The following is a 71,833-nucleotide window of genomic DNA, read 5'->3' as shown; positions in this document are numbered from 1 at the left end:
TTACGAAATTTCGTTATTGGCGGGCTCGTTAATAACGAATCGATTCGTTAAGATGGCGCTGTAGCGCTGTAGCGCATGCGCGCAGGCATTAACGAAATTTCGTTAATCGCGAGTTCGTTAATAACGAATCGATTCGTTAATGGAAAACATTACCTTACAACACATTTTACAGCTTCATCATACATTTAGATGGAACTCATTTTGTTTTTTTTCATATACATTAGAAAATGAAAAGATATTGCACGAGCAGAATAGAAGGGAGTCAATTTTTTTTTTGCATTTATGATTTTTTTCCTCCCTTATCTTCACCCCTTCCCCCATATTTAGAACGGTTGGAAATTAAAAGAAATGTAATAATTAAAAAAACATATTAATAAAGTAATGTAACATAATCTGTATCATATATATATAATAAAGAAGAGTGTTTGTTTGTATGGGAAGGACAGAGGTGCGGAGGGCGGAAGGGGTATGTGCCAGCGTTCTGATTGGCTGCCGCTGTGGTGCTATTTGCATATGGTCTCTGATTGGGCAGCTTCAATAGGAGCCCCTGGTGGAGAAGAGGGCTCATGGCAGAAACGGGGCATGACAGAAGGAAATTTGCATATGGTCTCTGATTGGCCAGCCTCAAATCCAACATTCCGAGATGAGAAAGAGAGGAAAGGAAAGGCCGGAGGCTGGGTCAGAACACTACCAATACAGGCCAAAATAGGCACACAGAGCCCCCATCACGCACTCGACATCCTACTGCAGTTTGGAGGACTATGAACCATGGATGATGGGACTTGCAGTACCACCACTCACATTCTGAGACCGCTGTTAACCTTATCCAATGACTGATCAGGACCACACTTCGCACAGAGACTTCTCATGACCCACTTTACGTCCTGGTGTGGTTTGCCCAGGGATAGACCGTGGATTATGGGACTTGCAGTACCATTGCTCAATTCTTGAGACCACTGCAACCCTCATCCAATTACCGATAAAGATCAAACTTGGCACACTGAGTCTCCATGACCCACTCTACATCCTGGTGCGGCTTGGAGGAGGATGCACCATGGACGATGGGACTTGCAATACCTGCACTCCTTTCCTAAAACCATTATAACTTCCAACAATGATGGATCAGGACCACAATTTACACAGAGAACCCGCATAACCCACTCTACATCCTGGTGCGGTTTGGAATAATTTGACAATGGATGATGGGACTTGCAGTCACTTCACTCACTTCCTGAGACCACTGAGACCCTTGCCAAAGACTGATTAGGAGCCCCTGGTGGAGAAGAGGGTTCATGGCAGAAACGGGGCATGACAGAAGGAAATTTGCATATGGTCTCTGATTGGCCAGCCTCAAATCCAACATTCCGAGATGAGAAAGAGAGGAAAGGAAAGGCCGGAGGCTGGGTCAGAACACTACCAATACAGGCCAAAATAGGCACACAGAGCCCCCATCACCCACTCTACATCCTCCTGCAGTTTGAATGATGGGACTTGCAGTACCGCCACTCACATTCTGAGACCACTGTTAACCTTATCCAATGACTGATCAGGACCAAACTTCGCACAGAGACCTCTCACGACCCACTTTACGTCCTGGTGTGGTTTGGCTGGGGATGGACCATGGATTATGGGACTTGCAGTACCATTGCTCATTCTTCAGACCACTGCAACCCTCATCCAATTACCAAAAAATACCAAACTTGGCACACTGAGTCTCCATGACGCACTCTACATCCAGGTGCAGTTTGAAGGAGGATGCACCATGGACGATGGGACTTGCAATACCTGGACTCCCTTCCTAAGACCATTACAACTGCCAACAATGATGGATCAGGACCACAATTTACACAGAGAGCCTGCATAACTCACTCTACATCCTGGTGCGGTTTGGAAGAATTTGACAATGGATGATGGGACTTGCAGTCACTTCACTCACTTCCTGAGACCACTGAGACCCTCGCCAATGACTCATCAAGACTAAACTTGGCACATGGAGCTTCAATGACCCACTCTACACCCTGGAGCAGTTTGGAGGACGACAGACCATGGATGATGGGACTTCAAGTACCTCCACTACCCAAGACTGCTGCAAAACTCATCTAATGACCAATCAAGACCAAAGTTGGCACACAGAGCCCCCATGACCCACTCTACATCCTGCTGCAGTTTTGGAGAAGGGTGGACCATGGATGATGGAATTTCCAGTACCTTCACTCGCATTCTGAGACCTCTGCAAACCTCATCCAATGACGGATCAAGACCAAACTTGGCACATAGACCTCTCATGACCCACGTTACGTCCTGGTGTTGTTTGGAAAACTTTGGAGATGGATGATGGGACTTGCAGTACCTTTGCTCACTTCCTGAGACCACTGAGACCCTCGCCAATGACTAATCAAGACTAAACTTGCCACATGGAGCTCCAATGACCCACTCTACATCCTGGTGCAGTTTGGAGGACAGACCATGGATGATGGGTCTTCAAGTACCTCCACTCCCTTCTGAAGATTGCTGCAACCCTCTTCTAATGACCAATCAAGACCAAACTTGCCACATAGAGCCCCCATGATCCACTCTACATTCTGCTGCTGTTTGAAAGACAATGGACTTTGGATGATGGGACTTGCAGTACCTTCACTCACTTACTGACACCACTGCCACACTCATCTAATGACTGATAAAGACCAAACTTGGCACACAGAGCCCCCATGACCCACTCTATATCCTGCTGCTGTTTGTAGGAGGATGGGCCATGGATGATGGCACTTCAAGTACCTTCACTCACTTCCTGAAAACAATGCAGCCGTTATCCAATGACCAATAAAGACCAAACTTGGCATACAGAACCGCCATTACCCACTTTCTCTAATAACCCGGGCAGCGCCGGGTCCCCAAGCTAGTCATAAATAAAAAGAAGAGCTTCCTTGAAAATGTCTGGGATTAAGTACTGGCCTACTCTCAGCAGCCAGGAAGACAGTTACCACCCTCCCAAAATTCCAGCATTATATGAGGGATGCGAGCAACGTCTCTGAACCCTGGTGTATGAAGGGGAGTTGGGGGGTTGGGAAGCCATGCAAAGTCAAATTTCAACTTCTCTCGGCGCTCCCCCCATGCTCTTAAACGAGTGTCCCTGTGGTACAAAGTGTTTCCTTTTTAGTGTGTTCAAAGCAGGCCGGTCCCATCAATCAGGAACAAGTGCACGATTACAGGAGTGCCATTGATCGCCAGGGTTGATTCGGATGATCTGGCTGGCTATGCGGGTGTTTCAATGTATTCGCCGGGAACGAAGCGTTTCATCACACTGGTTTGAACTACAGAAATGATCTGGCTGGCTATGCGGGTGTCCCCTTCCTCCCTCACCGCTCCATGTGCTTCCCTCCCGAAGCTGTTGTGATGAGTTGGGGCTTCGTGTAGGCTCATGGGCTGCACCGGTTGGAAGTTACTACACAAATGAACAAATAACACGCATGCAAAGGCTGAGAGTTACAGTGAAACTGATAATGGCTCATTACAATAATCAAGGCTGCATGACAGGGAGTTGGGGGGGGCACAGGAGTGCGAAAGGCTGAGAGGGAAGGATGGGAGAGGAATCTTGGGATGTAAAGTACACAAGGGCGTTACAGTGAAACTGATAATGGCTCATTAAAATATTCAGTGCTGGAGCCGGGCAGCTATGTCTTCTGTATTCACTGCTCAGGAACACCGGGCAAACGGCCGCTTTGGTTACTCTAGATAACCTGGGTCCGATCGCATCAGGGCAATGTGCCAAAGGCTGCATGACGGGGAGTTGGGGGGGAAGGCACAGGACTGCTAAGAGGAAGGGCACAGAAACTTGCCATAAAGTCGCAATTAAAATCATCAATAAAACGAAGTGCTTCTATGAAAATGTGGAGGACCAAAGCATTTACTTTGAAAAAATTAGTGCCGTCAAAGCTGGCCGCTTGCATCAATCAATCAAGAACGAAAGTCGGAGGTTTGAAGATAGAAAATCTTTAGAGTAATTCCAAGACTGGTAATCATCAATCACAAACCAGAAATATACAGTATTTTGGTGACCATGCTGAAGCTGTTGTGATGAGTTGGGGGGGGGGGGGAGGAAGGGCACAGGAGTGCCAAAGGCTGCATGACTGGGAGTTGGGGGGGGGGGGAAGCGTACACACAGGAGTGCCTCTTTTCCGGGCACCCCAGAGACGATGCCCAACAGGCTGAAAGTACACTTCAGGTGTACCCATTCTCCTGTTTGGACTGTCGGAGTGCCAAAGGCTGAGAGGGAAGGATGGGAGAGGAATCTTGGGATGTAAAGTACACAAGGGCGTTACAGTGAAACTGATAATGGCTCATTAAAATATTCAGTGCTGGAGCCGGGCAGCTATGTCTTCTGTATTCACTGCTCAGGAACACCGGGCAAACGGCCGCTTTGGTTACTCTAGATAACCTGGGTCCGATCGCATCAGGGCAATGTTCCCGCGTTCAGCAGGCAGTGACAATGTAAGACACCACAACGCAGAAACCAAAGTAGTATGCATCAGGGGACCCTCCCAAAATGTAATTCCATCCTTGTATGAGGGATGCGAGCAACGTCTCTGAACCCTGGTGTATGAAGGGGAGTTGTGGGGGAGGGTTTCCATTCAGAAATGGGAAATTAACCAAATGCTCACCCTCTAGAGCTAATCCATGCCGACGAGCGCAGTCCTCCATGATGAAGAAGTCCTAACGAAGGTGGTTTTCCCATGGTGAAACAAAAACAATTTCACCGAGTTATTTGCCTCTATTTAAAAATGGAAAATTTTCCAAATGCTCACCCTCTAGAGCTAATCCATGCCGACGAGCCCAGACCTCCGGGATGCGTGTATGAAAGGGAGTTTGGGGGGGGGGGGGGTGGTATGTATTTCACAGAGTTGATTTGAATCTGTTATGGTTCCTTTGGTCGCTCCCCCTGTTCCTTAGATATAAATGTGGTAATTCTAGAGTTTAATTTGCAGACGAACAGATACCGGAGGAAAGGAGTATGGGGAAAGGGTGTATGACAGGGAGTTAAGGGAGGTAAAGAGGAGGGGAAAGTGTGTATGAAAGAGAGTTAAGGGAGGCAAAGACGAACTTTGGTCTCACAGCCATTCAAAGTCAAATTTTCATTTGAGTCCCGCGGTTCCGAAGCATTTACTTTGAAAAAACTACTGTGCTCAAAGCACGTTGTGTTGTGGGGGGGGGGGGGAGCGTACACTAGAGTACAGGACTGGCAATAAAAACAATTAATGAAAAGAAGTGCTTCTACGAAAATGGGGACTGGCAGTGAATGAAGTAATGGGAGCATTTCTCTTAGGTGAAACAAAAGCTATTTTAAACTTGACGAAAAACTGTATGAAAAACTTGACGAAAAGTTGAGATTAAAATCATGATCACCCTCTAGAGCTAATACATGCAGACGAGCGCAGACCTCAGGGATGCGTGGATGAAAGGGAGTTGGGGGGGGGGAAGCCATCTAGGTGGCCTTTTGGGTCTCCTCCAAATGTAGGAATTTGGTGATTCAGGATTCTATGATTCAGTAGAGACAGGCTAGCCATCTGACAGGAAGGGTTGGAGATGCATATGAAGAGGCATCACCCAATGATCAAGGTGAGAGTAAGAGAAACTGGCAGCACCTGCATCCGCAGGAAGAATACTCCCTTCCATATGGTTGAGCGGGAAGGCTTCCGCCGCTTGATGGCGCTCGGTGGCAGAGGACTACGTCCAAGGTAAAGAAGGAGTGTACCGAGGTCTCCAGTACTAAAGTCGCCATTAAAATCAATCATTAATCATTAATCATTAATCAAGAGTAAAAGAAATACTTAGGTAATGATAGCTAGCTTGTAGTTTGCTTCCCCTTTGCTTTTCTGAACTTTCCAATTTTGTTGTAATCCCTATTTTTTATACCAAAATAAAGTCGCATTCGTTTTTCCAAAGGCTGCAGGGAGTTGGGGGGGGGGGGGGGCGTACACACAGGAGTGCCTCTTTTCCGGGCACCCCAGAGACGATGTCCAACAGGCTGAAAGTACACTTCAGGTGTACTCATTCTCCTGTTTGGACTGTCGGAGTGCCAAAGGCTGAGAGGGAAGGATGGGAGAGGAAGCTTGGGATGTGAAGTACACAAGGGCGTTACAGTGAAACTGATAATGGCTCATTACAATAATCAAGGCTGTGATTAAAACCATCAATAATACTAACCAAAAATTAACCAAAAAGCTCGCCCGGCCGATTTGGTTACTCAAGATAACCTGGGTCCGATTTGATTTGATTTAATTGATTTGATTTGATTGATTTGATTGATCTTGGGATCGAGCTGGCCTAAAAAAAAAAAGAGGTTAGATGGCCATCTGTCAGGGGTGGTTTGAACGCGGTTTTCCTGCTTATTGGCAGGGGTTTGTAATGGGTGGCCCATGAGGTCTCTTCCAACTGTTTGATTCTATGATCTGTTTTGTATTCAATATCAGGACAATGTTCCTGCGTTTAGCAGGCAGTGGCAATGTAAAACTAAAGCAAAGCAAAGCAAAGCAAAATTGATTTGAATTTATATATATATTGCAAAATAATTTTCCAGGCTATGCATTCATAAAGGGAAATCTGTAACTAACTCTAAGGCTGGATCTATACTGCCATATAATCCTGAATGTCGAAGCTGATGATCCCCATCATCATCTTTAAACAGGATTATAAGTGTCTACGCTGCCATATAATCCAGTTCAAAGCAGATAATTTAAAAAAAACCTTCTATAATCAGGTCCGTAAATAAAGAACAATACTCAGAAAACAGATAGTAAACAATCAGGGCCAGCTAACACCTACTAACAAAGGATTCCCCCTGGCAGGAAACAGCCAGGCTTTGAAGCTGCAAGGCTATTCAATGCTAATCAAAGTGACCAATAGCAACATTCACACTTGCCTCAAGCAAACAAGACTTCTTTCTCCCACCCTGGACATTATTCTACAGATATATAAACCCCACTTGACTAGTTTCCAACAGACCTCGCAACTTCTGAGGATGCCTGCCATAGATGTGGGCGAAATGTCAGGAGACATCGTAATGATCCCATAGGCGCGATCTCTGCCTACCCCTACGCACTTCAGGTGTACTCATTCTCCTGTTTGGACTGTCAGAGTGTCGGTGTTTGTTTTTTTAGAATTGTTTTTGTATTTTTTAAAATAAATCAATGAAATGAAAGTCGGAGGTGTTGCTGGAGTGGAACGTGGCGTCATGGGAGGTGCGTTGCAGAGGAAAGAGGAGGAGGAGGAGGTAAGCACACAGGCAGCGCAGGAGGCCATCAATAATACGCATCAGGGAACAGGGACCAAGTAGGTGAAACAGCCACACAAGAGCTTTAGAATATTTTCGAATTTTTTTGGTATTTTATTGAAGAACAAATGAAGAACAAATGAAGAACAAATACAGTAAAGGTATTTCTTAAAAATAGTAAAGAAAGGAAAATAAAGGAGGAAAGGCTGCATGACGGGGAGTTGGGGGGGGGGAGGGCACAGGAGTGCCAAAGGCTGCATGAGGGGGAGTTGTGGGGGAGATTAACCAAAAAGTAGGGAAATTAACCAAAAAGCTCACCCGGCCGATTTGGTTACTCAAGATAACCTGGGTCCGATTTGATTTGATTTAATTGATTTGATTTGATTGATTTGATTGATCTTGGGATGTGTGTGGCTGTGAAGGTGAGGCGCGTGTTGCTGGAGTGGAACGTGGCGTCACTTCAGGTGTACTCATTCTCCTGTTTGGACTGTCAGAGTGTCGGTGTTTGTTTTTTTAGAATTTTTTTTTGTATTTTTTTAAATAAACCAATGAAATGAAAGTTACAGTGTCCTAGCAAAAAGGAAGACATTTCCAAAAAGTTTGGGAGCCGGGATATTCTCCTTAAACTGCCTCTCCTCGACTGGGATAACATCGTAATGATCCCATAGGCGCGATCTCGGCCTACCCCTACGCACTTCAGGTGTACTCATTCTCCTGTTTGGACTGTCAGAGTGTCGGTGTTTGTTTTTTTAGAATTTTTTTTTGTATTTTTTTAAATAAACCAATGAAATGAAAGTTACAGTGTCCTAGCAAAAAGGAAGACATTTCCAAAAAGTTTGGGAGCCTGAAACGGCACGGCAAGAGAAGACTCACAGAAGTGCCTTGCAAGACAGCCATTCAAAGTGAAATTTCCATTTGAGTCCCGCTGACCCCTGCGATTTCCCCAAATGCGGGAAACTGGCAGGGAATGACCGGGGAGACACCGTGATCACGAAGGTGGTCCTCCGGGGTTAGGCTCATCCATTGCACTCCGTGTGTGCTGACCCCTGTGATTAAAACCATCAATAATACGCATCAGGGCACCCTCCCAAAATATAATATAAAAAAAAACTTGCCTAAAAGTCGCCATAAAAATAAGTTGCCATTGATCGCCAGGGTTGATTCGGACGATCTGGCTACTATGCGGGTGTCCCCTTCCTCCCTCACCGCTTCATGTGCTTCCCTCCCGTAGCTGTTGTGATGACTTGGTGGGGAGAGTTGGGGGGGAGCGGGGAGACAGACTCAGTCCACGCTGAAAGTTTGGGGTCTGCCCATGGGCAGGATGAGATCGGGGGAAAAGTCACCCACAGCCAAGCAGATCACCCAGTGCGTGGGAGAGATGATGGCCCGGCCGCTTTGGTTACTCAGTGAAACTGATAACGGCTCATTAAAATAATCAAGGCTGTATGACAGGGAGTTGGGGGGGGGGTTAGGGTTAGGATTAAAACCATCAATAATACGCATCACGGCACCCTACCAAAATATAATTACATCCTTCAACGACATTGTTCAGAATCTTTAATTTTAACTTCAAAAAGCTAATACATGCCGACGAGCGCAGACCTCCGTGATGAAGAAGTGCTAACGAAGGTGGTTTTCCCATGGTGAAACAAAAGCTATTTCACCCACCCTCTAGAGCTAATACATGCCGACGAGCGCAGACCTCCGTGATGAAGAAGTCCTCACGAAGGTGGTTTTCCCATGGTGAAACAAAAGCTATTTCTAGAGCTAATACATGCCGATGAGCGCAGACCTCAGGGATGCGTGTATGAAAGGGAGTTGGGGGGAGGGGAAGCCATCTAGGTGGCCTTTTGGGTCTCTTCCAAATGTAGGATTTTGTGATTCAGGATTCTATGATTCAGTAGAGACAGGCTAGCCATCTGTCAGGAAGGCTTGGATGGTGCCTTCCTGCCTAGCAAAAGGAGATTGGATTGGATGGCCTCTACAGCTAGTACATGCCGACGAGCGCAGACCTCAGGATGCGTGTATTCAGGGGAGGTGGGGGGGAGGGTTTCCATTCAAAAATGGGAAATGAACCAAAAAGTTCGGCCGGCCGCCTTGGTTACTCTAGATAACCTGGGTCCGATCGCATCAGGGAAATGTTCCTGAAAATTAAAGTCATCAATAAAAAGAAGTGCTCACGAAGGTGGTTTTCCCATGGTGAAACAAAACCTATTTCACCGAGTTGTTTGCCTCTATTTAAAAATGGAAAATTAAAATTAAATTAAATACAAATTTAAAATTAAATTAAATTAAACTAAAATTAAGCTGTCGGTCTGGCGTGAGGCGAGTTGGGGGGGGGAAGGCACAGGAGTGCCAAAGGCTGAGAGGGAGAGGAGCCGGGCAGCCATGTCTTCTGTATTTCACTGCTCAGGAACAGTCAGAGATCACTCATAAAAACATTGAAAAACACAGCAGAAGGCTGAGAGGGAAGGATGCGAGAGGAAGCTTGGGATGTAAAGTACACAAGGGCGTTACAGTGAGACTGATAGTGGCTCACTACAATAATCAAGGCTGTATGACAGGGAGTTGGGGGGGAGGGCGTTATTGGCACGGGGTCGATTCGTTAAGGATATAACGAATCTATTCGTTAGTACGGCGGACACGATCGCGCATGCGCAAAAGCGACTTCCGAAACGTCGTTATTACATACGATTCGATTCGATATTGAGATTAATAACGAATCGATTCGTGAAAGCGAATATTTTCTTTCTTTAAAAGAATGAAAGGCAGGTATTTTTAGGAAATATTCAGAAATTTAAAATTAACAAAAAACAGCCACGAGACAGGTCAAAATAGAGGACAAACGCCCTGTTGTGAAGCGTACACAGGACTACAGGAGTGCCTCTTAAAGAAATGTATAAATAAACACATAATAGCAGCATTTTTTGGTGAGTACCTTTGTTTTCCTTTTTTAAATAATTAAATCAACGAATAATAGTAGCAGCTGCTCTACTATTAAAATATAAGTACCTTCCTTTTTAATGGGTTTTTCATTTTTTTGGTGGTTTTTTGTGTTTTTTTTTTTTTGAGGTAGGTAGTTGTTTATGGGTAAGGGAGTTGGGGGAGGGGGGAAGCGTACACAGGAGTACAGGACAGCCTCTTCTCCTGGCACCCCAGAGGCGATGCCCAACAGGCTGAAAGGGGACCGGTAGGGGACGACAGGGGAAAGGGTTTATGAAAAGGAGTTTGGGGGGGGGGGGAACACGAAGCACTAAAGTGCACATCAGGGCAGGCAGTGGTAACGCAAGGCAACACGAAGCAGTAAAGCACACATCAGGGCAATCTTCCCGCGTTGAGCAGGCAGGCAGTGGTAACGGAAGGCAACACGAAGCAGTAAAGCACACATCAGGGCAATCTTCCCGCGTTGAGCAGGCAGGCAGTGGTAACGGAAGGCAACACGAAGCAGTAAAGCACACATCAGGGCAATCTTCCCGCGTTGAGCAGGCAGGCAGTGGTAACGGAAGGCAACACGAAGCAGTAAAGCACACATCAGGGCAATCTTCCCGCGTTGAGCAGGCAGGCAGTGGTAACGGAAGGCAACACGAAGCAGTAAAGCACACATCAGGGCAATCTTCCCGCGTTGAGCAGGCAGGCAGTGGTAACGGAAGGCAACACGAAGCAGTAAAGCACACATCAGGGCAATCTTCCCGCGTTGAGCAGGCAGGCAGTGGTAACGGAAGGCAACACGAAGCAGTAAAGCACACATCAGGGCAATCTTCCCGCGTTGAGCAGGCAGGCAGTGGTAACGGAAGGCAACACGAAGCAGTAAAGCACACATCAGGGCAATCTTCCCGCGTTGAGCAGGCAGGCAGTGGTAACGGAAGGCAACACGAAGCAGTAAAGTACACATCAGGGCAATCTTCCCGCGTTGAGCAGGCAGGCAGTGGTAACGGAAGGCAACACGAAGCAGTAAAGCACACATCAGGGCAATCTTCCCGCGTTGAGCAGGCAGGCAGTGGTAACGGAAGGCAACACGAAGCAGTAAAGTACACATCAGGGCAATCTTCCCGCGTTGAGCAGGCAGGCAGTGGTAACGGAAGGCAACACGAAGCAGTAAAGCACACATCAGGGCAATCTTCCCGCGTTGAGCAGGCAGGCAGTGGTAACGGAAGGCAACACGAAGCAGTAAAGCACACATCAGGGCAATCTTCCCGCGTTGAGCAGGCAGGCAGTGGTAACGGAAGGCAACACGAAGCAGTAAAGCACACATCAGGGCAATCTTCCCGCGTTGAGCAGGCAGGCAGTGGTAACGGAAGGCAACACGAAGCAGTAAAGCACACATCAGGGCAATCTTCCCGCGTTGAGCAGGCAGGCAGTGGTAACGGAAGGCAACACGAAGCAGTAAAGCACACATCAGGGCAATCTTCCCGCGTTGAGCAGGCAGGCAGTGGTAACGGAAGGCAACACGAAGCAGTAAAGTACACATCAGGGCAATCTTCCCGCGTTGAGCAGGCAGGCAGTGGTAACGGAAGGCAACACGAAGCAGTAAAGCACACATCAGGGCAATCTTCCCGCGTTGAGCAGGCAGGCAGTGGTAACGGAAGGCAACACGAAGCAGTAAAGTACACATCAGGGCAATCTTCCCGCGTTGAGCAGGCAGGCAGTGGTAACGGAAGGCAACACGAAGCAGTAAAGCACACATCAGGGCAATCTTCCCGCGTTGAGCAGGCAGGCAGTGGTAACGGAAGGCAACACGAAGCAGTAAAGCACACATCAGGGCAATCTTCCCGCGTTGAGCAGGCAGGCAGTGGTAACGGAAGGCAACACGAAGCAGTAAAGTACACATCAGGGCAATCTTCCCGCGTAGAGCAGGCACAAAGCACAAAGCAACTAAGGTGATCTACCGCACGGAGCCAGGGTTGGTGTCGAAATCTATCTCCGGGTAGCCCAAAAGTGGCAAGTTGGCCTTTAAGAACACCAGCTTTTCCACCGAAAGGGGGTTGAGTGAGGTACGTTGGAGGGTGACGACATCTCCTGCCAGGCTGAAAACCCTCTCACTCTGCACGCTAGTTGGTGGGCAGCTGAGAAACTTGCGGGCTACGGTTGAGAGGTCAGGCCATGTACTCCTTTTTGAGGACCAGTACGCCAATGGATCGGTGTCTACATCCTCCTGAGGCTCGTCAAAGTACCGATTGACAGAGAACTCTGCCGAGTCCATATTTGCTGCCCGGGCCGACGAAGATGTTCCTTGCCCTGCCATCAAAGCTATACTGTCGGGAATGAAACGCTCCGCTCTCCTCTTTTTCAGCTGCAGTGCTCTTGCTTCATCCCTGATAGGTGGCAAGGTGGGTGTGACGTTATCGGTGCTGCCATAACCGCTGGTGTTTGGGGGAGTAACGGCAGAAGGAATTTGCTCTGAGCGTTCCCCCACCCTCCGAGAGTATTCTTCTCTCACAAGCGAGATAAGTTCGGCCTTCCACTTTGGCAGTTCTTTGGAGCAGACAGTGTCCTTGATGGAAGGGTCGCAGAGTGCTGCCAAAACATGAGTCTTACTCTCTGTCAACGGTAGAAGACGTTTACGGAGGGACAAATTCAACTTTCTGACCACCTCCTGGGCCTGTGGAGTCAAGGGCCCAGCCGTACACTGCAATGTACTTTGTCCACCCAGCGACTCCAAATGGCTCTTCAAACGCGAGACGACTGGGAGCACATGGCTGAGTATTGCTTTGTCTCCTGAAAGTTTTTCGGTTGCCAGTTTGAACGGTTCTAGGATCTCAACCAGCTGAGTGATGGTCATCCACTCCTGGTTGTTGGGGACCAGCTTGTTTATCGGAGCCGCAATTGACAGCGAGACAGCATGGACTGCCCTCTGTTGCTCCACCATGCGCTCCAACATGATGTAGGTGGAGTTCCAGCGGGTGGGGACATCCTGCAGTAACCGGTGTTGTGGGAGGCGCTCCAGGATTTGCCTGTCACGCAGCAGTTTTGCAGACTTAGAGCTACGGTGGAAGAAGCCCGAGATTCTGCGGCAACGCTCAATGAGTTGAGAGACGGCGGTGGCGCTGTTCTCATCGGTCCCCTTGAACCCATCTTTTACGCAGTTATGCAGCAAGTGCGCCATGCATGTTACGTTAGTGAAGCCGGCAGTTTCGACCGCCCGGATCATGTTCCTTCCTGCGTCTGTGACCATGAATCCCGAGTTAGTACCACCAGAATGAGTATGCCGCATCCAGTCTCTCATCATCTCTCGCAAGTACTCAGAAATGGTGTCGGCCCTGTGATCCGTATCGATCACCTCAAGGGACAGGAGTGCCCAACGATGACCCGAGTCTTGGCAACCCTCCATCTCCCACCAGTGAGCGGTCAGGGACAAATAGGAATGCCCTCCTCCCGTGCTCGTCCAGATATCAGAGGTGAAATGTACATGGACGGGTTGTGACTTGCTCAAAAGGTTCCTGAGACGTTGCTTGCATCCCTCGAACAAAGCGGGAATGACTGTTTGAGAGAAAGTTATGCGACTTGGGATCTTGTACCATGGTGCCAGGAGGTGAACAAATCGGCGGAAACCTTCCCGTTCCACCATACGGAAGGGCTGGTGGTCCAGAGCCATCATCTCTCCCAGGCGACGTGTTATTTCCTTCACTGATGGCGCCTTAACTCCAGATCTCATCCTTGTAACTTGCAGGCCCCAAGCATCAAAGGTTTTCTGCACGGGGCCTGTTGGTGTGTTCGGAGTGCTGCTGCATGTGCTGGCGACTTCAACTACGTCCAACTTCACAGTTGGGTGGTGTCTCCTCATGTGCGTACTTAGCCCTGTTGTGGCAAGATGCCTCATATCTTTTCCTCTGCTGACGTTCGCACCGCAATGCCTGCAAACGGCCAAAGTGGCCTTGTCCTTATGGACGTCGTAATGATCCCATAGGAGCGATCTCGGCCTACCCCTACCACGCACTTGAGATGTACTACTCATGCTCGTGTTTGGACTGTCGGTGTTTGTAAAAGGGCTTGTTGTTGGTTGTTTCTGTGGCTCGCCCTGCAGCACCAAGCAGTCCTCTTCATCACTAATTCCTGTGGTGGAAGCAGATTCCATATTATTGTCTCCTTCCTCCCATTCCTCAGACACGTCCGCCTCCTCGCCCTCCTCTTCATAACAACTACTAGTATGAGAGGTACTTGGAAGGACATCAGGATCTGAATGTAGAGTCTTTCGAACTGAGGAATAAGGAGGAGGTCCTCCCATCTCACTGCTGGTTGAAGCATCTGTGGGTGTTTCAATAACCATCTCGTCGGTTGAATGTTCCCTTCTTGTCAATGTGTCCATCTGCAGTCCCCTGCCTTTCTTTGGTATTCGCGATAGCACTTGGCCCTTGCGACTAGAAAAGCCAGGAAGGAAGCGTTTCATCACACAGGTTGGAAGCACACAAATGAGCGATCAAGCACTGTATTGTATGACTTTGAGTTGGCAACTAGAGACACAGACACACAGGGGAGTTTCAGTATTTTTTTGGAATTTTTTGAGTATTTTTTTTTGGAAAAATGAAATACACTAAAGGTATTTTTTAAAAATAGTCAGCAATGCAAAATGAAGCAGAAAATGGCGCTGCCGTGGGCGAGGAGCAGCCACAAACAGGGACCAACTGGAGACTCGGACACACAGGAGAGTTTCAGTATTTTTTTGGAATTTTTTGAGTATTTTTTGGAAAAATGAAATACACTAAAGGTATTTTTTAAAAATAGTCAGCAATGCAAAATGAAGCAGAAAATGGCGCTGCCGTGGGCGAGGAACAGCCACAAACAGGGACCAACTGGAGACTCGGACACACAGGAGAGTTTCAGTATTTTTTTGGAATTTTTTGAGTATTTTTTGGAAAAATGAAATACACTAAAGGTATTTTTTAAAAATAGTCAGCAATGCAAAATGAAGCAGAAAATGGCGCTGCCGTGGGCGAGGAACAGCCACAAACAGGGACCAACTGGAGACTCGGACACACAGGAGAGTTTCAGTATTTTTTTGGAATTTTTTGAGTATTTTTTGGAAAAATGAAATACACTAAAGGTATTTTTTAAAAATAGTCAGCAATGCAAAATGAAGCAGAAAATGGCGCTGCCGTGGGCGAGGAGCAGCCACAAACAGGGACCAACTGGAGACTCGGACACACAGGAGAGTTTCAGTATTTTTTTGGAATTTTTTGAGTATTTTTTGGAAAAATGAAATACACTAAAGGTATTTTTTAAAAATAGTCAGCAATGCAAAATGAAGCAGAAAATGGCGCTGCCGTGGGCGAGGAACAGCTACAAACAGGGACCAACTGGAGACTCGGACACACAGGAGAGTTTCAGTATTTTTTTGGAATTTTTTGAGTATTTTTTGGAAAAATGAAATACACTAAAGGTATTTTTTAAAAATAGTCAGCAATGCAAAATGAAGCAGAAAATGGCGCTGCCGTGGGCGAGGAGCAGCCACAAACAGGGACCAACTGGAGACTCGGACACACAGGAGAGTTTCAGTATTTTTTTGGAATTTTTTGAGTATTTTTTGGAAAAATGAAATACACTAAAGGTATTTTTTAAAAATAGTCAGCAATGCAAAATGAAGCAGAAAATGGCGCTGCCGTGGGCGAGGAACAGCCACAAACAGGGACCAACTGGAGACTCGGACACACAGGAGAGTTTCAGTATTTTTTTGGAATTTTTTGAGTATTTTTTGGTAAAAAGAAATACACTTAAGAATATACACTAAAGGTATTATTTGTAGAAATAGTCAGAAATGCAAAAAAGGAGGAAATTATCGCCCTGCTGTGGTGCACAGAGCCACAGGGTCCAACAGGAGTACTCAGCAGCCACACAAGAGCTTTGGAATATTTCTGAATTTTTATTGGTATTTTTTTGGAAAGAATAACACTTAAGGTATTTTAAAAAATAGTCAGAAATGCAAAAAAGGAGGAAATTATCGCCCTGCTGTGGTGCACAGAGCCACAGGGTCCAACAGGAGTACTCAGCAGCCACACAAGAGCTTTGGAATATTTCTGAATTTTTATTGGTATTTTTTTGGAAAGAATAACACTTAAGGTATTTGTAGAAATAGTCAGAAATGCAAAAAAGGAGGAAATTATCGCCCTGCTGTGGTGCACAGAGCCACAGGGTCCAACAGGAGTACTCAGCAGCCACACAAGAGCTTTGGAATATTTCTGAATTTTTTTTGGTATTTTTTTGGAAAGAATAACACTTAAGGTATTTTAAAAAATAGTCAGAAATGCAAAAAAGGAGGAAATTATCGCCCTGCTGTGGTGCACAGAGCCACAGGGTCCAACAGGAGTACTCAGCAGCCACACAAGAGCTTTGGAATATTTCTGAATTTTTTTTGGTATTTTTTTGGAAAGAATAACACTTAAGGTATTTTAAAAAATAGTCAGAAATGCAAAAAAGGAGGAAATTATCGCCCTGCTGTGGTGCACAGAGCCACAGGGTCCAACAGGAGTACTCAGCAGCCACACAAGAGCTTTGGAATATTTCTGAATTTTTTTTGGTATTTTTTTGGAAAGAATAACACTTAAGGTATTTTAAAAAATAGTCAGAAATGCAAAAAAGGAGGAAATTATCGCCCTGCTGTGGTGCACAGAGCCACAGGGTCCAACAGGAGTACTCAGCAGCCACACAAGAGCTTTGGAATATTTCTGAATTTTTATTGGTATTTTTTTGGAAAGAATAACACTTAAGGTATTTTAAAAAATAGTCAGAAATGCAAAAAAGGAGGAAATTATCGCCCTGCTGTGGTGCACAGAGCCACAGGGTCCAACAGGAGTACTCAGCAGCCACACAAGAGCTTTGGAATATTTCTGAATTTTTATTGGTATTTTTTTGGAAAGAATAACACTTAAGGTATTTGTAGAAATAGTCAGAAATGCAAAAAAGGAGGAAATTATCGCCCTGCTGTGGTGCACAGAGCCACAGGGTCCAACAGGAGTACTCAGCAGCCACACAAGAGCTTTGGAATATTTCTGAATTTTTTTTGGTATTTTTTTGGAAAGAATAACACTTAAGGTATTTTAAAAAATAGTCAGAAATGCAAAAAAGGAGGAAATTATCGCCCTGCTGTGGTGCACAGAGCCACAGGGTCCAACAGGAGTACTCAGCAGCCACACAAGAGCTTTGGAATATTTCTGAATTTTTATTGGTATTTTTTTGGAAAGAATAACACTTAAGGTATTTTAAAAAATAGTCAGAAATGCAAAAAAGGAGGAAATTATCGCCCTGCTGTGGTGCACAGAGCCACAGGGTCCAACAGGAGTACTCAGCAGCCACACAAGAGCTTTGGAATATTTCTGAATTTTTTTTGGTATTTTTTTGGAAAGAATAACACTTAAGGTATTTTAAAAAATAGTCAGAAATGCAAAAAAGGAGGAAATTATCGCCCTGCTGTGGTGCACAGAGCCACAGGGTCCAACAGGAGTACTCAGCAGCCACACAAGAGCTTTGGAATATTTCTGAATTTTTATTGGTATTTTTTTGGAAAGAATAACACTTAAGGTATTTTAAAAAATAGTCAGAAATGCAAAAAAGGAGGAAATTATCGCCCTGCTGTGGTGCACAGAGCCACAGGGTCCAACAGGAGTACTCAGCAGCCACACAAGAGCTTTGGAATATTTCTGAATTTTTATTGGTATTTTTTTGGAAAGAATAACACTTAAGGTATTTTAAAAAATAGTCAGAAATGCAAAAAAGGAGGAAATTATCGCCCTGCTGTGGTGCACAGAGCCACAGGGTCCAACAGGAGTACTCAGCAGCCACACAAGAGCTTTGGAATATTTCTGAATTTTTTTTGGTATTTTTTTTAAAGAATAACACTTAAGGTATTTTAAAAAATAGTCAGAAATGCAAAAAAAGGAGGAAATCGCCCTGCTGTGGACCACACAGACCACAAACAGGGACCAACAGGGACCAAAATAAAAAGAAAAACACACAAAAGGTAAAAGTAAAGGAGTTCTTAGAACCCCCAACCCCAAGCAACAAGCACCGGTCCGGCAAGCAAGCAGCACTGTGAGAGCGAGCACACCCTCCTCCCACACACCTCTCTCCTCAAACGCCTCGCCAAATGAGCTCCGCGGCCGCGCGGAGCTCCTTTTAAAGCCCTCCCTGGCCAATCAAAACCAGCCACGATGCCAGCATTGGTGGCTGGGAGCGCCGGATTGGCTCCCAGCCACCCAGGCCAGCACAGCACTGAAGCACAGAAGCAGCACACAGCAGCAGCACGCCTCCCCCATTAACGAGACGAGCTTCAGCTCGTAAAAAAATGGAGGCTTCTGCTTCGATATTTTCAAACCCTTCCGGGTTTGAAAATATTGTTTTGATATCGCGTCGGATATTAAAAAATAAACGAATAAAAAACGAATAACGAATTAACGATACAAAACAGACAGGCCTACTGTCTATATCTTTCCGAATGAAGCAGAGAGTGTTTGAGGACCAGGACATCTGTAGGGAGACCAAGGGGCTTGTTTATAAAGCTATTGTCCTCCCAACCCTGCTCTATGCCTGTGAAACATGGACTGTCTACAGACGTTACATGCAACTCCTGGAACTATTCCATCAGCGCTGCCTCCAAAAAATCCTGCAAATCTCTTGGGAAGACAGGTGGACAGGTGGACAAATGTCAGTGTGCTGGAAGAAGAAGCAAAGAAGCGATGGTCCTCCATCATTAACTCCGCTGAACTGGCCACGTTGTCCGGATGCCCAACCACTGTCTCCCAAAGCAGTTGCTCTCCTCCAAACTCAAGAACTGAAAACGTAATGTTGGTGGACAGGAAAGAGATTGAAAGATGGGCTCAAAGCCAACTGCAAACACTGTGACATAGACACTGAGAACTGGGAAGCCCTGGCCCTTGAGCGCTCCAGCTGGAGGTCAGCTGTGACCAGCAGTGCTGCAGAATTCAAAGAGGCACGAATGGAGGGTGAAAGGGAGAAACGTGCCAAGAGGAGGGCAAATCAAGTCAACCCTGACCAGGAAACTGATGTCCTCACTGCGGAAGGGAGAACATGTGGATCAAGACTAGGGCTCCACAGCCACCCGCATATCCACCACCAAGACACCACATCTGGAAGACAATCATTCTTGAGCTATGAGGGATCGCCTAAGTAAATAAGTCATCTTTTTGATGGGTTTCGAAGTGGCTTTTCAGCTGCCCTGTGCAGTCAACCCCTAAGCTGCTTTAAAGACAAATTCTAGTATTACATTATTTTAAACCAGTGTTTCTCAACCTGGGGGTCGGGACCCCTGGGGGGGGGTCGTGATGGGGTGTTGGAGGGGTCGCCAAAGACCATCAGGATACACAGTATTTTCTGCTGGTCATGGGACTTCTGTGTGGGAAGTCTGGCCCAATTCTATCACTGGTGTGGCTCAGAATGCTCTCTGATTGTAGGTGAACTATAAATCCCAGCAACTACAACTCCCAAATGTCAAGATCTATTTTCCCCAAACTCCCAACAGTGTTCACATTTGGGCATATTGATTGCTTGTGCCAAGTTTGGTCCAGATCTATCATTGTTTGAGTCCACAGTGCTTTCTGGAGATAGGTGAACTACAACTCCCAAACTCAAGGCCAATGCTCACCTAACCCTTTCATTATTTTTTGCTGGTCATGGGCGTTCTCTATGCCAAGTTTGGGTCAATTCCATCTCTGGTGGAGTTCAGAATGCTCTTTGATTGTAGATGAACCATAAATCCCAGCAACTACAACTCCCAAGATCCAGAGAATGAAAACACATCCTGCCTATCAGATATTTACATGATGATTCGTAACAGTAGCAAAATTGCAGCTATGAAATAGCAACGAAAATAATTTTAGGGTTGGGGGTCACCACAACATGAGGAATTGTATTAAGGGGTCACGGCGTTAGGAAGGTTGAGAACCACTGATTTAAACCATTCAATATAGTCATAACAACACCCATAACACAAGCATTAAAGCTCTATGCTAATGGTTCTGAAGCCAAAAGCCAAACTACTCTCCAACTATGCTTTGCCCATGAATAAAGATTATGTCTGGTAAGATCTGCTTTCTTGTGTAGCTAAGGAAGTTAATCTGGTAATCTCCTTAACGATGTCTTCTCATCTTATGTCTAACTCTCCACTCTCCTATCTATCTATTCAAATAGTAATGCTTTGCCCTGTGTCAAAAGGTCTCAGGGCGCCTAACCTATCACCATTGTTGCCGGACCATCTGCACTGTGGCGATGCTTATTCAGAGTGGGTAGTTGTAAGTTTTTCGGGCTGAATGACCATGTTCCAGAAGCATTCTCTCCTGACGTTTCGCCTGCATCTGTGGCAGGCATCCTTAGAGGTTGTGAGGTCTGTTGGAAACTAGGAAAATTGGGTCTATTTATCTGTGGAATGACCAGGGTAGGATAAGGAACTCTTGTCTGTTGGAACTAGGTGTGAATGTTTCGATTGGCCACCTTGATTAGCATTTGATGGCCTGACTGTTTTTTTTTTTTGTGTGGCTTGCTACTGCCTGGGGAATCCTTTGTTGAGAGGTGATTAGCTGTCCCTGATTGTTTCTTGTCTGGAGTTCCCCTGTGTTTGAGTCTTGTCAGTTGTAGCTCCTTCTTGCACACATTCTTGTCACTCTCTTGCCTCACAACCTTGTTAGTACCTGGGGCAATCTTTTGTTGAGAGGTGATTAGCTGTCCCTGATTGTTTCTTGTCTGGAGTTCCCCTGTGTTTGAGTCTTGTCAGTTGTAGCTCCTTCTTGCACACATTCTTGTCACTCTCTTGCCTCACAACCTTGTTAGTGCCTGGGGCAATCTTTTGTTGAGAGGTGATTAATTGTCCCTGATTGTTTCTTGTCTGGAGTTCCCCTGTGTTTGAGTCTTGTCAGTTGTAGCTCCTTCTTGCACACATTCTTGTCACTCTCTTGCCTCACAACCTTGTTAGTACCTGGGGCAATCTTTTGTTGAGAGGTGATTAATTGTCCCTGATTGTTTCTTGTCTGGAGTTCCCCTGTGTTTGAGTCTTGTCAGTTGTAGCTCCTTCTTGCACACATTCTTGTCACTCTCTTGCCTCACAACCTTGTTAGTACCTGGGGCAATCTTTTGTTGAGAGGTGATTAGCTGTCCCTGATTGTTTCTTGTCTGGAGTTCCCCTGTGTTTGAGTCTTGTCAGTTGTAGCTCCTTCTTGCACACATTCTTGTCACTCTCTTGCCTCACAACCTTGTTAGCACCTGGGGCAATCTTTTGTTGAGAGGTGATTAGCTGTCCCTGATTGTTTCTTGTCTGGAGTTCCCCTGTGTTTGAGTCTTGTCAGTTGTAGCTCCTTCTTGCACACATTCTTGTCACTCTCTTGCCTCACAACCTTGTTAGTACCTGGGGCAATCTTTTGTTGAGAGGTGATTAGCTGTCCCTGATTGTTTCTTGTCTGGAGTTCCCCTGTGTTTGAGTCTTGTCAGTTGTAGCTCCTTCTTGCACACATTCTTGTCACTCTCTTGCCTCACAACCTTGTTAGTGCCTGGGGCAATCTTTTGTTGAGAGGTGATTAGCTGTCCCTGATTGTTTCTTGTCTGGAGTTCCCCTGTGTTTGAGTCTTGTCAGTTGTAGCTCCTTCTTGCACACATTCTTGTCACTCTCTTGCCTCACAACCTTGTTAGTACCTGGGGCAGGGGCAATCTTTTGTTGAGAGGTGATTAGCTGTCCCTGATTGTTTCTTGTCTGGAGTTCCCCTGTGTTTGAGTCTTGTCAGTTGTAGCTCCTTCTTGCACACATTCTTGTCACTCTCTTGCCTCACAACCTTGTTAGTGCCTGGGGCAATCTTTTGTTGAGAGGTGATTAGCTGTCCCTGATTGTTTCTTGTCTGGAGTTCCCCTGTGTTTGAGTCTTGTCAGTTGTAGCTCCTTCTTGCACACATTCTTGTCACTCTCTTGCCTCACAACCTTGTTAGTGCCTGGGGCAATCTTTTGTTGAGAGGTGATTAGCTGTCCCTGATTGTTTCTTGTCTGGAGTTCCCCTGTGTTTGAGTCTTGTCAGTTGTAGCTCCTTCTTGCACACATTCTTGTCACTCTCTTGCCTCACAACCTTGTTAGTACCTGGGGCAATCTTTTGTTGAGAGGTGATTAGCTGTCCCTGATTGTTTCCTCTCTGTTGTTTTGCTGTTGTAATTTTAGAGTTTTTAAATACTGGGAGCCAGATTGTGTTCATTTTCATGGTTTCCTCCTTTCTGTTGAAATTGTCCACATGCTTCTTGTGGATTTCAATGGCTTCTCTGTGTAGCCTGACATGGTGGTTGTGAGAGTGGTCCAGCATTTCTGTGTTCTCAAATAATATGCTATGCCCAGGTTGGTTAATCTCCAACAGACAAGAGTTCTTTCTCCCACCCTGGACTTTCCAGATATATAAACTCAATGTATTGTTGAAGGCTTTCATGGCTGGAATCACTGGGTTGTTGTGGGTTTTTTCGGGCTATATGGCCATGGTCTAGAGGCATTCTCTCCTGACGTTTCACCTGCATCTATGGCAAGCATCCTCAGAGGTAGTGAGGTATGGCAAGCATCCTCAGAGGTATGGAAAGCATCCTCACTACCTCTGAGGATGCTTGCCATAGATGCAGGCGAAACGTCAGGAGAGAATGCCTCTAGACCATGGCCATATAGCCCGAAAAAACCTACAACAATCCTATATAAACTCAGTTTTCCTAGTTTCCAAGAGACCTCACAACCTCTGAGGATGCTTGCCATAGATACAGGAGAAACGTCAGGAGAGAATGCCTCCAGAACATGGCCATATAGCCCGAAAAAACCTACAACAATCCTATATAAACTCAGTTTTCCTAGTTTCCAAGAGACCTCACAACCTCTGAGGATGCTTGCCATAGATACAGGAGAAACGTCAGGAGAGAATGCCTCCAGAACATGGCCATATAGCCCGAAAAAACCTACAACAATCCTATATAAACTCAGTTTTCCTAGTTTCCAAGAGACCTCACAACCTCTGAGGATGCTTGCCATAGATGCAGGCGAAATGTCAGGAGAGAATGCTTCTGGAACATGGCCAGACACCCCAAAAAACCTACAACAACCCAGTGATTCCGGCCATGAAAGCCTTCGACAACACATTATACAGAATATCACACTCAGGATCACATCACTGTTGCACTTCTAGATATTATTCACTCCCCCCCCCCCCCCCCAATTCTCTCCCTAATAAGTTACGAAGCAACAAAGCCACAGGAGTCGAGAGGTGCGGTGAGAAGTTAGCATTTTACTGGAAAAGTGCAAGAGGGACTCCAGCGGTTGGAAGATGGAGGGGCGTCCAGGTGGTGGAAGCGGGGCAGGCATTTCGGGAGTCCAGGGAGGTCACTGTTGCCATTGCCATGTCCTTCTAGGGAGCCAGCCTCATTGGGATGGTAGCGTCCTTGACCTCAGCTGTTCAGCAGAATCTGGGAGGCATCTGCAGAAGAGCAAGGAAGGAGAAATTGGCAATGCAGATTATTGGGATGGAATTCTTTGCAAAACTTTTATGTAAACAGCAGTTCTCAAAGGGTGCTCCAGGGAGACCTTGGGGATCTGTGAAGCATATTGAGGGGCTCCATGGTGGCCCCTTGGGTTTCTGCTATTATTATTTTACTGACACAAAAACACAGTATGTCACAGCAAATGAGATCTCTATGCTGGATTGTGACAGCGCTTGTGGCGTCACCTATATTTTGTGTTTTATGTTTTTTATGTTTTTTATGCTTTTAACTGTATACTGTTGATTGTTATATTATGTTGTAAACCGCGTTGAGTCGCCGGCTAGGCTGAGAAACGGCGGTATATAAATATAGCAAATAAATAAATAAATAAATATATGTAGAACTGCAAGTTGCAGGATTTGAACTGTTGTGTCATGCCTGATTTTGCCTTTTTACTTTGTAAATGTATAGTTGGATTGATTGGTTATTTATAGCTGTCAATGTTGTTTGCACCAGTTGAATTGCTCCTCCTGCTCAATTGTTTGACCCCACCTCTTCCTAGAGAGCAGGGCAGTGTTTCCTTTTCCATTCCACCATCAAACTTTCTATCAGATGGACGTGAGAGAGAGACTTGGCTCTGAAGCCCTTGATTAAGTTACCTCTCAGCACCAATTCTGAGGTTCTTACCCTTGAGACTTATGCTTCATTTTCAGATCAACCTGGATGACGTTGAGAAGTCTCAAGCGCCTTCAAACCAGTTCTTTGGCACCAGAGGAAGGCTTTGTGCCATCAAAATATAGGCCATTAGAATTGGGGTTGTGATTATTCCGATATTCATAGCCATTGAGAAAGAGGGACCTGCAAAACTCTTTGGCCCCAAGACAACCAGAGACTGTAATGTATATTTTCCTTTACCCCTTTGAAACTTCCAGCTTATTGCCTTAAAGGGATAACTCTTTGTGAACAATTAAACCTATTTTGAGTTATCCACAGTGTTTTGGTCTTTGGGAGTTCCAGTTTCCTAAAGGAGGGCAAGAAGCAATCCCCTGGGGAAAGATGTCACGTCCATGCCTCTTTCACTAAGAGTTATAGCCCTCAGGCGCGATGGCACAGGATTTCGTAACACAAAATCACAAGTCGAATCCTTCCCAAGCGTCTGGGACTGTGTGATGTATTTTTGAATGATGCGCACAGATCCAAGTCAGTGGCCTTTTGCAGTTGACAGATTGTGATTTTGTTGATGTTTATTGTTTCCAAATGCCGGCTGAGATCTTTTGGCATGGCTCCTAGTGTGCCGATGACCACTGAGACCACCTGTACTGGTTTATGCCGTCAGAATCTTTGGAGTTCGATTTTGAGGTCTTGATAACGGCTGAGTTTTTCCTGTTGTTTTCCCTCAATGCGACTCTCACCCGGTATGGCGACATCTATAATTCAAACATTTTTCTTTTCTACAATCATGATTCCTGGCATATTGTGTCCCAAAACTTTGTCAGTCTGTATTTATTTATTATTTATGCATTTACCATATTTATATACTGTCTTTCTCAGCCCGAAGGTGACTTTCTGTATATATTTCAGATATCAGTATTAATGTCAAAAATACATAGTATGATTTTACATAGAATCATAGAATCAAAGAGTTGGAAGAGACCTCATGGGCCATCCAGTCCAACCCCATTCTGCCAAGAAGCAGGAATATTGCATTCAAAGTACCCCTGACAGATGGCCATCCAGCCTCTGTTTAAAAGCTTCCAAAGAAGGAGCCTCCACCACACTCCCTCCGGGGCAGAGAGTTCCACTGCTGAACGGCTCTCACAGTCAGGAAATTCTTCCTCATGTTCAGATGGAATCTCCTCTCTTGTAGTTTGAAGCCATTGTTCCGCGTCCTAGTCTCCAAGGAAGCAGAAAACAAGCTTGCTCCCTCCTCTCTGTGGCTTCCTCTCACATATTTATACATGGCTATCATATCACCTCCCAGCCTTCTCTTCTTCAGGCTAAACATGCCCTGCAGCTCTTTAAGCCGCTCCTCATAGGGCTTGTTCTCCAGACCCTTGATCATTTTAGTCGCCCTCCTCTGGACACATTCCAGCCTGTCAATATCTCTCTTCAATTGTGGTGCCCAGAATTGGACACAATATTCCAGGTGTGGTCTAACCAAAGCGGAATAGAGCATGGGGAGCATGACTTCCCTAGATCTAGACACTAGGCTCCTACTGATGCAGGCCAAAATCCCATTGGCTTTTTTAGCCGCCACATCACATTGTTGGTTCGATTTTGAGGTCTTGATAGCGGCTGAGTTTTTCCTGATGGCGACAATCAACAATCCACCTCCATTTCTAAGCCAAATAGCCAGCATTGTCTGTAGATGCCTCCAAAGTCATTTGGCCAGCATGACTGCACCGAGCGCTATTAACTTCCCACTGAAGAGGCACCTATTAATCTACTCAATTTTGCGAACTGTTTTCGAACTGTTACATTCGCAGAAGTTGGGGCTAACAGTGGAAGCTCACCCTGTTCCCTGGACTCAAACTTCCGACCTTTCTGTCAGCAAGTTCAGCAGCTCAGCGGTTTAAACCACTGTACCAACAGGGTAGTACAACAGGAGTGCCATGACTGATGACAAGCATCTTAAAACTGGGTCTGTTTAGCCTGCAGAAGAGAAGGTTGAAAGGAGACATGATCGCCATGTATACATATGTGAAAGGGTGTCGTAAGGAAGAGGGAGCAGGTTTTTTTCTGCTTCCCTTGAAACTAGGACTCGGAGCAATGAGTTCAAATTTCCGGAAATGAGATGCCACCCGAACATTAGGAAGAACTTCCTGACCATACGGTCTGTTCAACAGTGGAACTCTCTGCCTTGGGGTGTAGTGGAAGCTTCTTCATTGAAAGCTTTTAAACAGAGACTGGATGGCCATCTGCTGGGGGTACTTTGATTGTGGTTTTCCTGCAGTGCAGGAGTGCAGAGCAGAAGGGGGTTGGATTAGATGGCCCACGTGGTCTCTTCTAAGATTCTTTGAGTCTGGAACCCAACCAGGAAGAATGCCCAACATCAGCTCTTCTTTGGGAAGCAGTCGAGATGGCCCCTCATGAGCTATATCCCAGGTTGCCCTCTCATGTTACTTTCCAGACTTTACTGGGGGTATAATCCCACTTTATTGTGCTTTGGTCAGACATTACCTGGAACAACAACCCTGTGTCTGGTTCTGGGCAAAGCAACTCAAAAGGAGATGGACAAGACGGAAGGTGTCCTGAGAAGAGCCATCAAAATGGTCCAAGGTCTGGAAACCATGCATCTTCCTGAAGAGTGGCTTAGGAAGTCGGAGATGTTTAGTTTGGAGAATATTAACAGGAGAGCCATGTTTGACTCTTTGAAAGGATACCATATTGAGGAGGGGCCAAGCTTGTTTTCTGGTTCTCCAGAGATTAGAATACAATGGAGCCATGGAGAGAGATTCCACCTGAACATTAGGAAGAACGTCCTGAAAGCAAGAGCTGTCTGATGGTGGGATCTGCTGCATGGGAGTCTGTGACGGCGTGAGTGGCACCACCTATGTGTAGAACTGTTAGTTGCAAGATTTAAACTGTTGTATCATGCTTAATCCTGCCTTTTTACCATGCTTATGTATAGTTGGATTGATTGGTTATTTATAGCTGTCAATCAGTGTTGTTTGCACCAGTTAAATTGCTTCCTCGAGCTCAATTGTTTGGCTCCACCTCTTCCTGGAGGAGGGGAGTGCTTCCCTTTTTTCATTCTGCCATCAGAGTTTCTATCAGATGGACGTGAGTAAGAGACTTGGCTCTAAAAGCCCCTGCTTAAATTACCTCTCAGCACCAATTCTAAGGTTTTTTTTTACCCTTGGGACTCATGCGTTATGTCCAGATCATCCTGGACAACACTGAGGAGACCCAAGCACCTTCAAACTGGTTCTTTTGGCACCAGAGGAAAGTCTTGTCCCTTCAACATAGGCCATTGGACTGAGGTTGTGTTTATTCCGATATTCACAGCCATTGAGGAAAGAGGAAACAGGAAAGGCTTCTCAGCTGCAAACTCCTTGGACTTCAGAGATTGTAAAGTATATTTCCTTTATCTCTGTTGAAACATCAAGCTTATGCCTGAGAAAGATAACTCATTGTGAACAATAAATACCATTTCGAGTTATCTGTCATGTTTTAGGTCTTTGGGAGTTCCAGTTTCCTAAAGGAGGGCAAGAAGCAATCCCCTGGGGAAAGATATTACGACCAAGCCTTTTTCAGTAAGAGCTATAGCCCCCAGGTGCGACAGCGCAGAGTCCATCAGGGTCTCCTTGTCTGGAGGTTTTAAGCAGAAACTGGATGGCCATCTGTCTGGAAGGCTTGGGTTGTGTCTTGGACTGGCAAGGGGGAAGAAGGCCTGGACCCAATGGAGCAGGAGGCTACCCATCACTTACCTCAGGCAACGGGGTCAGAGCATGACTTTTTCCCACATCCGTTTGTGCAGCATTTCAATGCGCCGGTGCATTGGGAATCCTTTTGGCATGTGTCTCGGCACAGGCCGAGCTGAGAGATGCCGATGGAGGCGTGGCGGCAGGAGCCGGGCTTTTCTGCAAAAGGAGAAGGACAAGAGAGCATGAGAGGCGGAAGAGAGAAGACTTTGCTGCTGGGCATGGAAAGGAAGCGGGGAAAGGAAGGGGGCCCTCAAAAGCAGCCTTGGCACTTCCAAAGGCCCAGGAGGGGGGGGGGCATGAATTTCGCTCTTGAAGGAGCCATTGCACCCATTTTCCCCCTGCTCTGACTTTGAAAACTGCAGCCTTCCCAAAGATCATTCATAGTTAGTGTGCTGTCACGTGCCGGGCCTGTGAAAGAGTCTGTAGACAGGACTTGTTTCTGTGTGCCCAACAGGATGCTGGGGGTGCCTTGGCTGAGAGGCCTTTCGGATTTCCCCACTATTCTGTCGCGTGCTGGGCTTGAAGCGAATTGCTTTTAAAACAGGACGTGCAACTTTAGCCCAGCGGGAAGCCAGGGGGCCCGAAGAGAAATTCATAAGGATTTTCACCATAAACAGTCTTTAGATGGCTTGTGAAATATAACAAAGTCTTTATTGGTGAACAATCAACAGAAACTTCTTTTGACTTCAAAAGGTTAAACAAATGCTACCAGGCTTTTGTGCAACTGGTGGCTTCTAACTGTTACTTTAATCTAAAGGAAAATCCCTTTCCAAACTTCTCTCAGGCTGACTGTGAACCTAAACCTAACTGATATGAGTGCCACTACTGGGTTGAACTGCGTCTCAAAGCACCGAGTGGACCTACCAGTAGACCTGTAGTCACTTCAGCTGGAGTTCTTAGATATTCAAAGCTGTTTTTCCCTCCGAAATTCCTCAAAGCTTTAGGGCTGTTTCCCTGGGAATCTTTGGGAATCCTTTTGCTCTTAAGACTGTTCTCCCCCAGGAGGTCTTAAGGGTTGAAGCCTTTGTACAGGAGAAGTCTGTACATGTCTTGTACATTGACTTTCCTTGCTGAGACTGACTGAAAATGGCTCCCTTCCCTTCTCAGTTGTCCTGAACAGGGGGCGGAACCAAACTTAACGATGATGGACAGGGGGCCTGCCCTATAACTGCAAACTTTAACAGGAAGCCACCCTTCTGCAGAATCCCAAGCCTTGGGCTGCAAGCAAACACTTAATACAAAGCAAATAAAGTGGGAGCTTCTGGTAAAGCTGTACCAGCACACCCACACAAAGTTCTTTTAAAGACTTAGAAAGTTCAACAAAGTTTTAATGTTGCTTAAATCTTCAATAAATCAAACAAATACTTCAAGGTTTTGAATCAACTGGTGGCTTGCTTAAATCTTGTCCACAAGGGACAGGCAACTTTCTTCATAAACTGTTCCTTCCTTGACCCCTCCCTGGGCAATCTTCCTCCTACAAGGGAATTCCTTGACCACTCCCTGGGCAATCTAGCTTAAACTCTGCTGGCGTGGGTATTCTACACCCGGTCCAAATTGCGTTATGGCTGCCACAAGTGGTCCTTACCAAACAGAGTCTTTTAGTAGATTTGTGCGCCAGCTGCGCCCATACTATGGGAAGTCTGACTTGGCCACGGTGGTCCACGCTCTGGTTACATCCTGTATAGACTACTGCAACGCTCTCTATGTGGGGTTGCCTCTGAAGACTGCCTGGAAGCTTCAACTAGTGCAACAAGCGGCAGTCAGATTACTAACAGGAGCGGGGTACAGGGAGCATACTACTCCTCTGCTGCATCAGCTCCACTGGCTGCCAATTCGCTTCCGAGCACAATTCAAAGTGCTGGTGTTGACCTATAAAATCCTAAACGACTCTTGCACAGTTTACCTGTCCGAACGGATTCTCCCCTATGAACCATCAAGATCTTCTGGAGAGGCCCGGCTCTCAGTCCCACCACCCTCGCAATCACGTCTGGTGGGGACGAGGGACAGGGCCTTCTCGGTGGTGGCCCCTCGGCTCTGGAACTCTCTCCCGTTGGAGATTAGATCTGCCCTTTCCCTCCTCACTTTCAGAAAGCTGGTAAAATCTTGGCTTTGGAATATAGCATTTACAGAATGATGATTGAGTCAATAACAGCTGACCACACCGGCGGATAGTGATGAATTTGTGATTGTACTCTGACGACCTGGCTTTTGTAATTGTATGATCTGTATTTTAATGCATTTTTGTATTAATGTAATATGATGCTATTATGTTTATTCTATGTGTGTGTGAATTTTCTGCTGTTAGCCAGCCTGAGTCCCTCTTCGGAGGTCGAGAAGACCGGGTTATAAAAGCTCTAAATAAATAAATAAATAGATTTCGAAGAGGAAAGAAGGCTTTCAATTCCCAGCGAAGGTTGGCTGTAAAACCGTGGAGCTGTATTTCTCCAGCAAACGGCTGGCTGTAGAGTTGTGGAACTAAATTCCCCAACAAAGGCTATGTTGTAGTTCTCTGCAGAGCTGTGGGACTGGACCCCCCCAGCAAAGCTGTAAAAGACGAAGCTTTCTACAGGTGGAACCGATTCACGTCCTGTACGAAAGGCTTCTCTGTGTGAACCGAACTAGAGGTCCCCCTTTCCCCTCCTTAACCCAGAAAAAAGGGCGGAACTAGAGAACATAATGATAATTGATGGGTCATTGGCCCTATGATTGCAAACCAAGGGAAGCCACCTTATTGCAAAATGCATGGAACTTTGGAATACATGCAAACACTCAATAGAAAGGAAAAGAAGTTGGAGCTCCCAGCACAGCTGTACCAGCACAGTTAGATCTTAGGAAGTGAAAGCCACTTCTGCTTCTCTTCACAGAAAACAGCAAACTGCACTTTCGAAACAGATCTACTCTTTTGGGTTGTTGTAGGTTTTCTGGGCTATATGGCCATGTTCTAGAAGCATTTTCTCCTGATGTTTCACCTGCATCTATGGCAAGCATCCTCAGAGGTAGTGAGGTCTGCTTTCCTACTTCCAACAGACCTCACTACCTCTGAGGATGCTTGCCATAGATGCAGGGGAAATGTCAGGAGAAAATGCCTCTAGAACATGGCCATATAGCCCGGAAAAACCTACAACAACCCAGTGATTCCGGCCATGAAAGCCTTCGACAATAGATCTACTCTTTTGTTTACAGAAAACATTGCACAATATTCACAGGTGCTGGTTTGAGCAGAAAATTCAAGACTGAGAAATGCAAGAGACTCCACTTAGGCAGAAAAAAATGAAACGCAAAGAGACAGAATGGGGGACAATGCCTGGCTCAAGAGCAAGATGTGGGAAAAAGATCTGGGAGTCCTCGTGGACAACAAGTTGAACATGAGGCAACAATGGGATGCGGAGGCAAAAAAGCCAATGTGATTTTGGCCTGCATCAATAGGAGCCTAGTGTCTAGATCCAGGGAAGTAATGCTCGCCCTCTCTTCTGCCTTGGTTAGACCACACCTGGAATCACATTTTGTCCAGTTCTGAAGGGAAATGTTGACAAGCTAGAATGTGTCCAGAAGAGGGCAACTAAAATGATCAAGAGTCTGGAGAACAAACCCTATGAGGAGCGGCATAAAGAGCTGGGCATGTTGAGCCTGAAGAATAGAAGGCTGGAGGGAGACATGTTAGCTATGTATAAATATGTGAGGGGAAATCACAGGGAGGAGGGAGCAAGCTTGTTTTCTGCTTCCTTGGAGACTATGACGCAGAGCAATGGCTTCAAACTACAAGAAAGGCAATTCAATCTGAACATGAGGAAGAACTTCCTGACTGTGTGAGAGAGAGCTGTTCAGCTGTGGAACTCTCTGTCCTGGAGGGAGTGTGGTGAAGGCTCCTTCTTTGGAGGCTTTTAAACAGAGACTGGATGGCCATCTGTCAGGGGTGCTTTGAAGGCAATTTTCCTGCTTCTTGGCAGAATGGGGTTGGACTGGATGGCCCATGAGGTCTCTTCTAACTCTAGGGTTTTATGATTCTATGAAACTTTAGACAAAGTCCCAAACTGGGATAGTTGTCATCTTCACAGGGTTCTCCTCATCAGAATTTCCTGAGTGTAAGAAACACAATCTTTGAAACTCAGTTCCTTTAATCCCCAATGGGAAGGGGATGGCGTTTGATATATCAGCAAGGGAAGAGATTTGCAGAATTTGATCTCATCCACTGTCCAGTTGGAGCTGACCAGGACATCTTGAAAAGGAGAAAGAAGAGGAAGAGAAGGAGGAAGAGGAGGCTGGTGGAGGAATAGAAGTGGAAGAGAGGAGGGAATGGAGAAAAAGGAGGGAGGAAAGAGAATAAGGGAGAGGGAGGGAAGAAAAGAAGACAAACAGGCAGAGGATAGAATAAAAAGTGGAAGAGGAGGAGGAAGAAGGAGGAGGAGAAAGAGGAAGGAATAGAAAATGGAGAGGAGGAGGAAGAGGTGCAGAAGTAGCACAGGGAGAAAGAGAAGAAGAAGCTGCAAAGAATTGTTCATCATGTTCTATGGGAAGGTGGGCAAAGAGTGGTCCATGGGCTCTATGTGGCACCAAGACCTATTTGATGGCCTACCCTAGGCTTCCTGGGTCCTCGAGGCAAGTTAAGAGGCTTATAGACTTTCTGGTTTGGCAAGAGTTCTCTCCAAACTCCGAAAGAAGCCCTGCTCCTGGCGTGTTTCTCCCTGGGTCCTCCACGGATTGGGAAACAATGCCAGGGCTGCCAAGGCAGTGAGCTGGAGTAGGCCTGTTTGATCAAGAAAAAATTTGTTTCTAAATTCGATTCTTAATTGGGGTGTTTTTTTGTTTCGATATTAAAAATATTTACAAAACTTTCCAAAAAAATGTTTTGTTATTTACGAATTTTCGTTATTATTTACAAAACATTTTAGAAAAAAAAATTTTCTTGATCAAACAGGCTAAGTGTGAATGTTGCAGTAATGGTCACCTTGATTAGCATTGAATGGCTTTCTCCCACCCTGGACATTCGATAATATTAGATGATATATATTATATAACTCACCATTTGCCTAGTTTCCAACAGACCTGGATGCCTGCCATAGATGTGGGCAAAATGTCAGGAGAGAATGCTTCTGGAACATGGTCATATACAGCCCTGAAAAGTCACACAAGCGGCCTCCGCGCACCAAAGGGCTCCGGCTTCTGCGCCCCCCTCCTCCTCCTCCTCCTCCTCCTCCCAGCTGGGGGGAGGAGGAGGAGGAGGAGGAGGAGGGGGGCGCAGAAGCCGGATCCGGATGGCGCGCGGAGGCCGCTTGTGAGCGCGCACGCGCCATCCAAAGGGCTCCGGCTTCTGCGCCCCCCTCCTCCTCCTCCTCCTCCTCCTCCCAGCTGGGGGGAGGAGGAGGAGGAGGAGGAGGAGGGGGGCGCAGAAGCCGGATCCGGATGGCGCGCGGAGGCCGCTTGTGAGCGCGCACGCGCCATCCAAAGGGCTCCGGCTTCTGCGCCCCCCTCCTCCTCCTCCCCCTCCTCCTCCTCCCAGCTGGGGGGAGGAGGAGGAGGAGGAGGAGGAGGGGGCGCAGAAGCCGGATCCGGATGGCGCGCGGAGGCCGCTTGTGAGCGCGCACAGCGCCATCCAAAGGGCTCCGGCTTCTGCGCCCCCCTCCTCCTCCTCCCCCTCCTCCTCCTCCCAGCTGGGAGGAGGAGGAGGAGGAGGAGGAGGAGGAGGGGGGCGCAGGAGCCGAGCCGATCGGATGGCGCGCGCGCTCCTGCGCCCTCCTCCTCCTCGCGCCGCCCCTTCGCCCCGCCCGCCCCATTTACAGTCAGCAGCCTCCATCCCATTAACGAGCGGAGCTTCCGCTCGTAAAAAAAATGGGGCTGCTGCTTCGATATTTTCAAACCCTTCCGGGTTTGAAAATATGTTTTGATATCGCTTCGGATATGCAAAAAATAACGATTTTAATACGAAATAACGAATCAACGAAACGAAACCGACAGGCCTAAGCTGGAGCCTTAAAATAGCCCTCTCTTCAATTGCCCATTTAAACAATGAGTATGTGTGCGCGTAGATTAGTTCCAAAAGATAGGGCTCTCTTTGGGCACTGGATGAACTGTTCTAGAAACCCAATCCATCAGTCGATCAATCAAACAAACACAAAGTATGGAAATGGTTGAGCGTGAACCCATTTTCAGCTCCCCAGATCTGAAAAGGCCAGCAGCCTGCAGCCTTTCCAGAAGGCTCAACTGATTACAAAACAGTGATATGGTCAGAATCTCTCCGGAAGTGAATGGGGAAGAACGTGTTACTCCTTTTCTTCTGCCCACGTTCAAGGAATGGCATCAATGGAAACACTGATCATCCCCCCCCCCTTTCTGTTGCTGATCTATGGCCCCATCTACACTGACCTGATTGAGTGAGCTTCAAATGGCAGTTGTGTTGTCATGCACTGGGCCTGTGAAAAGGTCTGTAGACAGGGCGCGTTCTGTATGCCCAACGGGATGTCAAGGGTGCCTTGCATTAGAGGCCCTTTGGATTTCCCTAAACAAAGTCTTTAGAAACTTGGAAAGTTTAACAAAGTTCTTTATTATTGCTTAAAAAGGTAAAGGTAGTCCCCTGACATTAAGTCCAGTCATGTCTGACTCTGGGGTGTGCTGCTCATCTCCATTTCTAAGCCAAAGAGCCAGCGTTGTCCGTGGACACCTCCAAGGTCATGTGGCCGGCATGACTGCATGGAGCGCCGTTAACGGCGCTTATTATTGCTTAGGTCTTCAATAAATCAAACAAATACTTCAAAGCTTTGAATCAACTGGTGGCTTTCTTAACCTTGTCCACAAGGGACAGGCAACTATCTTCATGAACTGTTTCTTCACTATCCTTGACCTCTACCTGGGCAATCTGTCTTAGGCTCTGCTGGCGTGGGCCCCTACACCTGGTCCAAATTGCGTTATGGCTGCCGCAAGTGGTCCTTACCCAACAGAGTCCTTTTGTAGATTTCCAAGAGGAAAGAAGGTCTTCAATTCCCAGCGAAGCCTGGCTGTAAAGCTGTAGGACTGGATTCCCCCCAGCAAAGGCTATGCTTCTCTGTAGAGCTGTGGGACTGAATTTCCCCCAGCAAAAGAGCTGTAAAAGACGAAGCTTTCTACAGGCGGAACTGATTCACGTCCTGTACGAAAGGCTTCTCTGTGTGAACCGAACTAGAGGTCTCCTTTTTCCCTCCTAAACCCAGAAAAAGGGGTTGAACTAAAGAACCTAAAGATGATTGATGGGTCATTGGCCCTATAATTGCAAACCAAGGGAAGCCACCTTATTGCAACATGCATGGAACCTTGGAATACATGCAAACACTCAAAGAATAAAAAGGAAGTTGGAGCTCCTGGTACCACCATACCAGCACAGCAGTAGCCAGACAACAAAATGTGCAAAAGAAAGCCCTTAATGCACACCAGTTCTTTGTGGTTTATGTAATCCCCATCCAGGCCTCAAGCCTCTTCCAGGATTTCCTATGTCATCATCTGGCACAGAGAAACCACTTTCTCCACTACTGATTTGAACTTGGTTTAAGTGGTCAATGAAGATGTGCACCGTGAAGTTCATGGAAGAGCAGGGGAAAGAATGACCCCCTCATGATCACACATAGTCCATGTGAAGACTGCCAGCACCAGATTTGGGTGTTCATCCATATGTGGAGGGAAAAAACCCCTTGTTTAATATCTTTACTAACGATCAGCCACAACCACCACTCACAAGAGCTGTATGAGCCATGATCCTGTGATATGGATGGATGACGACGAATAATGATTTTTGATGACGACTGACCACTGTAATTATATGATTGTATTTTGCTATTTTAATGTTTTAGTGTGATTTAGAATATGATGTTTTAATGACTGTCTGTAATATTGATGTTGGAAACCGGCCTGAGTCCCTCGAATGGAGGTGAGAAGACCGGGATACAAAACTGCTAAATAAATAAATAATGAAATATATATGCTGATGACCTTGGCCTAACAACACAAGCAAAAGACTTTGATGCAGTCAAAATCCAACTTACGAATGCCTTGAAAGATCTCTCCAGCTACTTCAAAGATAACCAGCTGAAGCCTAACCCTGCCAAGACACAACTGTGTGCTTTCCACCTATGCAACTGTGAAGCCAAGAGGAAATTGAAAGTCACCTGGGAAGTATTGTCGAAGGCTTTCATGGCTGGAATCACTAGGTTCTTGTAGGTTTTTTCGGGCTATAGGGCCATGTTCTAGAGGCATTTCTCCCGACGTTTCGCCTGCGTCTATGGCAAGCATCCTCAGAGGTAGTGAGATCTGTTGGAACTTGTCCACAGCTGCATGGTATACGGTAGACACCTGGGAAGGTCAAGAGCTTGAATATTGTTTCCATCCTAAATATCTCGGTGTCACCTTAGATCGAACACTAGCATATAGGAAACAGTGCTTGAACACCAAGCACAAAGTAGCTGCACGCAATAACATCCTGCGAAAACTCACTGGCAGCACATGGGGTGCAGACCCAATATTAGTACGAAAATCAGCCCTAGCTTTGTCTTACTCAACTGTCAAGTATGCTTGCCGTTTGGCATAGGTCTGCCCATGCAAAGCAGATGAACATAACATTGAATGAAACATGCAGAATAATCACAGGATGTCTTAAACCTACACCTGTTGATAAACTCTACAAGCTAGCTGGCATTGCCCCCCCCCCCCCCCGATGTGCGACGGGAAGTTGCTGCTAAACATGAGAGAAATAAGGTTGAACACTGTTCAGTTGCGCGCTGGGTCTGTAAATAATTGTCTTTAGAAGAGGATGTGTAACCTTTGCCCAGCGGGAAGCCAGGGGGCCCAAAGAGAAGTTCTCAGAGGGTTTCACCACAAACAGTCTTTAGATGGCTTGTGAAGTACAACAGTCCTTTATTAATGAACAATCAAACAGAAACTTCTCTTGTCTTCAGTAAAATTAAGCAAATGATTCCAAGCTTTTAGGCAACGGGTGAATTCCTAATCTTGCCCACGAAGGACAGTCAACTGTCTTCAATAACTTCTTCTTTAAAGGAAAATCCCCATTTTAACTTCTCCCAGGCTGACTGTAATCTAACCCTTACTGACATGGGCTCCGCTACCGGGTCAAACTGCATCTCGAACGCCGAGTGGACCTAAAAGTAAGGCAGTAGATGGAGTTTGGTCTTTAGGGCTGTTTTCCTGGAAATTCCTAGGACACCCTTGAAACTGTTCTTCCCCAGAAATTCTTTAAGGTTGAATCTTTTGTACAGGGGAAGCTTGCACACATCCTATACATAAGCTAACCTTGCTGAGACTAACTAAAAATGGCTCCCTTCCCTTCCCAATTGCCCTGAGCAAGGGGCGGGACCAAACTAAACGATGATGGACAGGTGACTTGCCCTATGACTGCAACCAAAAGAAGCCACTTATCTGCAGAACCCCTGAAAGCTAGGACTGCAATACAAAGCAAATAAATTTGGATCTCCTAGTACAGCTGTACCAGAACAAACACTCTGAAAGCCACCCACTGCATGGCTACCAGCCTCCTCCCAGTAGACACAAATCAAGGAAAAGCTTCATGAGAACGACCACTCCTCTTGGCGTCCCAACCAGCAACAGCAAGGGTCTCCCTCTGGGCAGCTAAACCAGGAAATCCCAACTGGATGGCCCCCCATGAGAGAGGGTCTTCCTCCAGGGGCAAACCAAGAGTGGGCAACTTGGAAGTCCCTGAACAGACTCAGAAGCAGAGTGGGCAGATCAAAAGACAACCTGGCAAAATGGCACAACCTAGAAGAATCCCACACCATGTGTGACTGTGGAGCAGAACAGACAACTCCTCATCTCATAGAATCAAAGAGTTGGAAGAGACCTCATGGGCCATCCAGTCCAACCCCCTGCCAAGAAGCAGGAATATTGCATTCAAAGCACCCCTGACAGATGGCCATCCAGCCTCTGTTTCAAAGCTTCCAAAGAAGGAGCCTCCACCACACTCCGGGGCAGAGAGTTCCACTGCTGAACAGCTCTCACAGTCAGGAAGTTCTCCTTTATGTTCAGATGGAATCTCCTCTCTTGTAGTTTGAAGCCATTGTTCCGCGTCCTAGTCTCCAAGGAAGCAGAAAACAAGCTTGCTCCCTCCTCCTCCCTGTGGCTTCCTCTCACATATTTATACATGGCTATCATATCTCCTCTCAGCCTTCTCTTCTTCAGGCTAAACATGCCCAGCTCCTTAAGCCGCTCCTCATAGGGCTTGTTCTCCAGACCCTTGATCATTTTAGTCGCCCTCCTCTGGACACATTCCAGCTTGTCAATCTCTCTCTTGAATTGTGGTGCCCAGAATTGGACACAATATTCCAGGTGTGGTCTAACCAAAGCTTCTCCATTGTGCCCTGCCTCATGTACAGAGGAGAAATTGTTGGAGGCTACAGACAATGCCATTGTCCCATTTTCCTACTTCCAACAGACCTTCTCAACCTCTGAGGATGCTTGCCATAGATGCAGGCGAAACGTCAGGAGAAATGCCTCTAGAACATGGCTCTATAGCCCGAAAAAACCCACAAGAACCTAATGCCATTGCTGTTGCCCAGTTTTGGTCAAAAGATATTTAGCCACCTGCACTCCTCCTTTTTTATTGGTTTTTATACTAATTTTTGCAATGCTTTTGATACGAAATAAATAAACCAGATTTGGGGTGAGGATGGGTTGTTTGGTTCCCACAAGCATGGAGCCTTGGGGAGGCCTGGGACTGAGGCCAATTCCCATGCTCTCTCTGCCCTTCTCAGCATGGGAGCACATTGCTGTCTTTCTGTCAAATTGGCAGCTGTATGTGTGCTTTTCTGTTTGGAGCGACTCCATTGTTTTTCTCAGTCTCTGCAAAGGAACACAACAGCTACACAGTCCTCACACCAATGCTGATTCCGTGCTCCTAGTAAGTATCTGCCTCCACACCACAAGATGTGGGTCCAGATAAGGAGAACTGGCCAAACACTCTCTTTAAAACAAAACAAAAACAGGGTGTGCTGTTCCACTTGTTCCACACCATTCCTCCCACTGAGAAGATCAAGGCAGGGTGGATTTACATTGTAGAATGAATGCAGTTTTGACACCACTGAACTGCTATGGAATCCTGGGAGTTGTAGTTTGCTGAGGCACTTGCACTCTTGGGTCAGGGAAGAAGGAGAGAATTTGGGATTTTAGGGGAAAAAATTAGACTTCCAAAACAGACTGGGGACCTGGATGGTCTCACATTCAGGAAGGAGAGATGTCATAGCCAATACTCCAGAAGACAGGAGCAGGATTCAAAACGATCTTGACAGATTAGAGAGATGATTGGCCAAAACTAACAAAATGAAGTTCAACGGGGACAAATGCAAGATACTCCACTTTGGCAGGAAAAACGAAATGCAAAGAGACAGAATGGGGGACGATGAGGCCTGGCTCGAGAGCAGTACGTGTGAAAAAGATCTTGGGAGTCCTCGTGGACAACAAGTTAAACATGAGCCAACAATGTGATGTGGCGGCAAAAAAAGCCAATGGGATTTTGGCCTGCATCAATAGGAGCCTAGTGTCTAGATCTAGGGAAGTCCTGCTCCCCATGCTCTATTCCGCTTTGGTTAGACCACACCTGGAATATTGTGTCCAATTCTGGGCACCACAATTCAAGAGAGATATTGACAGGCTGGAATGTGTCCAGAGGAGGGCGACTAAAATGATCAAGGGTCTGGAGAACAAGCCCTATGAGGAGCGGCTTAAGGAGCTGGGCATGTTTAGCCTGAAGAAGAGAAGGCTGAGAGGAGATATAATAGCCATGTATAAATATGTGAGAGGAAGCCACGGGGAGGAGGGAGAAAGCTTGTTTTCTGCTTCCTTGGAGACTAGGACACGGAACAATGGCTTCAAACTACAAGAAAGGAGATTCCATCTGAACATGAGTAAGAACTTCCTGACTGTGAGAGCCGTTCAGCAGTGGAACTCTCTGCCCCGGGGTGTGGTGGAGGCTCCTTCTTTGGAAGCTTTGAAACAGAGGCTGGATGGCCATCTGTCAGGGGTGATTTGAATGTAATATTCCTGCTTCTTGGCAGAATGGGGTTGGACTGGATGGCCCAGGAGGTCTCTTCCAACTCTTGGATTCTATGATTCTATGATTACAGACATCCAATCTATATACAAAGACCAACATGCACAACTGATGATCAATGGAGAGAAAACACAAAGAATCAAAACAAGATGTGGTACCAGGGAGGGCTGTCCATTATCATCACCCCCATTCATTATGTGCATAGAGATGCTCATAAGACAAATAAACAAGATAAGGGGTGTTTGAGCAGCAAGAAAAAACTATAAGATCTGAACCTTTGCCGATGATATTGTGCTGATCTTAGAAAACCCCACATATTCAATGAAAGAATTAAATAACATCTTGACAAACCTCGGAAATAGCTTGGTCAAAGGTAAACAAAAGAAAATTCAATTTATAACAAAGAACTTGACAGAAACAGAAAAACAAGAACTATTCTGCTTTGGTTAGACCACACCTGGAATATTGTGTCCAATTCTGGGCACCACAATTCAAGAGAGATATTGACAAGCTGGAATGTGTCCAGAGGAGGGCGACTCAAAGGATCAAGGGTCTGGAGAACAAGCCCTATGAGGAGCGGCTTAAGGAGCTGGGCATGTTTAGCCTGAAGAAGAGAAGGATGAGAGGAGACATAATGAAGGCCATGTATGTATGTGAGAGGAAGCCACAGGGAGGAGGAGGGAGCAAGCTTGTTTTCTGCTTCCCTGGAGACTAGGACGCAATGGAACAATGGCTTCAAACTACAAGAGAGGAGATTCCATCTGAACACGAGGAAGAACTTCCTGACTGTGAGAGCCGTTCAGCAGTGGAACTCTCTGCCCCGGAGTGTGGTGGAGGCTCCTTCTTTGGAAGCTTTTAAGCAGAGGCTGGATGGCCATTTGTCAGGGGTGATTTGAATGCAACATTCCTGCTTCTTGGCAGAATGGGGTTGGACTGGATGGCCCATGAGGTCTCTTCCAACTCTTTGATTCTATGATTCTATGAAAGGGAAATACAGAATACAATATTGTACAGAAACCTAGGAATCTACATCACAAAGAAGAACTCAGGGCTATTCAAAATCAACTACGAAAGGGTGCAGAGAGAGATAAGAAAAGAACTAGAGCAGTGGTTCTCAACCTTCCTAATGCCGTGACGCCTTAATACAGTTCCTCATGTTGTGGTGACCCCCAACCATCACATTATTTTCGGTGCTACTTCATAACTGAAATTTTTCTACTGTTGTGAATTGTAATGTAAATATCTGATATGCAGGATGTATTTTTATTCACTGGACCAAGTTTGGCACAAATACCCAATGTGCCCAAATCTGAATACTGGTGGGGTTGGGGAGAGGGTTGGTTTTGTCATTTGGGAGTTGTAGTTGCTGGGATTTATAGTTCACCTACAATCAAAGAGCATTCTGAACTCCACCAACGATGGAATTGAACCAAACTTGGCACACAGAACTCCCATAACCAACAGAAAATACTACCAGTGTTTGGTGGGCATTGACCTTGAGTTTTGGAGTTGTAGTTCACCTACAACTCTGGATAGAGAACACTGTGCACTCAAACAATTATGGATCTGGACCAAACTTGGCACAGATAGTCAATATGTCCAAATGTGGAGTTTGGGGAAAATAGACCTTGCAATTTGGGAGTTGTAGTTGCTGGGATTTATAGTTCACCTGCAATCAAAGAGCATTCTGAACCCCAACAACAACAGAATTTGGCCAAACTTCCCACATAGAACCCCCATGACCAACGAAAAATACTGTGTTTTCTGATGGTCTTTGGCGACCCCTCTGGTGACCCCTCCAGGGGTCTTGACCCCCAGGTTGAGAAACACTGTTCTATGGGATCCTGTAGAATTGTTAGCCAGGGAACTCACACGATATTGTTAGAGTGGAATATAGCACTGCAAGAGGGTAGTGTGATACAGCAACACACAAAAATATCGACATCAGGAGATTCAGGCTCTGACAATAACAATATAGAAACAATACTCCCCCCCCCCCCCATTATCCCTAGCTGACCCCCAGCATGATTTCTCATGGCTTCTGTGTTAGTATGGACTGTTGCAAAATTGGCACGTTTAAGGACCAGAAACTGTCTTGCTTTGTTTTTAATCTGGGTGGATTCCTACAATTGTGCACCAAAAGAGAGATGGGCCGAAACTAACAAAATGAAGTTCAACAGTGACAAATGCAAGATACTCCACTTTGGCAGGAAAAACGAAATGCAAAGATACAGAATGGGGGACGCCGAGGCCTGGCTCGAGAGCAGTACGTGTGAAAAAGATCTTGGAGTCCTCGTGGACAACAAGTTAAACATGAGCCAGGAATGTGATGTGGCGGCAAAAAAAGCCAATGGGATTTTGGCCTGCATCAATAGGAGCATAGTGTCTAGATCTAAGGAAGTCATGCTACCCCTCTATTCTGCTTTGGTTAGACCACATCTGGAATATTGTGTCCAATTCTGGGCACCACAATTCAAGAGAGATGTTGACAAGCTGGAATGTGTCCAGAGGAGGGCGACTAAAATGATCAAGGGTCTGGAGAACAAGCCCTATGAGGAGCGGCTTAAGGAGCTGGGCATGTTTAGCCTGAAGAAGAGAAGGCTGAGAGGAGACATGATGAGGGCCATGTATAAATATGTGAGAGGAAGCCACAGGGAGGAGGGAGCAAGCTTTTTTTTCTGCTTCCTTGGAGACTAGGATGTGGAACAATGGCTTCAAACTACAAGAGAGGAGATTCCACCTGAACATGAGGAAGAACTTCCTGACTGTGAGAGCCGTTCAGCAGTGGAACTCTCTGCCCCAGAGGGAGTGTGGTGGAGGCTCCTTCTTTGGAAGCTTTTAAGCAGAGGCTGGATGGCCATTTGTCAGGGGTGATTTGAATGCAATATTCCTGCTTCTTGGCAGAATGGGGTTGGACTGGATGGCCCACGAGGTCTCTTCCAACTCTTTGATTCTATGATTCTGTGATTCTATGAAAACAAACTTAAGGAGCTCCTTCTCTCTTCCGTCACCTGGAATACCTCTGAGTCCATTTCTGGACATGACACTTCAAGAAGAATTTGGACAAGCTGGAAGGAGTCCAGAGAAGGGAGACCAAAATGTCAAAAGCCTGGAAACTATTCATCTCTCTGAGGAGCTTGAGCTGTTTAACTTGGAGAAGAGATTATTGAGAGAGGACATGAGAGCTGTGTTTAAATAATGAAAAGGAGGCCCCATTCAGAAGGGGGAAAGCACGTTTCTGATGCTCCAGAGACCGGGACACAATGCAGCAATGGATCCAAAGAGCAGAAAAAGGGATTCCACTGAAATATTAGGAAGATACTCCACCACAGGCATCAGAAGACTGAGAACAAGCCAAAGAGCAGTGTTTCCCAACCTTCCTAATGCCGCGACCCCTTAATACAGTTCATAGAATCATAGAATCATAGAATCAAAGAGTTGGAAGAGACCTCATGGGCCATCCAGTCCAACCCCATTCTGCCAAGAAGCAGGAATATTGCATTCAAAGCACCCCTGACAGATGGCCATACAGCCCCTGTTTAAAAGCTTCCAAAGGAGGAGCCTCCACCACACTCCGGGGCAGAGAGTTCCACTGCTGAACGGCTCTCACAGTCAGGAAGTTCTTCCTCATGTTCAGATGGAATCCCCTCTCTTGTAGTTTGAAGCCATCGTTCCATTGCGTCCTAGTCTCCAAGGAAGCAGAAAACAAGCTTGCTCCCTCCTCCTCCCTGTGGCCTCCTCTCACATATTTATACATGGCCCTCATCATATCTCCTCTCAGCCTTCTCTTCTTCAGAGTAAACATTCCCAGCTCCTTAAGCCGCTCCTCATAGGGCTTGTTCTCCAGACCCTTGATCATTTGAGTCGCCCTCCTCTGGACACATTCCAGCTTGTCAATATCTCTCCTGAATTGTGGTGCCCAGAATTGGACACAATATTCCAGGTGTGGTCTAACCAAAGCGAAATAGAGCATGGGGAGCATGACCTCCCTAGATCTAGACACTAGGCTCCTATTGATGCAGGCCAACATCCCATTGGCTTTTTCCTCATGTTGTGGTGACCCCCAACCATAACATTATTTTCGTTGCTGCGTCATAACTGTAATTTTGCTACTGTTATGAACTGTAATGTAAATATCCAATGTGCAGGATGTATTTCCATTCACTGGACCAAATTTGGCACAAATACCCAAAACACCCAAATTTGAATACTACTGGGATTGGACAAGGGATTGATTATGTCATTTGGGAGTTGTAGTTGCTTTCATTTATAGTTCACCTACAGTCAAAGAGCATTCTGAACTTCACCAATGATACAATTGAATCAAACTTGGCACACAGAACTGATCAACAGAAAATACCTGAAGGGGTTGATGGCCATTGACCTTGAGTTTTGGAGTTGTAGTTCACCTACATCCAGAGAGCACTGTGGACTCAAACACTGATGGAACTGGACCAAACTTGGCAAGAATACTCAATATGCCCAAATGTGAACAATGGTGGCATTTGAGGAAAATAGGCATTGACAGTTGGGAGTTATAGTTGCTGGGATTTATAGTTCACCTACAATCAAAGAGCATTCTGAACCCCACCAATGATAGAATTGGCCCAAACATCCCATGCAGAACCCCCATGACCAACAGAAAATACTTTGTTTTCTGATGGTCTTTGGTAACCCTACGGACACCCCCTCACGACCCCCCTAGGGGTCCCAACCCCCAGGTTGAGAACCACTGCACAAAGATCCACCCAGAGGAAAAGTGTTCTTGCCACACATCAAGGGAACCACCAACCACATTGGGAAGCTGATGAGGAAACACAACCTACAAACTATCTACAGACCAACCAAGAAAGTCCAACCAATGCTACATTCAGCAAAGGACAAGTGGGATCATCTCACTTCTGCAGGAGTCTACCGTGTACCATGCAGCTGTGGACAAGTCTCTATAGGGACCACCAAACGCATCAACATTGCCCAACATACGAATCAAGGAACATGTAAGGCACCGCAGACTACTTCAACCAGAGAAGTCAGCCATAGCAAAGCGCCTGATGAACCAACCTGGACACAGCATGTTATTTGAGAACACAGAAATGCTGGACCACACCAACAACCACCATGTCAGACAACACAGAGAAGCCATTGAAATCCAAAAGAAGCATGTGGACAATTTCAACAGTAAAGGAAGAAACCATGAAAATGAACAAAATCTGGCTACCAGTATTAAAAAACTCTAAAATTACAACAGCAAAACAGCAGAGAGGAAACAACCAGGCACATCTTAACACCTCTCATGACAGTAAATAAAGAACAACACTCATAAACAGGGGAATTCCAGACAAGAAACAAACAGGGACAGCATTTCACCTCCCAACAGGCATGTAGGTGGGGGAGGGGGGGTTGGGGGGCTTCAGCCCCCCCCCCCCCAAATTCTCATTACTGGTACATTATTTAGACTGTTATGTTTATTCATATCATTATCTGATCACCATGCTCAATATATCTCATATGCATGGGGGGTATTGGGGTAACGATACAAAAGGTTTGCTAGGGTAGACCCTCTTTCACTCAGACTCAGCCCCCCCCCCCCGAATCAAAATCCTGGCTACGGGCCTGCCTCCCAACAAAGGATTCCGCCAGGCAGTAAGAAGTCAGACCTTGAAACTGCTAGACCATTAAATGCTAATCAAGGTGGCTAATTGAAACAGTCACACCTAACTCCAACAGACAAGAGCTCATTCTCCCACCTTGGACATTCCACAGATATATAAATCCCATTTTCCTAGTTTCCAACAGACTCCACAATCTCTGGGGATGCCTGCCACAGATGCAGGTGAAAGGTCAGGAGAGAATGCTTCTGGAACATAGCCAGACAGCAGGGAAAACTCACAACAACCTACTTCCTAGTTGTTAGAGGTGTTCCAAATGCTTGGGAATCTGGTAGAGGGATTAAAACTCACAACAACTTCCTAGTTGTTAGAGATGTTCGAAATGCTTGGGAATCTGGTAGAGCCTCCTTCTCTAGAGGGATTGGATGGTGTCTCCTTGCCAAGGGGTTGGACTGGATGGCCCTTGGGGGTCTCTTCCAATTGTATGTTTCTTCATCTTCCTACTGTTGAGAGTGGAATCTGGGATTAGAGAGAAAGTGTGTGTCCGTATGTGGACAAGAGAAGCATTACCATCTGGGATCCGGCAAACCACATTGCAGCCTGACGGGCAGCACTTCGCATTCCCTTGACAGTTGGCGTCCGACTGGCATTCTGCCGTGCAGTTCACGCTGGGCGTCACCACCTCTGTGTTTTCGGGGCAGGTGCCCGCTTTTCCTGTCGCAACTGCAAATGAAGGCAAAAGGGTTGGCATTGCTCTCGCAGGAGCCTCCCTGGACCGTTGGCATGCCGAGAGAGGAAAATCCTGGCAAGGTCTATTGTCCTTGCCACCTTGCCAGGTTGGTTCCCTCTTGGCACGCCAACAGGTCAAGGATGCCTTTCCAAAAGATCCTCAGGAGGAAGGGCAAAGCAGGAGGCTAGCCTGGACAAACCTCCCAGGAGTTTGCTTTCCAAATGGATGGAAATGGATGAAAACGGCATCCAGGTTTGGTTAGGCCTATCTCTCCAGAGTGGAGCCAGGTGGGCTGGTGTTGTCCTCTTTCACCCACCTGTGACGTTGTTCTGCTCGGAGGCATCCACCCGCTGAACGCCAAAGATGGAGAGTGCCACAAGCGAGAGGAAGAGGAGCTGAGTGCTGCTGCTTTTGGGACTCCTGGGCTTCATGGCGATGGCCGGCCGAATGGGGCTCTACCTGCCCCAGGCCAAGCTTGAAGCTCTCCTTCCAGGTGTGACTTGGAGAGGGAGGGAGCGAGGAAGTGAGGAAAGACGAGAGGGAGCGAAGGAAGGAAGGAAGGGAGGTGATGAATAGAGAGAGAGAGAACAGGCCTCGCCAGGCTCCCTCCTTGAGAGATTGCCCAATGCGCAGGAGGGCGGATCAGGTGTCGCAGGTGCAAACCAGGAAGTGGCAACACACTCCAGCAGAGCAAAACCAGAGAGACTCCACACACAAGGATGTCACAGAACTTCGTCCTTGATTGCAAAATCCACAGGTGCCTTGACTCAAGTATTTTCTGAGCTATGGAACTGAAATCTCTCTCCCTCTCCACACCATCTTCAAGAATGGGAGGACTAAAGGAAGACATGAATCATAGAATCATAGAATCCAAGAGTTGGAAGAGACCTCATGGGCCATCCAGTCCAACCCCATTCTGCCAAGAAGCAGGAATATCGCATTCAAATCACCCCTGACAGATGGCCATCCAGCCTTTGTTTAAAAGCTTCTAAAGAAGGAGCCTCCACCACACTCTGGGGCAGAGAGTTCCACTGCTGAATGGCTCTCACAGTCATAGAATCCTAAAATCCTAGAGTTGGAAAAGACCTCCTGGGCCATCCACTCCAACCCCATTCTGCCAAGAAGCAGGAATATCGCATTCAAATCACCCCTGACAGATGGCCATCCAGCCTCTGTTTCAAAGCTTCCAAAGAAGGAGCCTCCACCACACTCCGGGGCAGAGAGTTCCACTGCTGAATGGCTCTCACAGTCATAGAATCCTAAAATCCTAGAGTTGGAAGAGACCTCCTGGGCCATCCAGTCCAACCCCATTCTGCCAAGAAGCAGGAATATTGCATTCAAAGCACCCCTGACAGATGGCCATCCAGCCTCTGCTTCACAGCTTCCAAAGAAGGAGCCTCCACCACACTCCCCCCGGGGCAGAGAGTTCCACTGCTGAACGGCTCTCACAGTCAGGAAGTTCTTCCTCATGTTCAGATGGAATCTCCTCTCTTGTAGTTTGAAGCCATTGTTCCATCGTGTCCTAGTCTCCAAGGAAGCAGAAAACAAGCTTGCTCCCTCCTCCTCCCTGTGACTTCCTCTCACATATTTATACATGGCTATCATATCCCCTCTCAGCCTTCTCTTCTTCAGGCTAAACATGCCCAGCTCCTTAAGCTGCTCCTCATAGGGCTTGTTCTTCAGACCCTTGATCATTTGAGTCGCCCTCCTCTGGACATATTCCAGCTTGTCAATATCTCTCTTGAATTGTGGTGCCCAGAATTGGACACAATATTCCAGGTGTGGTCTAACCAAGGAAGAATAGAGCATGGGGAGCATTACTTCCCTAGATCTAGACACTAGGCTCCTATTAATGCAGGCCAAAATCCCATTGGCTTTTTCCTCATGTTGTGGTGACCCCCAACCATAACATTATTTTCGTTTCTGCGTCATAACTGTAATTTTGCTACTGTTATGAACTGTAATGCAAATATCCAATGTGCAGGATGTATTTTTATTCACTGGACCAAATTTGGCACAAATACCCAAAACACCCAAATTTGAATACTACTGGGATTGGGCGAGGGATTGATTATGTCATTTGGGAGTTGTAGTTGCTTTCATTTATAGTTCACCTACAATCAAAGAGCATTCTGAACTTCACCAGTGATACAATTGAACCAAACTTGGCACACAGTACTCCCATGATCAACAGAATATACTGGAAGGGTTTGATGGCCATTGACCTTGAGTTTTGGAGATGTAGTTCACCTACATCCAGAGAGCACTGTGGACTCAAACAGTGATGGAAATGGACCAAACTTGGCAAGAATACTCAATATGCCCAAATGTGAACAATGGTGGCATTTGGGGAAAATAGGCATTGACAGTTGGGAGTTATAGTTGCTGGGATTTATAGTTCACCTATAATCAAAGAGTATTCTGAACCCCGCCAGTGATAGAATTGGCCCAAACTTCCCATGCAGAACCCCCATAACCAACAGAAAATACTTGCCATAGATGCAGGCGAAATGTCAGGAGAAAATGCCTCTAGAACATGGCCATATAGCCCGAAAACCCCACAAGAACCTAGAAAATACTTTGTTTTCTGATGGTCTTTGGTGACCCATCTGACACCCCCTCCTAGGGGTCCTGACCCCCAGGTTGAGAACCACTGCACAAGAGTCAAGGCAAAGATCCACCCAGAGGAAAAGTGTTCTTGCCACACACCAAGGGAACCACTGACCGCAGAGGAAAGCGGATGAGGAAACACAACATACAAACTATCTGCAGACCCACCAAGAAAATCCAGCCAATGCTTCATTCAGCAAAGGACAAGAGGGATCCTCTCACTTCTGCAGGAGTCTACCGTGTACCATGCAGCTGTGGACAAGAAGTCTACAGAGGGACCACCACACGCAGGAGCATTGCCCAACACACAAATCAAGAAAGGCACTGCAGACTCCTTCAACCAGAGAAATCAGCCATAGCAGAGCACCTGAGGAACCAACTTGGACACAGCAGATGATTTGAGAACACAGAAATGCTGGACCACTCTCACAACCACCATGTCAGACCACACAGAAAAGCCATTGAAATACACAAGAAGCATGTGGACAATTTCAACAGAAAGGAGGAAACCATGAAAATGAACACAATCTGGCTACCAGTATTAAAAAACTCTAAAATCATAACAGTAAATAAAGAACCACAATATTCCTGCTTCTTGGCAGGGGGTTGGACTGGATGGCCCATGAAGTCTCTTCCAACTCTATGATTCTATAATCACCTCCCAACAAAGGATTCTGCCAAGCAGTAAGAAGCCACACCTTGAAACGGCTAGGTCATTAAATGCTAATCAAGGTGGCTAATTGAAACAGTCACACCTACCTCCAACAGACAAGACAAGACAAAATAGACAGACAAAAAAAAAAAAAAAAAACAGCAGAGAGGAAACAACCAGGCACATCTTAACACCTCTCAACAAAAGATTCCCCAGGCTCAGCCAGGCCATCTAATGCTAATGAAGGTGGTCAGTTGAAAGATTCACACCTAGCTCCAGCAGAGAAGAGCTCTTTGCCCCACCCCAGTCATTCCACAGATATATAAACCCTTTTTCCTAGTTCCAACAGACCTCACTATCTCTGAGGATGCTTGCCATAGATGCAGGCAAAACGTCAGGAGAAAATGCCTCTAGAACATGGCCATATAGCCCAAAAACCCCACAAGAACCTAGAAAAGAGTTCTTTCTCCCACCCTGGACATTATTCCACAGATATATAAATCTCATTTTCCTAGTTTCCAACAGACTTCGCAACCTCTGAGGATGGTTGCCATAGATGCAGGTGAAACATCAGGAGAGAATGCTTCTGGAACATAGTCAGACAGCCTGGAAAACTCACAACAACCAACTTCCTAGTTGTTAGAGATGTTCCAAATGCCTGGGAATCTGGTAGAGCCTCCTTCTCTAGAGGAATTGGATGGTGCCTCCTTGCCAAGGGGTTGGACTGGATGGCCCTTGGGGGTCTCATCCAATTGTATGATCCTTCAACTTCCTACTGTTGAGAGTGGAAACTGGGATTGGAGAGATTACCAGAAAGTGTGTGTCCATGTCTCCCTGCTTGCCAAGGGGTGGGACTGGATGGCCCTTGGGGGTCTCATCCAATTGTATGATTCTTCATCTTCCTACTGTTGAGAGTGGAATCTGGGATTGGAGAGATTACCAGAAAGTGTGTGTCCACATGTGGACAAGAGAAGCATTACCATCTGGGATCCGGCAAACCACATTGCAGCCTGACGGGCAGCACTTCGCATTCCCTTGACAGTTGGCGTCCGACTGGCATTCTGCTGTGCAGTTCACGCTGGGCGTCACCACCTCTGTGTTTTCGGGGCAGGTGCCCGCTTTTCCTGTCGCAACTGCAAATGAAGGCAAAAGGGTTGGCATTGCTCTCGCAGGAGCCTCCCTGGACCGTTGGCATGCCGAGAGAGGAAAATCCTGGCAAGGTCTATTGTCCTTGCCACCTTGCCAGGTTGGTTCCCTCTTGGCACGCCAACAGGTCAAGGATGCCTTTCCAAAAGATCCTCAGGAGGAAGGGCAAAGCAGGAGGCTAGCCTGGACAAACCTCCCAGGAGTTTGCTTTCCAAATGGATGGAAATGGATGAAAACGGCATCCAGGTTTGGTTAGGCCTATCTCTCCAGAGTGGAGCCAGGTGGGCTGGTGTTGTCCTCTTTCACCCACCTGTGACGTTGTTCTGCTCGGAGGCATCCACCCGCTGAACGCCAAAGATGGAGAGTGCCACAAGCGAGAGGAAGAGGAGCTGAGTGCTGCTGCTTTTGGGACTCCTGGGCTTCATGGCGATGGTCAGCCGAATGGGCTCTACCTGCCCCAGGCCAAGCTTTAAGCTCTCCTTACAGGTGTGACTTGGAGAGGGACGGAGCGAGGAAGTGAGGAAAGACGAGAGGGAGCGAAGGAAGGAAGGGAGGGAGGTGATGGATAGAGAGAGAGAGGAACAGGCCTCGCCAGGCTCCCTCCTTGAGAGATTGCCCAATGCGCAGGAGGGCGGATCAGGTGTCGCAGGTGCAAACCAGGAAGTGGCAACCCACTCCAGCAGAGCAAAACCAGAGAGACTCCGCACACAAGGATGGCAGCAGGGAACTTCGTCCTTGATTGCAAAATCCACAGGTGCCTTGGCTCAAGTATTTTTCTGAGCTGTGAAACTGAAATCTCTCTCCACACCATCTTCAAGAATGGGAGGACTAAAGGAAGACATGAGGAAGAACTTCCTGACTGTGAGAGCCGTTCAGCAGTGGAACTCTCTGCCACCGGAGTGTGGTGGAGGCTCCTTCTTTGGAAGCTTTTAAACAGAGGTCGGATGGCCATCTGTCAGGGGTGATTTAAATGCAATATTCCTGCTTCTTAGAATCATAGAATCATAGAATCCAAGAGTTGGAAGAGACCTCCTGGACCATCCAGTCCAACCCCATTCTGCCAAGAAGCAGGAATATCGCATCCAAATCACCCCTGACAGATGGCCATCCAGCCTCTGTTTCAAAGCTTCCAAAGAAGGAGCCTCCACCACACTCTGGGGCAGAGAGTTCCACTGCTGAACGGCTCTCACAGTCAGGAAGTTCTTCCTCATGTTCAGGTGGAATCTCCTCTCTTGTAGTTTGAAGCCATTGTTCCACTGCGTCCTAGTCTCCAGGGAAGCAGAAAGGAAGCTTGCTCCCTCCTCCTCCCTGTGGCTTCCTCTCACATAGTTATACATGGCTATCATATCCCCTCTCAGCCTTCTCTTCTTCAGGCTAAACATGCCCAGCTCCTTAAGCCGCTCCTCATAGGGCTTGTTCTCCAGACCTTTTATCATTTTAGTCGTGAGGAAGAACTTCCTGACTGTGAGAGCCGTTCAGCAGTGGAACTCTCTGCCCCGGAGTGTGGTGAAGGCTCCTTCTTTGGAAGCTTTGAAACAGAGGCTGGATGGCCATCTGTCAGGGGTGCTTTGAATGCAATATTCCTGCTTCTTGGCAGAATGGGGTTGGACTGGATGATGGCCCAGGAGGTCTCTTCCAACTCTTTGGTTCTATGAAATTTCTATGAAATTTGCATCCCTTTGACCCTTCCTCCAACTGGGTCTTGGCCATTTGCAGGACGTAGGTGCCCATAATGGTCAGTTGGCATCTCTTGGTGATAAGGAGCCCCCAGTGGTGCAGTGGGTTAAACTTCTGTGCCGGCAGGACTGAAGACCGACATGTCACAGGTTTGAATCTGGGGAGAGCTCCCTCTGTTAGCTCCAGCTCCCCATGCGGGGACAAGAGAGAAGCCTCCCACAGGGATGGTAGAATATCAAAACATCTGGGTGAGCTCCCTCTGTCAGCTCCAGCTCCCCAGACTCCCACAAGGATGGTAGAATATCAAAACATCTGGGTGAGCTCCCTCTGTCAGCTCCAGCTCCCCATGCGGGGACAAGAGAGAAGCCTCCCACAAGGATGGTAGAATATCAAAACATCTGGGTGAGCTCCCTCTGTCAGCTCCAGCTCCCCATGCGGGGACAAGAGAGATGCCTCCCACAAGGATGGTAGAGTATCAAAGCATCTGGGTGAGCTCCCTCTGTCAGCTCCAGCTCCCCATGCGGGGACAAGAGAGAAGCCTCCCACAAGGATGGTAGAATATCAAAACATCTGGGTGAGCTCCCTTTGTCAGCTCCAGCTCCCCATGCGGGGACAAGGGGGAAGCCTCCCACAAGGGTGGTAGAATATCAAAACATCTGGGTGAGCTCCTTCTGTCAGCTCCAGCTCCCTGTGTGGGGACAAGAGAGAAGCCTCCCACAAGGATGGTAGAATATCAAAACATCTGGGTGAGCTCCTTCTGTCAGCTCCAGCTCTCCATGCAGGGACAAGAGAGAAGCCTCCCACAAGGATGGTAGAATATCAAAACATCTGGGTGAGCTCCCTCTGTCAGCTCCAGCTCCCCATGCGGGGACAAGGGAGAAGCCTCCCACAAGGATGGTAGAATATCAAAACGTCTGGGTGAGCTCCCTCTGTCAGCTCCAGCTCCTCCTCCTCCTCCTTCTCTCTCTCTCTGTCTCTCTCTCTCCCCAAAGATGTCTTCTTTCCTGCTTATTCCATTGCTGGGCAAAGGAATAGGTGCATCCAAGGCTGATGGAGTGATATCTACTGCTACTTGCTTCTGCATCCAAGACTTGAGCAGGAAAGATGAAGGAATCCTGACTATATTTAGTTTCCAGGTGACCAGTGAAAGGCTGGCACCTTGGACCTCACGAATTGAAAGATATTTGGTATCATAGAGCTGTTGGCTTGAGATTGGTTTTGAGCCATTGAAATCTCCCTCCTCCACAAATGTTGAAGAATGCTGGTGACTCCTCTGACACCACCTGTGCCCAGTGGAAATGTCCAGCTTTATTACTGGGACTGGGAGGTGGTCCAAGACCACCTCCTGGGCAGCCAATGGCAGCTTGGATCCAACTGGTTCTAGAGGAGATGGCATCATGGCCCTTGGTCATTTCCTTCCTTGCGCTTGAGATGTTCTCAAGCCACTTAAATCTCCCAAAAAACAAGGCATATTTGGGAACATTTCCCTGCTGGGATGGGTACTCTGGGAGTTGTAGTTTTACAAGGCATTTAGTCTTCTCTGCTCAAGATTGCTAGTGCCTCTCCAAACTACAACTCCTAGAAGTCCTTTGGCCACATCATGAGAAGAAAGGAAAGCTTAGAGAAGACAATAATGTTGGGGAAAATGGAAGGAAAAAGGAAGAAGGGCCGAATTCTTCCTAGAAGTCCTTTGGCCACATTATGAGAAGAAAGGAAAGCTTAGAGAAGACAATAATGCTGGGGAAAATGGAAGGAAAAAGGAAGAAGGGCCGAATTCTTCCTAGAAGTCCTTTGGCCACATCATGAGAAGAAAGGAAAGCTTAGGGAGGACAATAATGCTGGGGAAAATGGAAGGAAAAAGGAAGAGGGGCCAACCAAGGACAAGATGGATGGATGGATGGTCTCCTTGAAGGGACTGGACTGACCTTGAAGGAGCTGGGGGTGGTGACGGCCAACAGGGAGCTCTGGCCAGGCTTGGTCCATGAAGTCACGAAGAGTCGGAGATGACTGAACGAATTTTTTTTTTGTCATGTCAGATCAACCAGTCGATTATATTACATTTCTAACAGAACAAAGCAAACAAACAGACAAAATACAAAATTTGTGAGTTTGGTAGTTGATTAAATGTCCTTTGACCAGTCTCTGGCCACTTGGAGTGCCTCTGGTGTTGCTGCAAGAAGGTCCTCCATTGTGCATGTGGCAGGGCTCAGGTTGCATTGCAGCAGGTGGTCAGTGGTTTGCTCTTCTCCGCACTCGCATGTCAAGGATTCCACTTTGTGGCCCCATTTCTGAAGGTTGGCTCTGCATCTCGTGGTGCCAGAGCGCAGTCTGTTCATCGCCTTCCAAGTCGCCCAGTCCTCTGTGTGCCCAGGTGGGAGTCTCTCATCTGGTATCAGCCATTGGTTGAGGTTCTGGGTTTGAGCCTGCCACTTTTGGACTCTCGCTTGCTGAGGTGTTCCAGCGAGTGTCTCTGTAGATCTTAGAAAACTATTTCTAGATTTAAGTCGTTGACGTGCTGGCTGATACCCAAACAGGGGATGAGCTGGAGATGTCTCTGCCTTGGTCCTTTCACTATTGGCTGCTACTTCCCGGCGGATGTCAGGTGATGCAATATTGGCTAAGCCGCGTAATTTCTCCAGTGGTGTGGGGCGCAGACACCCCATGATAATGCGGCATGTCTCATTAAGAGCCACATCCACTGTTCAATGCCTTCCAAGTCGCCCAGTCCTCTATGTGCCCAGGGGGGAGTCTCTCATCTGGTATCAGCCATTGGTTGAGGTTCTGGGTTTGAGCCTGCCACTTTTGGACTCTCGCTTGCTGAGGTGTATCCAGCGAGTGTCTCTGTAGATCATAGAAAACTATTTCTAGATTTAAGTCGTTGACATGCTGGCTGATACCCAAACAGGGGATGAGCTGGAGATGTCTCTGCCTTGGTCCTTTCACTATTGGCTGCTACTTCCCGGCGGATGTCAGGTGGTGCAATGCCGGCTAAGCAGTGTAATTTCTCCAGTGGTGTAGGGCGCAGACACCCCGTGATAATGCGCCATGAACGAATGAACAACAACAACAACAACAAGCCATGGCAGGCCTGTTTCCTTCTGCCTTGAAGACTAGGACTCAGGACAATGGGTTCAAATGGCAGGAAGTAGATTCCATGCGAACATGAGGAATAACCTTTGGCAGAAGGGGGTGGACTGGATGGCCTCTGGGGTCTATGATTCTCAGTGGTGTCAAATTGCATTAAATCTATAGTGTAGATGCAGCCAAAGTGAGCAAACCAGGAGGAAAGTGTGGATGGTTGACTGAGCTTTGCGTGACACCTTTCAAGGAGGTTCAAGGACATGGCATGCAAAGCATAGGAAAACACTCGAGGGGTGGCCATGGCAAACCTAGGAACAGCGTAGGTAGGCAAACAGTATGTGTGCTAAATAAATATTTATAGCTTTCTATTAAAACTGTTTCTGCTTTCCTGTTTGGCTGTTTGGCAAGTCTGTTTGTTCACAGTGTTAACTTTCAATGGCTTCACCTGTTAACGTTTTGCCAGGGTGGCAATTAATTGTACTGACCACATAGATACATGTGTTTACACCACAGAGATGCAATGCGTAGAACCACAGGTACCTAGAGATGGAGGACACCCCAAAGGCCATCTGCCAGACAGAAAGACACTATCTGAGCCCTCCCGACAGACAGCCATCCAAACGATGCTTCAAAACATCTAGAAAAGGAGATTCCACCGGATGGACACCCCAAAGGCCATCCAGTCCAGCCCCTTCTGCCAGACAGAAAGACTCTATCCAAGCCTTCCCCACTATTAGCCATACAGATGATGCTTCAAAACATCTAGAAAAGGAGATTCCACCGGATGGACACCCCAAAGGCCATCCAGTCCAGACAGAAAGACACTATCTGAGCCCTCCCCACAGACAGCCATCCAAACGATGCTACAAAACATCTAGAGAAGGAGATTCCACCGGATGAACACCCCAAAGGCCATCCAGTCCAGCCCCTTCTGCCAGACAGAAAGACACTATCTGAGCCCTCCCCACAGATGGCCATCCAGATGATGCTTCAAAACATTTAGAGAAGGAGATACCACCGGATGGACACCCCAAAGGCCATCCAGTCCAGCCCCTTCTGCCAGACAGAAAGACACTATCTGAGTCCTCCCGACAGACGGCCATCCAGATGTGCTTCAAAACATCTAGAAGAGGAGATTCCACCGGATGACACCCCAAAGGCCATCCAGTCCAGCCCCTTCTGCCAGACAGAAAGACACTATCTGAGCCCCCCCCCTACAGATGGCCATCCAGATGATGCTTCATAACATCTGGAGAAGGAGATTCCACCAGATGGACACCCCAAAGGCCATCCAGTCCAGCCCCTTCTACCAGACAGAAAGACACTATCTGAGCCCTCCCCACAGACGGCCATCCAAACGATGCTTCAAAACATCTAGAGAAGGAGATTCCACTGGATGGACACCCCAAAGGCCATCCAGTCCAGCCCCTTCTGCCAGACAGAAAGACACTATCTGAGTCCTCCCCACAGACGGCCATCCAAACGATGCTTCAAAACATCTAGAGAAGGAGATTCCACCGGATGGACACCCCAAAGGCCATCCAGTCCAGCCCCTTCTGCCAGACAGAAAGACACTATCTGAGCCCTCCCGACAGACAGCCATCCAAACGATGCTTCAAAACATCTAGAGAGGGAGATTCCACCGGATGGACACCCCAAAGGCCATCCAGTCCAGCCCCTTCTGCCAGAGAGAAAGACACTATCTGAGCCCTCCCCACAGATGGCCATCTAAACAATGCTTCAAAACATCTAAAGAAGGAATATTCCACTGGATGGACACCCCAAAGGCCATCCAGTCCAGCCCCTTCTGCCAGACAGAAAGACACTATCTGAACCCTCCCCACAGATGGCCATCTAAACAATGCTTCAAAACATCTAGAGAAGGAGATTCCACCGGATGGACACCTCAAAGGCCATCCAGCCCAGCCCCTTCTGCCAGACAGAAAGACACTATCTGAGCCCTCCCCACAGATGGCCATCCAGACGATGCTTCAAAACATCTAGAGAAGGGAGATTCCACCGGATGCCTTGGCAGAAGCATATTTCATAGTTGAACAGCTCTACACATCAGAAAGTTCTTACTAAAGTTGTGATGAGATTTCTTTTTCTGAAATTTTATCTCTTTGCTCTGTGTCTCCGGAGCAGAAGAAAGCAGTCCTGCTCCATGTTCAATATGATATCCTTTCATATATTTAAATACGTCTATCATGTGCTCTATTGACCTTTTCTTCCTGCAGCTAATCCTGCTCCGCCCACCCACTGTCACTCCTTATAGTTTACAGAGATTTTCCCATTCGAGTGACCCTTCTCTGGACCATTTCATCTTGTCCATCACTTTCTTCAATTGTTTTGCCAAGACCTGAACTCAGGGTTGTTCCAGTTGATGACTGACCAAAGCAGAAGGGAGTCGGACCAAGCATTCCCATGATAGAATCCTAGAATCAAAGAGTTGGAAGAGACTTCCTGGGCCATCATCCAGTCCAACCCCATTCAGCCAAGAAGCAGGAATATTGCATTCAAATCACCCCTGACAGATGGCCATCCAGCCTCTGTTTCAAAGCTTCCAAAGAAGGAGCCTCCACCACGCTCCCCCCGGGGTAGAGAGTTCCACTGCTGAACGGCTCTCACAGTCAGGAAGTTCTGCATCATGTTCAGAAGCCATTGTTCCCTTGTGTCCTAGTCTCCAGGGAAGCAGAAAAAAAGCTTGCTCCCTCCTCCTCCTCCCTGTGGCTTCCTCTCACATATTTATACATGGCTATCATATCTCCTCTCAGCCTTGTCTTCTTCAGGCTAAACATGCCCAGCTCCTTAAGCCGCTCCTCATAGGGCTTGTTCTCCAGACCCTTGATCATTTTAGTCGCCCTCCTCTGGACACATTCCAGCTTGTCAACATCTCTCTTGAATTGTGGTGCCCAGAATTGGGCACAATATTCCATGTGTGGTCTAACCAAAGCAGAATAGAGCATGGGGAGCAGGACTTCCCTGGATCTAGACACTATAGAGACCAAAATCCCATTGGCTTTTTTTGCCGCCACATCACATTGTTGGCTCATGTTTAACTTGTTGTCCATGAGGACTCCAAGATCTTTTTCACACGTACTGCTCTCAAGCCAGCCGTGATCTGCACACTATAGTGATCTGCACACTATTCTCAAGTTGATGCAGGTTAGAATCGCATTGCCTTTTTAAGTTGCCGCATCACACTCTTGTTTCATGTCCAACTTGTGGTTTTCTAAAACACCTAGATCCTTCTCACACATACAGCTGTCAAGCCAAATGTCACCTGTCTTATATCTGTGCAGTTCAGCAAGGATGAATAAAATAATAATAGAAACCTCAATTGGAAAAGGCATCTAGACAAACCTTTTGCTTTGATGTGTGGATTAAATTGTGTCCAGAGGAGGGCGACTAAAACGATCAAGGGTCTGGAGAACAAGCCCTATGAGGAGCGGCTTAGGGAACTGGGCATGTTTAGCCTGAAGAAGAGAAGGCTGAGAGGGGATATGATAGCCATGTATAAATATGTGAGAGGAAGTCACAGGGAGGAGGAGGGAGCAAGCTTGTTTTCTGCTTCCCTGGAGACTCGGATGCAATGGAACAATGGCTTCAAACTACAAGAGAGGAGATTCCACCTGAACATGAGGAAGAACTTCCTGACTGTGAGAGCCGTTCAGCAGTGGAACTCTCTGCCCCGGAGTGTGGTGGAGGCTCCTTCTTTGGAAGCTTTTAAGCAGAGGCTGGATGGCCATTTGTCAGGGGTGATTTGAATGCAATATTCCTGCTTCTTGGCAGAATGGGGTTGGACTGGATGGCCCAGGAGGTCTCTTCCAACTCTTTGATTCTATGATTCTATGAAATGACATTGTATGGAAGATATATGGCTGGGGCCTATGAAAGGCTGAAGACACCATCCTAAGAAAATTGGAATCTGGAAGAATGGCATTACGGAGAAACAAAGGAGGTGAAGAATTCATAAACTGATGAACTGCTGCCATGTCCAGAGATTAACTATTGAACTGTGGTTGAAAACAATATGTTTACATAGTCAAAGACAACAGTTCTTAAAGGAAGCAAATACAATGTACCTTACTTAAGAAGGAAAACTAACGTCTGTCCAGAACTGATGGAATCAGCCAGTTTTAGTTGTAAAACAATCTGTCAGTCATTTACAACTTTTTGGAACAACATCAGCAAGAAAGATGCTATATAAGAGACCTTTTTACAATTCGAAAGTGTGGCAGACAGTGGAGTCTCGTAATCTGCTGCTTTTTCCAAGAGATGGAAAGAATCATGAACATAAAATTATTTTCATTGCTACTTTATAACTGTATGTTTTGCTACTGTTATCAATTGTAATGTAAATATCAGGCTTATTTTCATTGACTGAACCAAATTTGGCACAAATACCCAATACACCTGAGTTTGAATACTAGTGGGGTGGGGGTGGGGGGTTGATTTTGTCATGTGGGAGTTGTAGTTGCTGGGATTTATAGTTCACCTACAATCAAAGAACATTCTGAACTCCACCAACAATTGAACTGAACCAAACTTAGCACTCAGAACTTCAATGACCAACAGAGAAAATTGTAAGGGTTTGGTGGGCATTGACCTTGAGTTTTGGAGTTGTAGTTCACCTACATCCAGAGAGCACTGTGGACTCAAACAATGATGGATCAGGACCAAACTTGGCACGGATACTCAATATGTCCAAATATAAACAAAGATGGAGTTTGGGGAAAATAGACCTTGACATTTGGGAGTTATTTATTATTATTATTATTATTATTATTATTATTATTATTATTATTTAGCAATTTTGTATACCGGTCTTCTCCCCTCTATTGGGGGACTCGGGCCGGTTTCCAACAATAAAATCACAAAACAATAATTAAAAACATCATATAACATATTCAATTAAAACGTTACAACAGCAAAATGCAATCACATAATAACAATGGTCAGTCGTCATAGTGAAATCGTTGTCCATCATTCATCGTCATCTATCCGATCACAGAAATATGGATTCACTCGTCGAAAGCCAAACCCCATAGCCAGGTTTTCACGCGTTTTCTGAATGACAGAATGGAGGGGGCAATTCTGATCTCCAGTGGGAAAGAGTTCCAGAGTCGAGGGGCCACCACCGAGAAGGCCCTGTCCCTCGTCCCCACCAGACGCGCCTGAGAGGCCGGTGGGACCGAGAGCAGGGCCCCTCCAGACGATCTTAACAACCTAGATGTAGTTACTAGGATGTATAGTTCACCTACAATCAAAGACGATTCCGAACCCCACCAACGATGGAATGGGCCGTCGAACCAAACCAAGGACCAAACTTGGCACAAATACTCAATATGCCCAAATGTGAATACTGGTGGAGTTTGGGGGAAATAGATCTTGACATTTCGGAGTTGTAGTTGCTGGGATTTATAGTTCAGCTACAATCAAAGAGCATTCTGAACCCCACCAAGGATAGAATAGTGCCAAACTTCCCCCACAGGACCCCCATGACCAACAGAAAATACTGCATTTTCTGATGGTCTTCAGTGATCCCTCTGACACCCCCTTGCGACCCCTTCAGGGGTCCCGACCCCCAGGTTGAGAAACACTGACCTATCAGGACGGAGAGAGGTTCCTTACTCAGAAATACGAAGGTATAGCTTTGGCTATGCTGTACCAGTCTCTGTATAGATAACATGCCCCCCCCCCTTCTCTTCCCCCTTTCAACACAGATCTCCTTCAGCATTCTTTCTGGCCTGTCTGCTTGGCTTTCTAATATAGAAAAAGAGCCTGATTTTTCTTACATTTCAGTACTTCTAAAGTACATACAATATATGTATAAATAAATATATATATTTCCAATATCTCCCCATCAAAAGTGGGTCATGGGGGTTCTGTGTGTCAATGGGTTATTGTTCTGTGTATCAAGTTTGGTTTTCATCTGTAAAGTCATCACTCTTTGATGACTTTACAAACTTGGGCAAACTTGGACCCTTGGGGTGTTTTGGATTTCAACTCCCACAATTCCTAACAGCCTACTGAGTGCTAGGAATTGTGGGAGTTGAAGTCCAAAACACTGGAGGGAGGGCCAAAGTTGGCCCATGCCTGGAGTTGATACACCCAGGGAAATCAAAGTTATATTGAATGGGGAATGACCTCACCTTCCAGGTTACAACACTGAGCAGTGTTGGATGCAAATGAAGGTTGACTTTTGCTGTGATGCCCGCATTCCTGGCCAAGAGCACAAAAGAGCTTCCTTGAGTTTGCAAGGCCCTGCCCTTGTTTGCTTTCGAGGCTCAAAGCATCACGTTTCAGAGCCGCTTGACCAGGGCAAGGATCGGGCAAAGAGGCTCCTGCGTTGCTCAAGAGGCAAACCAATAGGGCTGGAGCCACAGGGCAGGTTGAGCCAAGCAGAGTAGAACAACTTTCTGGTCATTGTACAACGAAATGAAATGCTTTCCCCAGCACACATCAGAAAAACAACACACCCATCTCTCTACACTCCCACCACCACCACACAGACCCCAATGCCACATCAACGTGAAGCCATGGAGTTCAATATAATTCCAGCTTCCCCTTGAAGGTGCAGGTTCGCAGCTTGGGTGTGATCCTGGATTCATTGCTGAGCCTGGAACCCCAGGTCTCGGCGGTGACCAGGGGAGCATTTGCACAGCTTAGGCTTGTGCGCCAGCTGCGCCCGTACCTTGGGAAGTCTGACTTGGCCACGGTAGTCCACGCTCTGGTTACATCACGTTTAGACTACTGCAACGCTCTCTACGTGGGGTTGCCTTTGAAGACGGCTCGGAAGCTTCAATTGGTCCAACGTGTGGCAGCCATGATACTAACAGGAGCGGGACGCAGGGAGCATACAACCCCCTTGTTGTACCAGCTCCACTGGCTGCCGATTTGCTACCGGGCTCAATTCAAGGTGCTGGCGTTGGCCTATAAAGCCTTAAACGGTTCCGGCCCAAGATACCTATCCGACCGCATCTCGGCCTATGAGCCCACCAGGACTTTGAGATCTTCCCGGGAGGCCCTGCTTTCGATCCCGCCTGCTTCACAAGCACGGCTGGTGGGGACGAGAGATAGGGCCTTCTCGGTGGTGGCTCCTCAGCTGTGGAACACCCTTCCCGTGGACATTAGACTGGCTCCTTCCTTGATGATATTCCACAGGAAGTTAAAGACTTGGTTGTTCAAGAAGGCGTTCGAGCAAGAAGTGCAATGATTGGTAATGACTATAGGAATGGATCAACGGAAAATGATATTGGATTGTGGTTTAGACGATGAAACGACGCTGAATGGTTTTCGTAGCAATGACAGTGTTTTGTACAATGCTTTTGGTATAATGCTTTTGTATAATGGATTGTGAATTGTTTTTATACTGTGTTCTGAATTTTGTTGTTCCTATGTTGTACACCGCTGTGAGTCACCCGTGGGCTGAGAACAGCGGTGTAAAGAAGCACTAATCCCACTAGATGCCACCAAAATTATGTGAGGAAGCGTTAATCCCACCGCTTATCAACAAAATTATGTGAGGAAGTATTAATCTTCTTTAATGCCGTCAATATTCTGTGAGGAACCTTCTTTTAGATATCAATTAAGCTGCCACCAATATGTTTAGAGACGCTGGTTTATGTCTCTGTTTATCTTTAGTTGTGTTGTGAGGTGACTTTGGTAGTGTGGAATGCACCAAGCATAAAAGCAATGGAGGAGGCAGGTTTGAAATACAAAGAGAACAAGTTTTATTGTTAACAGAACGTAATTGTTGCAGTTTTGAGAGTTTGAACTTGGCACAAGGCTTGATGTTACAAAATGGCTGGTTTGAGATACATTCAGACTTCTGATGTTACAATTCCACAAAACCCCTTCTTTAGTGAAGTGCTTATACTACTTCAGAGTTCCCTATTGTGAATATCCACACTGTTTGCCCTATACTCGGAACAAACCACTGATCACCAGTCTTTCCTTACTGGCGATCCTTTAAACCCCCTCTGTTAGATTCTTTAACCTAAGCAATCTAACAAGGTAACACCTTCAGCTCTCTTGCTGAAGAAATATTCACAAATTCTAAGAACTACTGAATTCTCACAGCTTCACAACACTCTTAACCTCTTCCCCGGGTCTCATCCACTGGACTAAACTACTTTTCCCAGAGTCCTTTCTTGACTCTGCTATTTCCCAGAGCCCTTAACTGGCTCTCCTCTTCCCCGGGTCTCATCCACCGGACTGGAGCTTAACTGTCACTTTCAAACCTTTTACTCCTTTAGCTCCGCCCACCTCCTCTGCTGCCTTGTCTTGTCACCATGGCAACCTATCCCTCACAGCTAGGCCATGGCAACAAATGTAAACCACAAATACAGTTTTAAACACACTATAAATAACACTTTATAATAAACATTATAAATACAGTTTAAACACATTATAAATAACACTTTATAATAAACACATCTCTACAAGCGGTTTATAAGCAAAGTAAATAAATAAATAGGAGAAAAACTATATCTCAGTCTGTTTATCCTTGTCTTTGTCACCCTGTACCATCTGCCAGGTGGCAATAATTTAAAAAATTGCTGGGTGAGATGGATCTTAAAGGATGCTCTGAGTTTTCTTAAGGTTGCGGGACTTATAATGTTCTTCCAAAGAGCGAGAAAGAGGGCAACCCATGATTCTCTGTGCAGAAGTGGTGACCCTGTGGAGCATCTTCCTATCTGCCAAGAAGCAGGGAGAATTGCATTCAAAGCAACCCTGACAGATGGCCATCCAGCCTCTGTTTAAAAACCTCCAAAGAAAGAGCCTTCACCACACTTCCTCCGGGGCAAACAGTTCCACTGCTGAACAGGTAGAATCATATTCAGGTGGAATCTCCTTTCCTGCAGATTGAAGCCATTGTTCCTAGTCTCCAGGGCAGCAGAAAACAAGCCTGCTCCCTCCTCCCTAGGATTTCCCCCCACACATTTATACATGGCCCTCATCATATCTCCTCTCAGCCTTTTCTTCTGCAGGCTAAACATACACAGCTCTTTAAGCTGATCTTCATAGGGCTTGTTCTCCAGACCCTGGATCCTTTTAGTCACCCTCTTCCAGCTTAGAGTCAACATCTCCCTTCAATTGCTTTGCCCAGAATTGGACACAGTGTGATTCCAGGTGTGGCCTGACCAAGGCAGAATAGAGCATGTGGAGCATGATTGCATAACATATATGCAGAACACATCATGCAACGTGCGGGGCTTGAGGAATCCAAGGCTGGAGTTAAAATTGCTGGAAGAAACATTAACAACCTTAGATATGCAGATGATACCATGTTGATGGCTGAAAGCAAGGAGGAGCCGAGGAGCCTTCTAACCAAGGTGAAAGAAGAAAGGGCAAAAGCTGGGTTGGAGTGAAATATCACAAAAACCAAGTTGATGGCAACCAGAGTGATTAGAACTGGCAAATAGAGGGAGAAAACATGGAGGAGGTGAGAGATTTTGTATTTCTAGGTGCAAAGATGAATGCAGACGCAGCCAAGAAATCAGAAAATGTTTCCTTCTTGGGAAGAGAGCAAGGACCAGAATCATAGAATCATAGAGTTGGAAGAGACCTCATGGGCCATCCAGTCTAACCCCATTCTGCCAAGAAGCAGGAATATTCCAATCTTGATATAAGAGTGAAGAGTAGAGACATCACACTGGCAACGAAGATCCGCATAGTCAAAGCAAAGGTATTCCCCGTAGTCACCTATGGATGTGAGAGCTGGACCATAAGGAAGGCTGAGTGAAGGAAGAGAGGTGCTTTTGAACTGTGGTGCTGGAGGAAAGTTCTGAGAGTGCCTTGGACTGCGAGAAGATCCAACCAGTCCTTCCTCCAGGAAAGAAAGCCCAACTGCTCTTTGGAGGGAAGGATATGAGAGGCAAAGAGGAAGTCCTTTGGCCACATCATGAGGAGACAGCAAAGCCTAGAGAAGGGAATGATGCTGGGGAAAGTGGAAGGCAAAAGGAAGAGGGGCCGACCAAGGGCAAGGTGGGTGGATGGTATCCTTGAACGGATTGGCTTGACCTTGACCTTGAAGGAGCTGGGAGTGGTGATGGCCCACAGGGAGCACTGTCAAGGGGATGGTCCAAAAGGTTACGAAGAGTCAGAAGTGGCTGAACAAATAAACAACAAACAACAAAATTTGGCAGAGTCAGTTTCCACACACATTCTGACAGTGTGATGGCACCAACTTTGAATCATAGAATCCTTGAGTTGGAAGAGACCTTGTGAGCCATCAACCAGTCCAACCCCATTCTGCCAAAAAGCAGAAAAATCACATTCAAAGTACCCTGACAGATGGCCATCCAGCCTCTGTTTAAAAGCCTCCAAGGAATATAATAATAATAATAATAATAATAATAATAACAACAATAATAATCTTATATAAGTCGGTCTGAGTCCCTCTACAGAGGTGAGAAGATCGGGATATAGAAGTTTTTAATAATAATAATAATATCCCACCACTATCTCCCCAACGGGGACTCAGAGTGGCTTACATGGGGCCAAGCCTGGACAGCTTATTACAACAAAAATAAAACCAAAACATAAGGGACAAGCAACAACATCAAAATTGTCGACGGCTTTCATGGCCAGAATCACTGAGTTGTTGTAGGTTTTTTCAGGCTATATGGCCATGTTCTAGAGGCATTCTCTCCTGACGTTTCGCCTGCATCTGTGGCAACCTGGACACAGCATAATATTTGAGAACACTGTAATGCTGGACCACTCTCACAACAACCATGTCAGACTACCAAGCCATTGAAATCCACAAGAAGCATGTAGACAATTTGGACAACAGAATGTGGACAACAGAAAGGAGGAAGCCATGTTAATGAACAAAATCTGGCTACCAGTATTAAAAAACTCTAAAATTACAACAGCAAAACAATAGAGAGGGAACAATCAGGGACATCTAATCACCTCTCAACAAAAGATTGCCCCAGGCACTGCCAGGCCATCAAATGCTAATCAAGGTGGTCAGTTGAAACTCTGTGCTACTCTGCTGCTGAGTACGCATGCCCAGTGTGGAACACATCTCACCACACTAAAACAGTGGATGTGGCTCTTAATGAGACATGCCGGATTATCACGGGGTGTCTGCGCCCTACACCACTGGAGCAATTACACTGCTTAGCCGGTATTGCACCACCTGACATCCGCCGGGAAGTAGCAGCCAATAGTGAAAGGACCAAGGCAGAGACATCTCCAGCTCACCCCTTGTTTGGGTCTCAGCCAGCACGTCAACGACTCAAATCTAGAAATAGTTTTCTAAGATCTACAGAGACACTTGCTGGAACACCTCAGCAAGCGAGAGTCCAAAAGTGGCAGGCTCAAACCCAGCACCTCAACCAATGGCTGATACCAAATGAGAGACTCCCCCCTGGGCACACAGAAGACTGGGTGACTTGGAAGGCACTGAACAGACTGCACTCTGGCACCACGAGATGCAGAGCCAACCTCAAGAAATGGGGCCACAAAGTAGAATCCTAGACATGCGAGTGCGGAGAAGAGCAAACCACTGACCACCTGCTGCAATGCAACCTGAGCCCTGCCACATGCACAATGGAGGACCTTCTTGCGGCAACACCGGAAGCACTCCAAGTGGCCAGATACTGGTCAAAGGATATTTAACCAACTACCAAACGCACAAGTTGTGTATTTTTCTGTTTGTTTGCTTTGTTCTGTTAGAAATGTAATATAATTGACTGGTTGCTCTGACACGACAAATAAATAGTTGAAACATTCACACCTAGCTCCAACAGACAAGAGTTCTTTGTCCCACCCTGGTCATTCCACAGATATATAAACATTACAATAAACACAATCGAAGAAACAATGGGAGGGCCACATGTATAGGATAAAATGTTAAAAACTGGAATGAGATAAGATGCTACCCCTCTATTCTGCTTTGGTTAGACCACATCTGGAATATTGTGTCCAATTCTGGGCACCACAATTCAAGAGAGATATTGGAATGTGTCCAGAGGAGGGCGACTCGAATGATCAAGGGTCTGGAGAACAAGCCCTATGAGGAGTGGCTTAAGGAGCTGGGCATGTTTAGCCTGAAGAAGAGAAGGCTGAGAGGAGATATGATGAGAGCCATGTATAAATATGTGAGAGGAAGCCACAGGGAGGAGGAGGGAGCAAGCTTCCTTTCTGCTTCCTTGGAGACTAGGACGCAATGGAGCAATGGCTTCAAACTACAAGAGAGGAGATTCCATCTGAACATTAGGAAGAACTTCCTGAGTGTGAGAGCCGTTCAGCAGTGGAACTCTCTGCCCCGGAGGGAGTGTGGTGGAGGCTCCTTCTTTGGAAGCTTTTAAGCAGAGGCTGGATGGCCATTTGTCAGGGGTGATTTGAATGCAATATTCCTGCTTCTTGGCAGAATGGGGTTGGACTGGATGATGACCCTGGAGGTCTCTTCCAACTCTTTGATTCTATGAGGCTGGATGGCCATCTGTCAGGGGTGATTTGAATGCAATATTCCTGCTTCTTGGCAGAATGGGGTTGGACTGGATGATGGCCCAGGAGGTCTCTTCCAACTCTTGGATTCTATTATTCTAAGAATAGGAGCAAGTTATTTTGAGGGAGCTCATAAAGGAAGACAGGTAAGGAGCCTCATGATGCTAAAGGAGCCAATGCTTTTTGCACTGATGTTTGCAAGATCCCCCCTCCTCTCTGCCCCTTCCTCTGGTCCCACTGCATTCCTGAGCCTTACTTCTTTCTGTATGTCATGGAGTGCAAGGCAAGAGGTAGGGCTCACCTTTCTCATTCAGGTTCAAGGCTCGCCTTGGGAATCTCCCTTCCTCCCTCCCTCCCTCAGTTTCCCTTCAGGGCAGCTTGTAAAACTCAAATGAGCTGCCAATAAAATCCACATTATTCTCACTTCGTCAGACAGTCAGGCTGCTTTCCCTTGGGGCCCCTTCCACTGGCTGTTTGTTCACCTTCCTCTCTCTTTTTGCCAAGGCAAATGGGCAAAGGGCAATGGATGCTTCTCTTCCTCTCTTGCATCACGAGGGATTTCAGTGCCAATTATGCTGGAATGTGACTATGTGATTTTGTGACTATGTGACTATGTGATAATGTGATTATAAGTAATGTTACTGGGTTGTTGTAGGTTTTTTCTGGGTTATATGGTCATATTCTAGAGCAGTGGTCCTCAACCTGGGGTCCCCAGATGTTTTAACCTTCAACTCCAAGAGATCCTAACAGCTGGTAAACTGTTTGGGATTTCTGGGAGATGTAGGCCAAAAACATCTGGGGACCTCAAGTTGAGAACCACTGTTCTAGAGGCATTCTCTCCTGACATTTCGCCTGCATCTATGGCAAGCATCCTCAGAGGTAGTGAGGTCTGTTGGAACTAGGAAAAAGGGGTTTATATATCTGTGGAATGACCAGGGTGGGACAAAGAACTCTTGTCTGCTGGAGCTAGGTGGGAATGTTTCCAGTGACCGCCTTGATTAGCATTTGATGGCCTGGCTGTGCCTGGGGGAATCTTTTGTTGAGAGGTGATTAGATATGCCTGATTGTTTCCCCTCTGCTGTTTTGCTGTTGTAATTTTATATTATGTATCAAGCATATGTATCTGTGGAATGACCAGGAATATTATGTATCTGTGGAATGACCAGGGTGGGACAAAGGACTCTTGTCTGTTGGAGCTAGGTGTGAATGTCTCAACTGACCACCTTGACTAGGGACATCTAATCATCCCATTGTATGCTAATCAAGGTGGTCAGTTGAAACATTCACACCTAGCTCCAGCAGTCAAGAGTCCTTTGTCCCACCTTGGCCATTCCACAGATATATAAACCCCTTTTCCAATTTCCAATAGACCTCACAACCTCTGAGGATGCTTGCCATAGATGCAGGCGAAACGTCAGGAGAGAATGCCTCTAGAACATGGCCATATAGCCCGAAAAAACCTACAACAACCCAGTGATTCCGGCCATAAAAGCCTTTGACAATACATTAATGTTACTGTTTTTTAATTTGCTATATATTATGATTTTACATTGTGTTACTGATATTGTGGCATTGAATTGCTACCTGTGTTAGCTGCCCTGGGTCCTCCCTCGGGGATGGGGGGGGGGGGGTTAGAAATGGTGTAAATAAACAAACAAACAAACAAACAAATAAATAAATACAGCAAATCGGGAGATCTAACATCTTTTCCCCTCTCTTCCAGACAACTGTGCCTCCAAAGAGTGTATCTACACCAGGCATGGGCAAACTTCAGCCCTCCAGGTGTTTTGGACTCCAACTCTCACAATTCCTAACAGCCTATCGGCTGTTAGGAATTGTGAGAGTTGGAGTCCAAAACACCTGGAGGGCTGAAGTTTGCCCATGCCTGATCTACACAACAGAGATAAAGCTCTTTGAACTCACTTTAACTTCCATAGGTGAATGCTATGCAATCTCAGAAGTTATCATTAAGTGATGCACTTAACACTCTTTCCCAGAGAAGCCCCTTCCATGATTCCATAGCATCGAGACATGGCATTTATTATTTATTTATTTGGGGTTCTTTTACCCCGCCTTTCTTCTCACCCCGAAGGGGACTCAGGGCGGCTTACAGAGGCAAGGCACAATTTGATGCCTGCATCATAAAAACAATCATACACAAAAATACATCAATTCACAGTTGACAACAGTTCATGCATTATAACCATAAAATCAATAAAATCAATAAAACCAATACAAACCCAATTTCTCCTCTTACATGGTCAGCGTTCACTAACTGATAGATCCAGTTTTACGTTCCACTTCATCAATCCTGTTGATCTTACTCGCCTGATTGTCTGATTTAATTGCCAGAGTGCCCGAAGGCCTGGTCCCATAACCACGTCTTCACCCTCCTCCTGAAGGCGAGGAGGGATGATGATGCCCTGATTTCCCCCGGGAGAGAGTTCCACAGGTGAGGGGCCACCACTGAGAAAGCCCTGCTCCTCGTCCCCACCAGCCTCGCTTGAGACTGTGGTGGGGTCAAGAGCAGGGCCTCCCCAGATGATCTCAAACTCCGGGGTGGGACGTAGAGGGAGATACGTTCGGACAGATACACTGGACCGGAACCGTACAGGGTTTTGTAGGTCAAAACCAGCACCTTGAATTGTGCTCGGAACTGAATCGGCAGCCAGTGGAGCTGGCACAGCAGGGGGGTGGTATGCTCCCTGTATGTCGCTCCAGTGAGCAGTCTGGCTGCCGCTCGCTGGACTAGCTGAAGTTTCCGAACAGTCTTCAAGGGCAACCCCACGTAGAGAGCGTTGCAGTAGTCTATTCGGGATGTAACAAGAGCGTGGACCACTGTGGCCAGATCAGACTTCCCAAGATATGGGCGCAACTGGTGCACAAGTTTTAATTGCGCAAAAGCAGATAGATATCAAACTGCATTAATACTATAGTGTAGATTAGCGTTTTTGAACCTGTGGCTTGGGACCCCTGGGGGGTTGCAAGGGGGTGTCAGAGGGGTCACCAAAGACCATCAGAAAACACATGTTGGTCATGGAGGTTCTGTGTGGGAAGTTTGACCCCATTGGTGGGGTTCAGAATGCTCCTTGATTGTAGGTGAACTATAAATCCCAGCAACTACAACTCCTAAATGTCAAGTCTATTTTCTCCAAACTCCACCAGTGGTCACATTTGGGCATATTGAGTATTCATGCCAAGTTTAGTCCAGATCCATCATTGTTTGAGTCCACAGTGCTCTCTGGATGTAGGTGAACTACAACTCCACAACTCAAGGCCAATGCCCACCAAAGCCTTCCAGTATTTTCCATTGGTAATGGGAGTTCTGTGTGCCAAGTTTGGTTCAGTTCCATCATTAGTGGAATTCAGAATGCTGTATTGTCGAAGGCTTTCATGGCTGGAATCACTAGGTTCTTGTGGGTTTTTTTGGGCTATATGGCCATGTTCTAGAGGCATTTCTCCTGACGTTTCGCCTGCATCTCTGGCAAGCATCCTCAGAGGTAGTGAGCTCTCACTACCTCTGAGGATGCTTGCCATAGATGCAGGCGAAACATCAGGAGAAATGCCTCTAGAACATGGCCCTATAGCCCGAAAAAACCCACAAGAACCTATTCAGAATGCTGTTTGATTGTAAGTGAACTATAAATCCCAGCAACTACAACTCCCAAATATCAAGGTCTATTTTCCCCAAACTCCACCAGTGTTCAC

At 46.6% G+C, this 71,833-nt stretch overlaps 2 protein-coding genes across 2 annotated transcripts; both read right to left on the bottom strand.

Moving 5' to 3' along the window:
• Positions 1–23,475: 23,475 nt before the first annotated feature.
• LOC132772703 (waprin-Phi1-like) lies at positions 23,476–47,098 on the bottom strand. Its single transcript, XM_060771570.2, has 4 exons — positions 46,808–47,098; positions 46,332–46,484; positions 28,119–28,271; positions 23,476–23,684 (listed from the first exon to the last, which is right to left on the bottom strand). The coding sequence occupies exons 1-3, from the start codon at positions 46,920–46,922 to the stop codon at positions 28,120–28,122; spliced, it is 420 nt and encodes a 139-aa protein (XP_060627553.2). The 5' UTR covers positions 46,923–47,098; the 3' UTR covers positions 23,476–23,684; position 28,119.
• A 3,591-nt stretch (positions 47,099–50,689) lies between these two features.
• Positions 50,690–51,448, bottom strand: LOC137096872 (waprin-Phi1-like). The gene is made up of 2 exons (XM_067467130.1): positions 51,210–51,448; positions 50,690–50,886 (listed from the first exon to the last, which is right to left on the bottom strand). Exons 1-2 carry the CDS (start codon positions 51,322–51,324, stop codon positions 50,690–50,692), a joined length of 312 nt encoding a protein of 103 aa, XP_067323231.1. The 5' UTR covers positions 51,325–51,448.
• Positions 51,449–71,833: the final 20,385 nt, after the last annotated feature.

The sequence above is a fragment of the Anolis sagrei genome, chromosome 4 (genome assembly GCF_037176765.1).
Source record: "Anolis sagrei isolate rAnoSag1 chromosome 4, rAnoSag1.mat, whole genome shotgun sequence".
NCBI lineage: Eukaryota > Metazoa > Chordata > Lepidosauria > Squamata > Dactyloidae > Anolis > Anolis sagrei.
The sequence above is the reverse complement of the archived record's forward strand: the minus strand, read 5'-3'. Positions and strand labels throughout refer to the sequence as shown.

Coding starts and splice junctions, on each gene's coding strand:
- LOC132772703 (XM_060771570.2), bottom strand. CDS start 46,922: ATGAAGCCCAGGAGTCCCAAAAGCAGCAGCACTCAGCTCCTCTTCCTC. Junction 46,485..46,807: donor CGAGCAGAACAACGTCACAG/GTGGGTGAAAGA, acceptor CTTCATTTGCAG/TTGCGACAGGAAAAGCGGGC. Junction 28,272..46,331: donor GGTTTGCCGGATCCCAGATG/GTAATGCTTCTC, acceptor CTCCTTTTGCAG/AAAAGCCCGGCTCCTGCCGC.
- LOC137096872 (XM_067467130.1), bottom strand. CDS start 51,324: ATGAAGCCCAGGAGTCCCAAAAGCAGCAGCACTCAGCTCCTCTTCCTC. Junction 50,887..51,209: donor CGAGCAGAACAACGTCACAG/GTGGGTGAAAGA, acceptor CTTCATTTGCAG/TTGCGACAGGAAAAGCGGGC.